The sequence below is a fragment of the Papaver somniferum genome, unplaced genomic scaffold, assembly GCF_003573695.1.
Source record: "Papaver somniferum cultivar HN1 unplaced genomic scaffold, ASM357369v1 unplaced-scaffold_125, whole genome shotgun sequence".
Taxonomy (NCBI): Eukaryota; Viridiplantae; Streptophyta; class Magnoliopsida; order Ranunculales; family Papaveraceae; genus Papaver; species Papaver somniferum.
In genome coordinates this window covers 7,586,761-7,658,849 of record NW_020621603.1, presented here as the reverse complement: position 1 = coordinate 7,658,849, position 72,089 = coordinate 7,586,761, and the positions used below count along the sequence as shown (strand labels likewise).

General features: G+C 38.7%; 4 protein-coding genes and 1 pseudogene across 4 annotated transcripts; 2 read left to right on the top strand and 3 right to left on the bottom strand.

The window, feature by feature from the left end:
• Positions 1–34,690: 34,690 nt before the first annotated feature.
• LOC113331149 (protein NUCLEAR FUSION DEFECTIVE 4-like) lies at positions 34,691–38,049 on the top strand. The gene is made up of 2 exons (XM_026577900.1): positions 34,691–35,379; positions 36,850–38,049. The coding sequence occupies exons 1-2, from the start codon at positions 34,891–34,893 to the stop codon at positions 38,044–38,046; spliced, it is 1,686 nt and encodes a 561-aa protein (XP_026433685.1). The 5' UTR covers positions 34,691–34,890; the 3' UTR covers positions 38,047–38,049.
• A 4,583-nt stretch (positions 38,050–42,632) lies between these two features.
• Positions 42,633–51,401, bottom strand: LOC113331276 (putative F-box/LRR-repeat protein At5g41840). Its single transcript, XM_026578002.1, has 3 exons — positions 50,625–51,401; positions 43,251–43,400; positions 42,633–43,130 (listed from the first exon to the last, which is right to left on the bottom strand). The coding sequence occupies exons 1-3, from the start codon at positions 51,399–51,401 to the stop codon at positions 42,633–42,635; spliced, it is 1,425 nt and encodes a 474-aa protein (XP_026433787.1).
• Positions 51,402–58,848: 7,447 nt separating this feature from the next.
• Positions 58,849–60,865, top strand: LOC113331456 (probable ribose-5-phosphate isomerase 3, chloroplastic). Its single transcript, XM_026578166.1, has 2 exons — positions 58,849–59,882; positions 60,056–60,865. Exon 1 carries the CDS (start codon positions 59,000–59,002, stop codon positions 59,876–59,878), a length of 879 nt encoding a protein of 292 aa, XP_026433951.1. The 5' UTR covers positions 58,849–58,999; the 3' UTR covers positions 59,879–59,882; positions 60,056–60,865.
• An 841-nt stretch (positions 60,866–61,706) lies between these two features.
• On the bottom strand, positions 61,707–67,217 carry LOC113331457 (glutathione S-transferase U17-like). The gene is made up of 3 exons (XM_026578167.1): positions 66,971–67,217; positions 62,194–62,285; positions 61,707–62,095 (listed from the first exon to the last, which is right to left on the bottom strand). Exons 1-3 carry the CDS (start codon positions 67,215–67,217, stop codon positions 61,739–61,741), a joined length of 696 nt encoding a protein of 231 aa, XP_026433952.1. The 3' UTR covers positions 61,707–61,738.
• A 457-nt stretch (positions 67,218–67,674) lies between these two features.
• On the bottom strand, positions 67,675–69,075 carry LOC113331275 (annotated as a pseudogene).
• Positions 69,076–72,089: the final 3,014 nt, after the last annotated feature.

Sequence of the window (72,089 nt, the reverse complement as noted above, 5' to 3'; positions counted from 1 at the left end):
CGACGAAATATTTATTGGTGACGTGATCCAATAAAATATTAAAATATTGGTAGATTACCAAAAATTATATGATTAATTCAGATGTTGTTTGTTGAATCCATCATAAATTCATTAGTGCTTGAATCTTGCTCTGAATGATGATTCGTAGAACATTTATTCGAAACCCTAATTTTAGATCAATTATTTGTTAACTGATGAATCACTGAAAATAGGTCATGAGTGATAGAGGGACCGAACACATGTATGGCGTCCATGTGGTTCCCAGTGCTCGAGTGAGCATGCACCAGGGTTCTCAGTTGGAGAGTTGGTGAAAGAACGATGATTAAATGCCGGATTCATCATTTATTGAAATATTGCTGGGTTCAACATTAGGTGATAAAACCTAAGTATGAAAGATGGGAGACCGACCAAGAGGACATGGGTCCGGCTCTTGGTTATCACAGGACCAGCTGTTGGTTAGAGAGAGTTTGGGCCCAATATGAGCAATTGAGCAAATTAGGTCAGAATTATGAAAACGTGTGGGACCGGATTTGTGCAAGCCCTAGGTATGACTCTAGTCGGTCAAGAAGGCATGCACGTGTTTCCGTGGTATCCATGTCTCCATACTGAGAGTTTCAGTATTTTCCGATGTGCGTTCGGGCAACATTGTGAATTTTCAGAAGAGTTTCATTTTGACTGAAATTCTTGATTTTTATTGGAATGAGAATGTATGCTCAATTGATCAACATTTTGTAAATATTAAAATGAGGGCATTTTAACATTTAAAATTGCCGTGAGAGGCTATCCGGTCATGTGACCATGTTGGCTTTTAGTTTTTCATGATTCGAGCAAAATTTGAGAAAATATGAAGAAATCATGAATTTTGCTCAAACCAAGGAGTTTCATTAATTAAGGAAAATAATAATTATAAAAGACTAGGGATTGCAAGGTGTGGGACCGGCCACAGCTAGGGCATGGACGGCCGGCTATGTTGCCATGTCCCGCACGCCTTTCCCTAATTTTTTTTTTTTATGAAACTGTGATATTATGGAGAATCCATGAGTTTTCGTTGAAACAGAGAAGTTTCATGAGTTTAGGGAATAATAATTATAAAATCTAGGGATTGTGAGGTGTGGGACCGGCCACGGCTTGGGCATGGCCGGCCGGCTAGATTGCCAGGTCCAGCACACCTTTCCCTATTTTATAATATTATTTTTCACGAATCCATGAAGATATGGAGAATTCATGAGTTTTGCTCAAACAAGGAAAGTTGCTAAAATCAAGGAGTTTTCATGAGTTCATGAAAATAAAAAAATAGGAAAAAATATTGGAAGAGGCATGGGACAGGCCACGGCCAGCCGGCCGGTGGGCCCGGACCCTAGGCGCCTCTTATTATTTTATTATTATTTGTTGTTTTTCTCTTGCTTTGCGTAGGATTCCTCATCTTTCCATATTTTTGAATGCTCGTTTGTGCATCCGAGTGCTCAGTCATGCATCATTGTCGAGTACACTTGCACCATTTTTGTGGGGCTTACTCGGTGATGATCCAGATGCCCGATTGTTAAGTATTTATTACTGATTTATGAACTTCAGTGGAGAATGATTCATGAAACATAGTAATAAAAGTGAGTAGTTGTTTATTATCAATCCATAGGATCAGCCGTGTATTCGACCATGAATTCGGAATAATAGAGTCGAGTATTACCATTCCATGGGATCGTGGATTCGATCATAGAATGGGAGTAATTAAATATTACCATTTGATGAGACCATCCGTGGATTCGATCATGAAATCAGAGTAATAAAATTATTTATTATCATTCCATGAGATTAGACGTGAATTCGATCATGAAATCGGAATAATGAGATGATACAATTATTTATTGACATTCCATAGGATCGGGCCGTGGATTAGACCATGGAATAGGAGCAATTGTTATTGACATTCCAAGGGATCAGGCCGTGGATTCGACCATGGAATAGGAGCAATAGTTATTGCATGCCATTCCATGGGATCATGCCGTGGATTCGACCATGGAATAGGAGCAATAATAGATCATTCTGGGAATTCAGTGGTAAATGTCACGGCAGAATTAATCTATTACAGAAGGGATATTAGCCAGTTAAAGCGTCATATCCATTTCGAAGGTGTATAGTCAGAAGACAGTGAGTTTCCGAAGTCCTGAAGACGTTGTTGCTCTAAATCTACGGAGAATCGCCTGGATCAATACACGGTCTCTCTACATGGTCAGGGAACAGTGAGTGTCACCGACGTCCTGAAGGCGTTGTTTCTCTCAATCTACGGTGAACCTCTCAATCATTCTTCTATGTAGAGGCGGGTCTCTCTCATGTAGTCAGGGAACAGTGAGTGTCACCGACGTCCTGAAGGCGTTGTTTCTCTCAATGTTACGGAGAACCGCCCAATTACGTTATTCTACATAGAGGACATGATGAAATGCGAGGCACTGAACGCTCAGCTAGTGGAGGCCTTTCTGGAAACATATTCATCATGGCTTCGTAAAATATGAATCGTCACATGCTTGAAGCCAACTCAGAAACATGCAGTATCATGATTTTACGGTTTTGTCCTTTGTTGAAAATCCACCATCAACATTAAGTCCCCTGCTTAGTGAGGGACAGTCATGTTCCGCAGTAAGCATTAGATGGTGATTTTCAGTCGACGAGATCGATGGTTGAACTTAGTCGTACAAAGGTAGCTTCAGAATCCTCGATTTTCCCCAATGGTGTCATGTACGAGAAAATGCATAGGTAAGGACCCTGAGCACGGAGAGATGAGTCACCGCTGATTTGGACGCTTGAAGGCTAAGTTTTTGTTAGTTTAGCGTTTGTGGGCCCAAAACCCAAAAGAGGAAACCCAAGTGTTTTAGGTTTTGGAAATAAAAGTAATATAAAAGGTAAGTAACCCTATTATTATTTTTTTCCGTGTACCTCCTCTCTTCACCACCTTCACGAGTTCAGCAAGGAAGAAAAAAAGTTTGTCGGAGAACCGGCGTCGATCACCGCCGCCGATCAACGTCCGACCAGTTTCCGACCGGTCGACAGGTCAGTGCAAATTTTTTTTTTTTGCTGTTCGTTCATGAGTTGTTCAAAAAACAAAAAAATCCCATAGTTGCGAGCATGCATAGGATTCATGAGGAATTTGTTTTTAGAAAATGTATGTATGCCCGTTTTTCGTTAGTTTAGGAAACGAGCAAAAATCCCTAATATGGAAGAGATACACAAAAATTTGAATAGACATGGTCTAGTTGCAATAGTAAAAGTTTTGTTTATTAGGTTTTAGGAAAACCTAATTTCGTTTTCGAAGCATGAACTTTGTAAATACTTTTAGAAACGTAGGGTTGTTCGTAAAAAGTAATAAATAATAATCCTTAAGGTTAAAGGAAATTTTGAAAAGACCTGGAATTCATGATAAAATTTATTTTTGAACTTTCAAAATCTTATTTGGACTTTACAAAAAATAGGAAAGACCTTCGTCTCGTAGACGAATGCTTGTTCGAGCAATTTTTTTTTTAAATATTTACGTGAGTTATTTGGCTCACGATTTTGTTTTTTTTAAAGGTACGTGACTTATTCACGTTTTATTAAATAGAAATTAAGTTTTAATTTATGAAAAAATATTGAAAGCAAACAATTTATGAGTTGATGAATTCGTAGTGTATGTATGAGTTTAATGATTTTATAGTGTATGTACACGTAAAAATCAGCGAATGTTCACATGGAAGGTTATGTGAATTATTCATAGTTTCATGGAAAGCCAATGTTGACTTTAAATAATAAGTTTTTTGCTCGGCTTTGCAGGTTTGAAAGAACGAGCAAGTTTTGAGGTTTTACGTTGTTATCACTAAGTTCGTGAAATCGTAAATAGGTGAGAGTTAAGGATTACCATTTTTGTAAACATTGATGTGAGCATCATAATTGTTCTGTTGCTTTAATGCCATTGTTCTGATGAAATTCATGTATGGATGTCGCAGAAACTTTGCAAAGATGACTCAGTCCCGTAGCACTTCTGAAGACGATGTTTCTTCTAGAGAGGATGTTTCCACAGACGCATCTTCAAGAGATGATGGTTCCTCCAGAAATGATGATTCTGAGATTTCTAAGGATAAAGAGGAAACTTCTAAAACTAAGAACATTCCAATTGTTGAGGACAAGTTCTTTGTGTACCCGTATAGACATGAAAAGCGTCCCTTAGGCTCCTCGTTTCGGCTGCTCATAAATCCCAGAACCACTGCCCATAACAAGTTGGTGTCTCCTCCAGCAATAATTCGGTTCTGTTTGGAAGGAAAGCATTATTCGGCTTCACATGTGGAATTCAAACTTTCTCGGAGGCCGTTGACACACTTTTCTGGATGGGCAAGGCATATGCTAGGACATAGCCGTGTAAGGACCTTGTTGGATAGTGCACAAGTGACATGATCCATTCAAGCTGATGGGGATTTGATCATTAATCATGACATACCAGGTATTGTAGCTTTTCTTGCCCGTTAGTGCGTTCCTACTCACACGTTCATATGCATATGGGGGAATTCACCGTTACCTTAGAAGATGTAGTTGCTTTGTTGCACCTTCCAGTTACCGGTAATTTCCCTGAAGATCTTTCAGCATAGGAGAAGGAGATATCTAACGTATTGGAGGCCAAGATGCACGAATTCAATGAGTCTCCCAAGTCTTTCTATGCTCAATGGTTGTCATATTGGTAGCCGAGGGATGGAATTCCTAAATAACCGGTTGATGGTACTTTAACAATTGATGCTTTCTTATGCTTATGGCTCTCCAGGGATATCCTTGAAGATTGTGGACACTTGTTGAAGCCGTTTGTTATTCGTTTCGCCATAAAGATGGGTAAAGGTGAGAAACTTCCAATTGGTAGTGTATTTTTGGGTTCACTGTTTGCTAATTTAGATTCTTTAGTTATAGACTCCAGTATCTCCGACGGCTTCATGAAAGTCGAAACATATGCCAATACCATGTTCCTCCAAGATTTGATGTGGGAGAATCTTGATTACGCCCCAATTCCTCGTAGCATCTTGTAAGGACCCAAGGTCGATACTCGTCATGCCTTCCTTGAGAAGAATAACGCTAGGATCATGCGCTGGTCTACAAAGCAGCCACAATATAAGATATGTATTACTGACGTTCTGGACATTGAATCCGAGTTCAACTTTCGCCCCTGGTTGTCGGTTCCTTCCCTTTTTTCGCAATTGATCACTTTCAATACTTCTGAATAGAATGTCATGTTGAGTACTGGTGCTGGTCTGAGCGTTGGAGAAAGATCTTTTATATTGAGTTGTACTCCCGGTTTCTTAGTATCAGTGATGAACGGAGAATTCCAGGTAGAATAATACAACATTGATAGAGCAGGTCGACAGATGGGTCTTGACCAGTGTATCCCGGGTCATCGAACGAATAATACAGAGCTTGAGTATCTGAAGGCTCATTTAGACTGCACGCATGTGGAAGGAAATGATTATCTATTTCCATGTTTTGACCGAGCTACCTTCGTAACTCCAAGTTACATAGACTTCTGGCGTCAGCAACTTGGGTGTTTGCATGAGTTTGCGATGGATGTCAAGTCCCCAGTTCGAGAGTTTCCTTCCCCTGACATGATTTCTGATCTACCAAGATTGAGATACCTTTCCAGTGGTGACAAGAGGAAAGCGTCTCCAAATGCGACACATGTAAGTGCTTTCCTCATGATTTTAACAAAAGCATGACATTAACTTTTAATTGTATTGTTGACTCCATGGTAGGATGGCCGTGATGTGAGACCTCAAATTGATGTAAACTCTCCGGACCTCCAAGAAAGTCCCCAGGGTGGAGAAGGAAGAAGCAAAACAGCTCATAGAATGATACCGAATAATGTGCAGTCCCCTGCCGCTTCTTTGGTGAGTTGTTAGCACTTCTCTTATCGTTACAATTTCCTTGTCCATGTAACCGGGATCTTGAATATTATTAATTTGTTTCAGAATTTTTCTCCATCGGTTATTGACGGCCTTCACCTTGTTTCTAAACGAACAATCCAGGAATCCAACACCGATGATGAAGTGGATGTAAGTATCCTTTGCGTAAGTGATTATGAATTTTCCTTGGTTGAAGTAATGACGGTTATTGTTGACACGTCCAGGAGGAGATTTCTATGGAGAGACAACATGGTCATGTTATTTGTTCATATTCGAATGGTGGAGGGAAAGAGAACCTTCGAGAGTCGGAACTGAATGGAGATAACAATGCTACTAATGTTAATGCCGACCATTCCAATACTTCCGACGACTTGGGAAGTCCTCAAGTAAGTATCTATCTTGTATTATCTTCATAGAAGTATTTTTGATGAATGAATGAGAATCCCAATGAATATATGAGAAATTTTGCCGAAATACGTCACCAGAAAATTCAGACCTCAGGTTTTTAGTTAAAATGTTGTAGAATCTTCATTCGACATCGGATTTTCGCGATCTGCATATGTATCTTCAAGCCCAGGAAATTCCCAAGCTTTAGAGAACAATATTTTTGAGTTTTGAGCATGTTTAGAGCCTGAAAAAGGCGAAACAGTAAACTTCCAAGAGACTTTCAGAACTTTTTCAGATTGTATGTTGTCCAATCTTTTGGCCACATCTCCTTGCTCGTTCATCCTATTGTTATGAAATGTTAATATGTTGTAGAGGACATCCATACAGAGAGAATTATATATGAATAAACCTCAGATTACTTACCAAATGCTCCCAGTTCATTGTTTCATACAGGACAATGTAGAATTTCTTCAGATGTGCTTGTTTGAAAAATGTAGTTCATGACTTCTACACTATTTGCTCATGTCTTGGATGCATAGTAAAGAACTCAGATAATGATAGTTTACTTACATACTGTATTTTATGATTTTTTTGGGTTTCCATGTTTAAGCCGCTTCTAATCCCATGTAATCTTCGCATTAGGTGCCAAATGCCGAAGTTGGGAATAATGGAACCAATAATGACGAATTGAGCAATCCTGGAGCTATTGACAATGAGGCACGCATCTCTGCACCTCAAGACCATGAAATGCTTGTGGTTGATGCTTCATAGGTGACTGGAACTCCGATTACGCCTAAGACGGTGGAACCCGAGTTGAGAATGGAAGAAACTACTCAGGCAGAAGCTGTGTCTATAACTGTTGATGTCGCTCTGGTAGTTGAGAATAGCATAGTGATACACGAGTATCCTACTGCAGGGGTTGTTTGTGATCCTCCATTTGGTGCTTCACTCCTGTATCATGCATCTATTGGCAGATTCAGCGTTCCCACTGGGTATGCCAATATGTATGAGAGGTTGTGGGAGATGTACGGCCATATTGTCGTTACAAGAGATCCCGAGCGTAGCTATTTCTTGACAATGCAATTAGGAAACATATTGAGTGTCATAGATGATATTCGTTCCCGACTCAGAAGTACTGTCACTCGATATGTACTCTCTGATTGGGAGTACAACTTGGGGAAATCTGAAGAACTTGGTTTTAACTGAAGTGGCTTCGTCAGAAAATCAACACCATCAAGGATGCAGTAGTGAATAATATACCATTTACCAGTGACGCCGTGGTGGAGAAAATGGCTAAGATTGCTGAGCTGACCGAAAAGCTGAAGTTGGAGAAGGCGGCTTTGCAAGTCTCGGAGAATGCTGAGAAGCAGAAGTCGTACTTCGATGGCTTCTTTTAGTTTTCTTTCCATAATCTCTTGAACTTTGAACTTCTGAGAGATGTAAGGTTATTTTGGTTTTGAATTTCTTGATTGGTTTTGAATTTATGAGTGACTAAGGATTTTCTTTTGGATTTTGGGTTTGAAAGATATTTTCTTGAATAAAGAACTTTTGATAAATTGATGAATTCAAATATTGTATGTAAGTATTGCAAAAGTTTTGGAGGAATTGAAATTACAGGTAAAATAAAATCCTAAAGTGCAGACGTCAGATGTCTTGAGCGTTTGTCTTAGACATAAAACACCCAATGTTGAATGCTTCATGCGTCAAAAATCTTGAGCAAACTCTCATGAATCACTGGGATACTTGTCTTGTCCTTGATGCTAGCCAATTTGTAGTATCCTCCAGCAATTGACTTGGCAATCATGAAAGGTCCTTCCCAATTAGAACTCTTTGTGGAATGCAAATTGCGTCTGTTGGCTTTAAGAACCAAATCTCCTTCATGAAATTTGTTAGGTTTGGTTGCCCGTGTTTTGAATATTTTCTGTTGGTTCGGAATTCCTCGTATAGTAGGATTCCATGTTGGTGGAGCTTTCCAATTCTGTGGCACATGTGGACACTCGTGCAAAGGAGAATATTTAGGATATTGATTGTGAAACTCAGTCATTATCCTAGCGATGACCGTGTTAGTGAGATGATGGATTTGGAGAGGTTCTGCGTCTAACCATTTGGTGTAGTATTGCTTAGGTGAGACTAACCACTCATAACGCTTGGTGATAGTTAGGTTTTGAGAAGAACCGAGTCCTTGGACTAGGGTAGCATATTTGAAAGTAGGTAATACATATGCATCGAGGGGAATAAGACTTTCCTGAGCGCGAAACCTTCTGACGAATTCGTGGGAGTTCTCCCCAGGTTTGTGTGTGAGTTCCATCAAGGCTTCGACTTTTCCCAAATGCTCGAACGGTTGGTCATCTTCCGAGTCAGAGCTTTCTTCAACGGAAAATTGTGTAACTGAAGATGAAGACATCGCAGTAACTTTTCCATCATGAATCCATGTACATCCCAGAACCATGTCATATCATGGATCTTCTCGGATCATGTGAAATTTAGTTTCTGACCAGGTTTCTCCAACTTTCATTTTGAGGATGATATAGCCGTAAGCATCTCTAGAGATTCCTTCATGGTCTCTGATTGAAACAGGAGCATGATTTGCTTCTTGTCAGGTGATGCCAGCGGCTATGAGAGTCTTCATAGGAATGATATTAACATCAGTGCCAACGTCGACCAACGCTCGCTTGAATTCATTTCCCTTGAGGTGAACTGTGATGAGAAGTCCCTAGTCGTATCTCCTTGTCTGTTACCGGAGGTTCAGGGAGTATCTCCTGAATGTCTAATCGTTTCCCAGACATAATGTGGTTCAATGCAGCAAACATATCATTTCTTTGAGCTTTCGATAAGTACAGTAACTCACATACATGCTCAATTAGGGATTGGACTGCTTCTTTGACCGGTTGTTCTGATTGGGAGAGGATTCTTGTGCACTCCTTCAGTCCCCAGCTATCCTGAGTCGACATTTTCTTTGAATATACGTTTCAAGTTTCGAAAGTCACTGGTCGGATGACTGACATACCTATGGAAACGACAGTAACACGGATTCTCCACTTCCTCATCTGTCGGCTCGACAGGAGGCAGGTTGATCGCACCATCTTGAATCCAGACTTCCAACAACTCAATCACCTCTTCAATATGAAAAGGAAAGTCTGGTGCTTCCTGATCACTCTGTTGACGTTGAGCCGGCGTTTGTGCATTTCGAGTCTGGTTGTCCTTCTTTGGTGCCTTCGTAGACGTTGGAGGAGTATTCTTATGTTGCTGCGTGTCAGCCTTTATTTTGCCCCCTTCGGCGACATTCGTGGAAGCCTCCACATTGTATTATTTGTTGATTAAACGTCTGGGGGTGGTTCTTTGAGTGCTCGACTCCTCAACTTTGATGGTTTTGCTTCTTTCTAGCAAAGATGGAACAATAGTTGCCGATCGCTTGGCCGCTTCATGAAGTTCCGAGAAAGTCTGAAAACGAAGATGTTCCAGCAAGGCTCTGTAGACTGGAATCATCCCGTTAATGCATAAATCCACCAGTTGTTGTTCAGTAACATTAGGATCATGACAATCCAAAGCTTGAATTCTGAATTTCTTCACATAGTCGTTCGGATTTTCAGTATTCTTCTGAGCGATCCTTCCTAAGTCGGAAAGAGTAACTTGCTCAGAAACGAAGAAGTATTTCCTGTAGAAAGCATTAATCATCTCTCCCAATTTTCTATGCTTCCTGGTGCAATGTTGTTGTACCAAGTATATGCTCGACCCGTTAGGGATTTTGAGAATTCCTTTAAACGGACAACATGGTTGTGCTCATGCTCTTCTAACGCTTCCAAGAATCGAGAAACGTGTTCTCGAGCATTCCCCGTTCCATAGAGTGTGAACGTTGGAGAAGTGTAGCCCTTTGGAAGAGGGATTCTTTCCGTGGCAGCGAGATATGGAGGTTGATAACGGTACACGGACGGTGTATGGCCATTTCCCAGATTCTCCATAAAATGTTCCAGATCTTCACGAGTGATGAAACCGGCAGGTTCAGGTTCTGCAGCTTTGCGGGCTTCATCATCGTCAGGGAATGGAATAACTTCGGGATCCGTAGTTGGAGATGTTTCCTTTCCTTTTCCCTTCTCCTGAGTTTTGTCTGACATCTTGCCAGTGAGGGTTTTGCGATAGTTACATAGTTCCTTCTGAGTAGTAGCCATATCAGTTTGATTCTTGGCGAGGACTTCCTGGACTTTCATGAGATCGGCAATAATAGGTGGATTTTCTCTGATTTCTTCAGGATGCCGGCCGAAGAGAGGATGATTTACGACATTGGTGTGAGGAGGAGTAGTGTCACCACCACTGTTGGAAGCAGGAACAGTTTCTGGAATTCCATCATTATTGCTAGTACTAGCGTCGTTTGTATTTGTAACCAACCCAGACCTAAGACCAGCCATTTTGTGAGAATGTGAGATTGCAACCGAGAGATTAATCTCCCACTGTGGACTCCAATATGTAGATGCGGAAAAAACGGTTTGCTGGTTTTTTTAGGGAAGTGAAGAGACGAGCGTGTTGTCGAGACTCCTCGACCGAGCAAACTGCTGAACCTCACACAAATTCACTGCAAAGGAAGTGCTTAGATTCGAGAGATCAATTTGTAGGACTCCAGCCTAAACCAAGTCAATGGCCGTTCCAGAGTCAATTCGGTCGCAAAGAGGGAGATGGGTTGATCTGTAAGAGGGAAACTGAGAATTGTGTGGAATCAGTGATGATCAAGGATTGTGGGTGTGTTGAAGGTTTCTGCAATTTTTGATGAACTGATGAGTTCGAATAAATTCTGATAGATTGATGAATTCTTGAGAGTAGTTACTCGAGAAATTCGACAATTGCTGATAGTTAGTGATCATTCGTTGTTTTCAATCATAGATTCAGAGACTTATTTATATTTTCAGAGTCGTGAACACTTTGATCCCTATAAGTGTGACGGTTTCTTGAGTGAAAGAGTGGGAAAGTGGGAGATCGTGGTAAAGTCAGTTCCATGTCGTGTGGAGACTTGACTGATCGTGCAACCACTACTTTGCTAACTCCTTCAACCGTCTGCACGACTTACACACATTGGTCGTCGTGGATGAATCCACGTGTCGTACACCACCAGACCAAAACCCTAAGTGATATCCCCCCATTTGTGACGTGATTGATGTCTCACAAATTGTGGAGTCTGCAAGGCAGACGTGTTTTAATTAGTCAGTTATTGACTGATTAGACAGTGAGTCTAATTTTTGTTGAATCGAGTATGATTGACGAATGCTCAGTGATTCATGAGTATTAATGTTGCTCGTTTGAGAAAATATTGTAAATTCGACGAGTTGTTGAATATTGATGAGTTACTGAACATACATGGATTCCTTGACTAATCATTCGGATGTTCATTGTTTCGCTCCTTTTGAGTTGTGGCCATGTCCGTCTGAGACTTTGATGTAGTTTTTATGTTATTGTAGAAAGTGGTAGTAAAGTTGTCGTTCACTCAGACTTGTGAAGATTTGTTTTAAACTTAAATTAAAATAAAAACTCAAGAGGAAGTTGTTATCAAGATTATACAAAGCACCGAGACTCAGGATTCCACCGTTGACCAATTAAGTGATTTAATCTAATCATATTCATGCAATTCTTTGCGTTTAAAGTGATTCTAATATATTGCCTTTAATAGATTTTTGAAGTAACAATTGTATACATCAAGCATGAAACATCAAAAGTCTTAAACTAAGCATGCTCCATCAAAACGGATTACAATCATTCAATAAAAATCAATTTTCCAATATTAGTTCCATGCAAATAATCATAAAAGAAATTGCAAGAATTAATTAAAATAGAAATATACCACTTTTCATGAAACAATGGCTTCCTCCGTCGCCTCGACTAAGGGGTTTAGATCCTCATATTATTCACGTGCTCAAAAAAGGTGTTTTATTGAAGAAAATATAATAGACAATAATTCGCAATGCTGTATCAGTGCTACAGACGTCAATGTTACAGTTGGGTGGTTGTTACAAAGAAAAGATGATTGTTCTGTATAAACCGTGATCTATTCTTCGTGTTCTTCTTCTTCTCCGGCAGTCTCGCATGCAGCTTCCCTGCAACTCCACCTGCAGCTACCCTAACACCTCTGCTCGGTGCCCAAAGTCTCGACTCCAAAGTCTCGACTCTCTTAACCCTTTTATACACCCACAGGTCGATTTAATCTCCAAGAAATCTCCTTTTTCTTTTTGCCAAAGTTACGGGTTTTATCTCTTCTTTCCATATCCTCATACGCAGCTTCAAACACTCCTATTTTGCTTCTCACGCGTCTTCCAAGTAGAATCCAACGTCCCAGACTCTCTCAAGGGTAATATCGAATCAAACAACTACCAATATTCCCTTATCTCCAACCGGTAACTTCCATGTATTCAACCAAAATCCCGTGATACTCTCCAAGCCTTGTTTTAATCCAAACCCACGTAACTCTCTTTTTCTTCACCCTACGCGTCTTCTGTGCTCATCTAAATTCTTTCCATGGATAGAGGAACAAATAATACGAGAAGTATTCTCCAAGAATGAAATAAACATCCGAGAACAAATACCTTCCTGATTTAACGAGATACCCATGGAAACTTGCTTGTTTTCCAACTATGAATCACATACCATCCTTGTTTGAGATTAACAGGCCCATACGAACCTAATCCAACAAGAAAATCCGACAAATATTCAACAGAAACCGATCCAGGGAAGTTTGTTGCGACTAAAATTTTCTAACTCAATTTCCCGCCAAAATCTTGTTCTTTAAGTCATGAGGAAAGGTAGCTCCCTATCCAGAGTAGGGTGCCATTAGCAGGTCTGGGGTGCAAATAGCGGTGAGGTGTCCCTTATCAACAAGTTACCCCTTATCCAAAATGGGGGTCCGAATAGCAGGTGTCCTCTGGAAGTGCCTTTAGCAACTTTTCGAGCCGAATTTTCCAAAAATGTTTATTTCTCCAAATACCTACAAAGACATAAAATAATCAAATAACTACAAAATCGAGCACTAACAATACACTTAATTAAGACCAAACTAGACACATAAATGCGTCTATCAAATACCCCCAAACTTATAATTTGCTAGTCCTCGAGCAAATCAAATATGGAAAAATAAAATCCTAACTCACTGATGCAGGCATCGTCGGTTGCATTTAGCGTATGCAACAAGCCTTTAAACCCCTAGGTGGCCCTTGTGGCCGAGTTATAGTCTTGGGAGGTCTTACAAGAGATATACCCACAAAACCTTTACTCCATACCCTAACTATCTAAGCAGAACCTTGGAAGGCACTAAAGAATCTCCTTGGTTGGCATACTTATTGACTACAGGAGGAAGTACCCTGATGCGAAATTCCAATTGTTGTACACGAGTTTGCACTCAAGAATACTAAAATGCATATAAAGTGACAGAGCTCTACTCAGATAGTCGCACTATGGACATCAATATCCGGAGTCAAAACTAATCACATGGATAGATCAAGAAGATGGATATAGAGAAAAACATAGATGATTTTGATGTTTACTAAGTGAACGGCGTTTCCCATATCTGTCTGAAGGCCTCCGCTAAAATGAACCTATCCTAATGGATTGAGGTACTAGTCTGACTAATATCAACACAACTGGCATATACAAGGGTACCAGTGCTCGACTTTATTGAATTTATTCCTTTTGGTCAAATGGTCTGGTCTCAATTTTTTTTTTCAACTTTTTTTTTCATGTTATCTCAATCACTCTAATTCACCCTAGCATTGGTAACAACTTGAATCGTGAGCCCCACCTAATCACTTAGAGAAACATAGTTTAAAAACAAAACAACATCAAATAGAAGTGAAAAGGACTCAACGAGATATGGTGAAACTATCATGTTATTTCTAACAACTGAGCTCTGTGCTTTTATGAATAGACTCTTTAGATGTTGCCATCTAATCAGATTGGTTCCTCAACTCCTACAACCAAAATGCTTCCATTCACTTAGATTAGTTAGTGCGATCCTTAATAAACATAAATTTCTAGGCTCTGGAGTTAATTAATGCAACTAAAAAGTTTCTCCCATACCCCCAAACTTAAATCTAACATTGTCCTCAATGTTCTAAAGATAAAATTAAAAGCATGAACAAGGAGAAATTGTTACCATTTGAAGCAAAATAGATAAGGAAAGATATTACCGTTTTGCATGAGATTGGGTTACCTCCCAAGAAGTGCTAAGTTTAACGTCTTCAGCCAGACATAAGAAAGGATTAATCACCTCGTATCATAAAGTAGTAGCCGAAATATCTGTGGGTCATCAAAACCAAATAGATCTATCACAAGTAAAAGGAATCTGCAACATGACAAGAAAATTAACAAATAAAGCGCATCCTTGTCTAGTTTCCTGTTTAAGACAACTACATCTAGCTGTGGTTCAGGTTCAGGCTCTATGAAAGGGTCTAGATAAAATATTTTCATGCGCTGGAATTCCTCAAAGCTAAGGTCCGGTTCAGGTATTAGAGTCTGGAAAAACTCAAGTAAAAACTTAGAAGCACATAATAATAACCTGAATAATTATGGATCCTTAAAGTCAATCAGTTTTGACTCACACAGCTGACCACAATGAGAGTGGTGGTCTTCCTTAAAAAAGTGTGTCGACCCTAATCTCCTAAAGTAATTAGGTTTAGTCTCAAAACTTAATAATTGACACATATGAAACTTATACGTTCCCACAATTGGTCGAAAAATATTTGGTGGGAAAACAAAGTCAATCTGGATATCATAGCCTGGGTAAACCACATCAACCAGAGGATGGGTTTCTAACAATTGAACTTCCTTATGGACATCACTAGGTTCAGGAAAACGTGTATGAAGATAATCTTGTAAAATGGTTGAGGCACATATGTCAAGTCCCAAGTGAGGGACCTTTCTAATAGTTAAAGCACATGGAGAATGATAATCACCCCCAAACTTAGAGTTTTCAGTGTCTCTAGAAAGACTAGTCACAACTCCCCTAATTTCAAGGTCATCTGATTCCTGAAAATGGTCAATTGATTCTTCTAAGTCAGGTTCATCCTCACTCATCTCTACGAGTTCACTTTCTTTGTCTAAGACTAATGTTTCTAAATCGTTAGACTCTAAAACAATATTCTCAGAAGAAACTTCTTCCTCTAAACCATTCTTAGCTTCGTAATCAAAAGGAAATACTACATCGTCTAAAACGGGGGTACCTCTAGTCAAATCCTCGTCCTTTTGAATAGGTGAATAATTATTTGGATTTGAACTAGAAACATTATCATTATTAAGCTCAATTGGAGTAACAAATTCCTGATCACTATGCCTACTTATTTCAAATTCTTCATCTACACTATCCTCATCATAATCATCATTATAATAACATGAAAATGGTTGAACATCATCTAAACAAGTAGTGTTATCAATTTTATCCTCGTCATCTTGATTATGTGAATAATTATCTTCATTTTCAAAGGTACTATTGGAAACACTATATTGGAAATTAAGAGCAGTTATGTTCTGGGCCTCTAACAAAATATTTTGAGTCGACTCACATGACTTCCTGATTGAATCTAGGAAATAAAGTTCACTCGTTGCATTGCTTTCGTCCATAACTAAGTTATTCATTTCTGTTAACTTACGTGTCGACTCAGCTAACTTACGCGTTGACTCTAGTAGAGAGGAATTTTTCTCGTATGACCGGTTGGCGTGTGGATAGTAATTGAGCTCACCATGGTATGGACCATAACCTTCAAAAGGCTGATGTTCCCAACCATTATTCACACTATGGTCAAAGTAGTAACGTCCATTTTGAAACTCAGTATGATATTCGTTGTATTGGCTATTGTAATACCAGTTTGACATTCTATTGCAGGGATGTGAGTTGTCACACAAAATAAAGCCCACTGACAGGGTATTCGTGGGTGGATAGAGTCTTACCTCTCGTACCAGAGGGGCGATGAACCGTTGAAGTCGATTCATGCCACCGACTCCGATGTCAGTGTACGAACCCGAGGGGCCGAGACAGTATCGTAACTGTCGTCCTTCCCTGCAAACAGTTGATATTTAATTTTGGACCTTCCTTAGGGTGTAAAAATAATGTCCATGAATGTCCAAAAAGTCCAAAAATAAAAATGTCCAAAAAAGAAAAATTACAAAAATAACACCCTATTTACAGTTTCTAAAAATAAAACAAAATAAATATATACAAAATCTTCTTCTTCACTCCTTTCGGATTCCTCTTTTCTTTCCTTCTTTGGCGATGCTTTCCTTTTATAACACTTTTTCTTCCCTTGTATCTTTGCTCCAAATCTGAAAAGAATCGAAAAATACCAAAACGCGTAAAAAAAGAACAAAAAGTAATAAAAATAAAAAGAAATGTAAAACAAATCTAAATACAAGTCCGCGTCGGCGGCGCCAAAAATTGATGTGGTTTTTATGTTGTTGTAGAAAATGGTAGTAAAGTTGTCGTTCACTCAGACTTGTGAAGATTTGTTTTAGACTTAAATTAAAATAAAAACTCAAGATGAAGTTGTTATCAAGATTATAAAAAGCACCGAGATTCAGGATTCCACCATTGACCAATTAAGTGATTTAATCTAATCAATATTCATGCAATTCTTTGCGTTTAAAGTGATTCTAATATATTGCCTTTAGTAGATTTTTGAAGTAACAATTGTATACATCAAGCATGAAACATCAAAAGTCTTAAACTAAGCATGCTCCATCAAAACGGATCACAATCATTCAATAAAAATCAATTTTCAAATATTAGTTCCATGCAAATAATCATAAAACAAATTGCAAGAATTAATTAAAATAGAAATATACCACTTTTCATAAAACAATGGCTTCCTCCGTTGCCTCGGCTAAGGGGTTTAGCTCCTCATATTATTCACGTGCTCAAAATAGGTGTTTTATTGAAGAAAATATAATAGACAATAATTCGCAACGCTGTATCACTGCTACAGACGTCAATGTTACAGTTGGGTGGCTGTTAAAAAGAAAAGATGGTTGTTCTGTATAAACCGTGATCTATTCTTCGTGTTCTTCTTCTTCTCCGGCAGTCTCGCCTGCAGCTTCCCTGCAACTCCACCTGCAGTTACCCTAACACCTTTGCTCGGTCCCCAAAGTCTCGACTCTCTTAACCCTTTTATAAACCCACAGGTCGATTTAATCTCCAAGAAATCTCCTTTTTCTTTTTGCCAAAGTTACGGGTTTTATCTCTTCTTTCCATATCCTCATACGCAGCTTCAAACACTCCTGTTTTGCTTCTCACGCGTCTTCCAAGTAGAATCCAACGTCCCAGACTCTCTCAAGGATAATATCGAATCAAACAACTACCAATATTCCCTTATCTCCAACCGGTAACTTCCATGTATTCAACCAAAATCCCGTGATACTCTCCAAGCCTTGTTTTAATCCAAACCCACGTAACTCTCTTTTTCTTCACCCTACGCGTCTTCTGTGCTCATCTAAATTCTTTCCATGGATAGAGGAACAAATAATACGAGAAGTATTCTCCAAGAATGAAATAAACATCCGAGAACAAATACCTCCTTGATTTAACGAGATACTCATGGAAACTTGCTTGTTTTCCAACTATGAATCACATACCATCCCTGTTTGAGATTAACAGGCCCATACGAACCTAATCCAACAAGAAAATCCGACAAATATTCAACAGAAACCGATCCAGGGAAGTTTGTTGAGACTAAAATTTTCTAACTCAATTTCCCGCCAAAATCTTGTTCTTTAAGTCATGAAGAAAGGTAGCTCCCTATCCAGAGTAGGGTGCCATTAGCAGGTCTGGGTGCAAATAGAGGTGAAGTGGCCCTTATCAACAAGTTACCCCTTATCCAAAATGGGGGTCCAAATAGCAGGTGTCCTCTGGAAGTTCCTTTATCAACTTTTCGAGCCGAATTTTCCAAAAATGTTTATTTCTCCAAATACCTACAAAGACATAAAATAATCAAATAACTACAAAATCGAGCACTAACAATACACTTAATTAAGACCAAACTAGACACATAAATGCGTCTATCAGCCTTAGCAAAAACTTCTTGTATTTCCATCAAATCTGCAATGATAATAGGGGGTTGGCTTCCTCTGGCTCCTCGTCCTGATGGTGGAGTGACAACAGCTCTAGTGACGACTGGGAGCGTCACACTTGAAGAAACAATGGGGGTGGAGGCAATGGCTCTGGCTATGGTGATCGGAGGTGTAACGCCCGAGGGAACGTTTCCTACGTCGTTGGTGTTGGTGGTAGAGTCTGCGACGCCGCGGGTGTTGATCATGATGACAGGTGGTACATTGATGTCACTGGAAGAAACGTTGATATCAAGGGCGTTTTCAGCGCCGGTGGCATCAGGGTTTGTTGCTGACCCGGACCTGAGCTCCACCATCTTGAAATTGGGATTGAAAAATGAAAATGGAAATTAGTATTGCAACCAAGAGAGTAATCTCCCGCTGTGGTCGCCAATTGTTTTTGGGTGAAAACTGTTTCTGATGGTTTTGGTAATTTTGGGTGTGTGGATGAGAAACAATCTAAACCCTAAACAATGCACTGCATGAGAGTACTTTTGATTCGAGAGATCAATCTGTACAATCCTGGCCTAAACCAAGAAATGGCCGTTCCAGGCTTGCTTCAGTCACAAAATGGAGGAGAAGGGTTGGTCTTAGGGAGGGAAGCGAAGAAAGTGTTGAGACCAGAATGGTTAATTATGAAGATGTGGCTTGTTTTATAACTTGTATCAGAAAGTGGAACTGGCTTGCAGAGTGAAAAGCTATCAGTTCTTGGTGATTTCTAGATAGTATGTTGCTGCCGACCAAAAACTTGTTGTTTGGTGGAAATAGGTGAAGCCTATTTATACAAGTCATATTTAAACGTACCCTGGTCTCGTAGGAAGTGGGAACAATTGGGTGATGGAAGAGTGGAGTAACGTATAACCGTCAGAAACCCATGCTTTTATGATGAAGGAAGTGGATCCGTTTACACCCGTTACTTCTTAACGCCAATAATTGTCCCGCTTCATGACACTTTCTTATAACGGGCGTATTGCACGCTGCACGTTGTAAACCGCCATACCAATACCCTGATGAGTATCCCCCATTTTGTGACATGTTTGATTTCTCGAGTGTTTTCGTGAAAAACGTGTAGCAGGTTTCTATATGCGGCAAGCCAAAGCCAAGAGTTTTGCCGCAGGAAAATAACATGTGATGCTATTAGGCACGTCTTGGCTGGTCGCCTAAAACTTTCCACAAGTCCGTCAGTTTGGTGGCGAACTTGGATGGCTGAGATTGCATCTTATGAGGAAGGGTAGCCGTTGATTATGGCTACCTTATGTTGGCGCCTGGTAATGGCACAGTGGCGTTTTTGGTGTATGCCAGTGGCACTACGACATGACTGGTATAGCTCGTGCATGCCAGTGGCACGGTGGTATAAGTGGCGCCTGGCGTAGCCATGACCACGAGATTTAAGCGGCTGGTCGCCTAAAACTTGCCACAAGTCTGTCAGTTCGGTAGCGAATTTGGATGGATGAGATTGCATCTCATGAGAAAGGATGTCCATTGATTATGGCCATATCTTGTTGTATAGCAAAGTGTCACCATTGGCATAGTGGCGTCTGGCGTAGCCATGACATAGCGGCATGCCAGTGGCGTAGCCGTGGCAGCTGTTTTGGCATATTGATGTTAGACCCAAATATGGCTATGGCAACATTGGCCTTGTTACTAAGTTAAACTTAAGGCCTTAGGAGAATCAATTAACCTAGTTGGAATGGAGACTTTAGCTAAACTAGGGTTTGGCGTATCGAAACCTTAATTAGCATGTGTGTTGCGGCACGGTGGCGTGGTTGACATAGCTGGCGCATGCCAGTGGCACGATGATGAAAGTAGCGCCTGATGTAGCCATGGCCGCTAGATTTTGGCACGTTAGTATTAGACCCGAAATGTGGCGTGGCAATATTGGCCTTGTTTCCACATCAATCCCAATGATCTGGGGAACGTTACTTGGCTTGGTTGGCGTAACAACTTTGCCTAAATTAGGGTTTGGCATGTCGAAACCCTAATTAGTGTGTGTGGCATGCGACCATGGTGTGGAAACGGCCACATGAGTAAGGATTGCCACGGGTGGCTATGACATGGCGCCATTCCTAGGGCTTCCTGGGTCCCACACGGCTTGTGGCATGTTGTGGGGTCGAAGTGGCATAATTTGTGCCACGACTGGAAATTAGGGGTTTGGTTAATGTAGAGTCGTGCTTCTGACTAGGAAACCCTAATTTAAGCTTATCATGGCGTTGGCCACAAACAAGAGGTAGTTTAGCACGCATGGCGCTATTTATGGCATGTTTTGGCATGCTGCCACAAAGTGGAATGTTAGCATGCCGCTCATTTCATTGGCACAACATGACACGTTTGGTATGTTGGCGCGGTTTTTGGAAAGCCAATTGGCTTCGTGACCATCTGGCGCAGTTTTCCCTTTTTAACACTGTGGCAAGTTTAGAGCAACCTGATTGGTCAGAAAAGAGGGTCGTCCAAGCATGAGCGTGGCTACACTTCTGGTGTGAGTGTGGCGGCTTTAGAACGACCTGATTGGTCGATGGAAAATGGGACCGGCAAGTATGGGCCCAGCCACAACTCATGGGAGTGTGGCAGGTTTAAAGCGACCTGATTGGTCGACAAAGGAGTAAGGGCCGGTTGGGTAGCATGGGGCGTGGACGAGTGGCGTCAGCTGGCCTATGGCATGGCCACACTTCCTCTCATTGTTTCTCCTTCTCCGCGGCTCCTTTATTCTTTGCTTTCTGATTTTGGGTAGGACTTTGCACCTACTAATCCATGGAGGATTGTTGCTTACATGCATCAGTCTGGATAAATTTCATGTGAGCATATTGAGTTGCTCAATAAATACGCCAGTGGAGAGGTTGAACACTCATCATTTTAAATGGATCTGTTTCTTTTCAGAGTGACGGCACATTAAATGTGAGGTTTTATAATTTTGCCCCTAAACTAAAAACCACCATCAACACTAAGATAAAACCCTTTCAGGCTCAATATGCTTTTGCCTATTCTCCAGCTAACATTGGAAATAAGTCTCATGAAGCTTGTTGTCTTCATTCTTATTTCGACATGTTACGGCTTAAAGAGTTTTTTTGGGCTTGTATTGAGTAACTTAATTGTGGTAACTAAAATACTCGGTTTTTTCATTTTTTTTACGCTGGTTTGTAGACATAGAAATCAAATTTATTACCTTAAGAATGATGTTGGTCAATGGATTGATGATGATGAGGTATTGAATTACTTATTACGGATTATTTTCAAACCTTTTTTATTTCTGGCAATCCTCCTGATCCTGTGAATTCGGAGCAGTTACTTCCTTGTGCTATTTCTTGTATTGATAATACTGCTCTTACTCGTAACGTGTCGGTAGAATAAATTATTCAAAGCATGCATAGACCAATTGGGTGCTTTGACAGCTCCGGGTCCTGATGATATACATAGTATTTCTTACAAAACATATTGGGATATCATTGGTCCTTCTGGGATATCATTGGTCCTTCTATTTTTTTTTTCAGTGATTCAGGAATTCTTTGTTAATGGTACTTTTAATCCTGATTTTAATCTTAAATTTATTTCTTTAATACTTAAGTTGGATAATCTTCTCATATCAAGAATATTCACCCTAAAGTTTATGCAATTTCCTATAAAATTATTTCGAAGATATTGGCCAATCGTCTTAAGCCATTTCTTTCACGCTTTATATCTATTAATCAAAATGCATTTGTCTAGGGTCGATCCATTTTTGATCCCATCCTTGTTTCGAATGAATTTTTTTACTCTTTTCGCTATAAGCCTGAGTCTAAAGCTTGGATGGCTTTAAAAATCGATTTTTAGAAGGCATATGATCGTCTCAAATGAAGTTTTATTTTCAAAGTATTTGAAGCTTTGGGTTTAATTCCAAGTGTTTCAACTGGTTACAAATTTGTGTGGCTAGTGTTAATTATCACGTTGTTATCAATGGTTCTCCTTCTCAATTTTTTAGTCCTTGTGGTGGTATTTGTCAAGGTGATCTTTTATATATATCCTTATATTTTTTATTACTTGTCTGGAAGTGCTTAGTCGTCTTATTCAGCGGGGATAGAGAATAGGAATATTACGGGTTTTAAAATTTCTCGGGATGCTCCTCTAATGTCTCATAGTTTTTACGCTGATGATAGCTAATCTTTTTACAAGGTAGCTTACGCTATGTTAACGGTATAAGTAATACTTTTGGCATTTTCTCTTATTGGTCTAGAATCAGTGAGTGCTTATAACTCTGCAGTGTGTTCGGCTAATCTTCCTAAGACGACTTCTCGTCATATTTTGTCGAGACCTTCATATATATTATAGTACCCATCCTGGTCGATACTTAGGTGTTGACATTAAGTGGGGTCGTCTAAAGGCTGAAAGTTTTACAGATTCATTAATTGAGCTTATCAACTGCCTTAGTGGTGGAAGAAAAATGCTTTGAATTTTGCTGGTCGTGATGTGCTTATCAATTCTGTGCTTAATCTGCCTTTGAATTACCTTATGTGCACCTTAAAATTTCCTAAATTTATTCTTAATAAGACAGATAGACTGCGCAAGAATTTTCTTTGGCAAGATAAGGATGGTAAACATAAGGTGCATGTTATCAGCTGGCCAAAAGTTTGTAAACCTCGTTGGCCTGGGGGTCTGAGAATCCGAGATCTGGAATGTCATAGTTGTAGGATCAAAATCTCGCAACAATTATGTCTCAGCGAAATTATCAATGGTACAACACAATAGCGTCGCAGAACAATTTCAGAAACGACGTCAGCAAGGATCATGAGAAAGATGTGATAGTCCTGCGAAAATTAGAGAGCTTGCGAAATTAACATTTGTAAGGTTGCGAGAATATCGCAAACCATATCTGAAAATAAAGGACAGGTTAGCTGTCATCCACTATGTATTTCCTTATAAATAGTCACTCGAGTTGTAAAGGAAGGGGGATCTTTTTTGAGTAAGAAACAAGCAAATAGGAGAGAGAAAGTTCAGAGCAGAGACCATTCTTAATTTCTTTATCTTTCTTGTAAGAACATCCAAAGATTTATCAATAAAATTAAGAGTGTAAACCTAAAAAATGAGTTGATCAATGAGGGATGTAGTGTAGGATTTCCTGCAACTACATAATGGCGCTAGAAACAAGGAGGAGTTGAAGATTTTTCTAGAAAAAGCTAAAGATTGATATTGAGATTTGTGAAAATTTAAAGTGATTGATTAAGAATTTTTCATAATTTCTTGCAATACTGTTAGCATTGAAGAGATGGCTAGAAGAAGAAATACATCCGAACAACCGACTACTATTAGAAGAAGCAAAAGAATTGCTGGAAGAGAAAGAAGTGAAATGGGAGAATCTACTAGAATGAGAAATAATAGAGAAAATCTAATTCAATCGCCAATTCAACAAACACTAGTTCAAGAGAGGAATACATATTATGACAGAGTGAGCGTACACACTTGGCGATCAAATTCAGCAGAAGAAATAGAAGAAGAGCAACAAAATAGAAATTACAGACAGGAAGAGAGAAATCAAGAAGTAGATGAAGGAATAATTCATGGAGATGAGGAAATTGGAGCGTTAGAAACATTGAGGCGAAGATTACATGAAGAAAGAAGAGCTGAGACAGAAGAACGTGTGAATTTAACAAGACAAAATCACGAATTAAGGATGGAGAATATAAGACTGCATAATAGAAGATCGAGAAGTATCACAAAATCATATTCAAGATCGACTAGAAGAGAAATGAGGCGAAATTCACCCACAATCAATGCTGGAAATAATATTCAAGAAGAAACATCAAATCCTAACGAAGAATATCGCGAAAATAAAGAAAGAACTGATAATCGTTACTTTCCACAAAATGAAACTTTTGATGGTGGGCAAATTGGAGGAAATAAAGAGAACGGGAAAAATCAGAGACAAAATAACCAAGATGGCGAAGGAAATCAATAGGAAGGAAGAAGAATTTTACATGTGAGGGAAACTCAAAGAAATCAACAGACAATTGAAGAAGAAATTGAAAGACATAATGTTGAACAAGCACATTTAATCTGTGAACGTGGAAGATTGAGAGCGGAAATGGAAGAACAAGAGCTTCAGGAGAAAATTCGCCGGAACAATCATGATAATCGAGAAAGAAGGCGTATACAAAACCGGAATAACGATAATCTCAATGAAGAGTATGATAGAATAAAGAGAATGGTTGAAAGACATCGAATTGAATTGATAAGAAATGAAAAAAATTGTGGAGGGGAAAATGAACGACATCATCATTTACGAATTCAAGATAGAGATGAGAAAGAGAATCGCAGAAGAAGACGAGATGAGGATAATGAAGAAGAGATACAAAATTTCGCAAGAGAAGATACACGTGAACGTAGAAGAAGAGAAGCAAAATTAAAGAGACCAATGGGTCAAGATTCAGGTGTAAATAAACAAATCTTGAAAGAATTAGAAGAAATGAGAGAAATGCTAAATAACAGAGGAGAAGTAGGTAGAAGACAATTGGATGAAGCAATAGAAGAAGCTGCGAAAACTCCATTTACAAGGGAAGTACAATTAGGATGAATACCACCGAAATGCAATTTTCCCGCATTAACCAGCATTTTCGATGGAACAACTTGTGCAATTCAGCACATTAAAGCTTATGTGAGGTGCATGTTACAATGGAAAAATCGTGATGCGGTATTGTGCAAATATTTCACATCCAGCTTAACAGGAGAAGCGTTAAAATGGTTTGAAGGTTTACCAAAGAATACAATAACCTCCTTCAATCATTTGCAGACCACATTCTTGGGAGCATATATAAGTAATAATTCCTCACGACCTGGTATAGAAGATGTGTTTGGATTAAAACAAAGGATTGGCGAAAGTTTGAAACACTTGACTAAAAGATGGAGAACTATGTGTAGCGAAATGGCTGGCCGTGTAGATGAGAGATATCTCATATTATCATTTATCAATGCTATGTTTGCAACAAACCTGTTGTATGTTCAAATTTTCAGAGTCAAGAATACGATTACAATGACTGAATTGCGAGAACTACAAGAAGAATACATTGCTTTAGAGGAAAGACAAAATGAAATGGAATCATATCCAGTTGCGAACACCAGCTCACAAACAACGAATGCAAGCTTATTACCCAAGCTAATAAACACACTGGCGAATACTTCGCAAGTACAACAAGAAAAGGTGACAGGTAACAATCAGCAGAAGTTGGTAGCTATGGGAAGCCGAGATCAAGAAGAGTATGAAAGAGAAAGAAATTTCTACAATCGTGGAGGAAATAACAAGATTCAAAGACTCGATCAACCGCAAGAAACTTATGGAGGTCAGAGACAAAACTTTAATAGAGGACAAGGAGGTCACAAGGTAATATGGGAAGAAATCAAGATGCCACCTCTAAATGCAAGTGTGGAGAAGATATGGGAATCAATAATTTTGATGGAGAATATACCAACACCATGGAACATGGGAACAGAACCACCCCCAAACCACATAAGTCATGAATTTTGTTCTTATCATCATTTTCATGGACATACCACAAACGATTACATAAATGTAAAGAGAATTATTTTGAGAATGATAGATCAAGGAAAACTAAACGATTTTCTGGTAGGGCATCCGTAATCTCAACCATTACCACCACCGCCAAAACATCACAAAGTGAATACGATGAAAAAGAAAGAAACATTCTTCATAGAAGTTGGTGCAAAAGCAAAAAATCTATTCCGTCACTCTATCGTACATTCATATTAGACAATTGAAATTTTTCATGATAATGTTTTGAGTAGAGTGTTCGCAAGAGATAAAAATGGAAGAGAAATTATGAATATTGTGAAAATCTCGTGACTAGAGGAGTGGCAGAAACAGATCATTTCTTTTACCGCGGAAGAAATTCTCGAAGGAGAAGAGGTGCATGACAATCCATTGGTAATAAAATTAGAAATTAATCCAAAACCGAAAGAAGATGAGGATGATGAAGCTGAAGATTCATGGGCAATCAATAGAATTCTAGTCGATACTGGAAGCTCTGTGAACATCTTATTTTATCATACTTATAAAATCATGGGTGGAAGAGATGATGATCTTATACCATCAACATATAAGATATATGGTTTTAATGGTACTGCTAACAAGCCTAAAGGGGAGATTACTATGCAAATTCCATTGAAGGGAATATCTTCTGAAATATCATTCTGTGTCGTTGATGTAGAATCACCCTACAATGCATTGATTGGTCGACCTTGGCTACATGGGATTCTAGGTGTAGCTTCAACTTTCCACCAATGCATCAAATTCCCTCACCCCAATGGTGTAGGAATCATAAAGGGAGATTGGGTTGAAGGAAAGAGATGTTACGAAACTGAGATAGAATCTTGCGAAGGAAGAGAAAACAAGAAGGAAAACTGGCGACACAAAATCAAAGACGTACAAAGAAGTGAGAGGTTGATGGTGGATACTGAGATGTTGTGAAATTAATGTTAGCTCAGAATAAAAAGGATGAACATACAACTACCAAGGAAGCAGTAGCAGAAAATAATAAAGAAGCAGAGGATGGCAAAGGTAATAAAAACAAGAAATGTATGAATGATCAAGTTGTTGCGATAATCTCGCAATAAGTAAAATTCTCAAAAATACATTTGATTGAACAACAAAATTGAGATTGCGAAATTCAGATACAATATAATTATTTGCGAGACTCTCGCAGAGATAATGAATTTTACAGAAAATAATCAGAGAATAATGACAAAAGAGAAAGAGGTGAACCTTTATGGCGTACACCCTAGTTCGCGAATAAAATTTCGCAAGAGGAAAATGTAAGACCTAAAGTACGTTATATAAAAGGGTACCTATTGCATGATTCAGCGAAAGGCTACACCGCCACCGAAACCTGAGTCATGGAGATTTGGGGTCAATAAAGCCCATCCGGGAGAGGCACCTTGGATTCTCAACTTAAGCGTATGACTTAGGTTGGGCGACTAAGGTAATAAGGACTCTCCCAAGGAGTACAAAATCTGATCAAGGCGCCGAGGTACACGGTTGAGTCAAGAGTGCCGGGGGCGTTTGAAGCGTCCTTGCCATTCTTGACAAGTCTTGGCTCATACTGCACTCGTCCTGAAGAAAACCCCACTTAGGGTGCAGTCTCGTAACCATAAGACCTATAGGCAAAAGGGATAAGAGGCTGCGAAAACAACTGGTTTTTGTTAAGACTGGATGGGAGGAGCTAACCTTGTATGGTAGAAGTACGCCTCCTTGAAGGGGAAACCAGGGGGGAGATAAGGGCGGCACCCTCCATTAGGGAGCTGATAAGTGTCTTAAGACGCAAATTTCATGAGGCTTTTTATTCGCAAGGATATTAAGGCTTGTCATATTTGTGCAACAATCCTGAAGAGGCAATAATACAAAAGAAAAGGATAAGACGAGATCAATGGGGTTTCGCATGAAAGTGCGAAGACGTCCTGCGATTTCGTCGCAAGACGGCAATGTCATGGGATTTATTTTTGCAAGAATATTTAGTCCTGTCATATTATCGCAACATTCCTGAAGAGGCCATAATACAAAAGAAAAAGTTAAGACAAGATCAATGGGTTTTTGTATGAAATTGCAAGGACGTCCTGCGATTTTGTCGCAATGACAAGAGATGGCATAATAAGACCTTTAATTAGGAAGGAAAAATAAGACCATATGATAAAACAAATTAATGATAAGCATTCATAACAGATTATTTTTTGCAAGAAAGATAATGAGAGGCAAGTATGGGAATCGATACACAAGAAGCATTATCTTTCTTATCAACAAAATATTAAAAGGAAAAGTTGATTCCAAAGTTATGGAAAAATGTAACTCTCAAAAGTGATAAAAATAAGACAGTTCAAGAAAACAAAGCTAGATAAGAAGCTCAAGCTTCAATATTAATGTCAGTAGCAGGAGATGACAGAAATTCTTCGCCAACATTCTCGCAAGCTTCTCCTTCATTTCGGCTTTGATCTTCGCCATGACTAGCATCTTGATTATCGACAGCAATTACTTCTTCAGGAGAAATTTCTTTCTCATTCTGATTAACACCAGCAGATACTTCTTTAGAAGGAACCTCTTCTTCATCTTCCAGGAAATTATCCTCTGCACCGCTTTCGTAATCAGAATCACTATCAGCAAGACGAGGAACTTCATCATCATCTACTTCTAAAGGATCAATTGATGTAGGAGGAAGAGAGTTGGACAATAAAATGTCATTTACAAGGACTTCAGCCTCGAGATGAACTTGGCGAAGAAGTGCTCTTTGATGATTCCTATCTTGAATATCCTTAAAATAAGCAAGATAATCAAGTCTTCTTTCTGCTCGGTCGCGAGAACCAGTAAGGGTAGAGACGAGCAATGCATTTTCTTTGCGAATTTTAGCATATTTAGCCTCCAGATCAGATATAGAAGAATGAAGATTCTTCTTAGACTCTGCGAAAAATAGAATACAAAATTTTATTAAGATAAGGAATTCAGAGAGATATGACAAAGAAAAGATAATTAAGGAAGTCAAACTATTATGACTACCTTCCTTTTGCGAAATAAGGTGTTGAATCAAGGATAGACAACTATTCTCCCAATGGTCCATTGCGTCATCAAATTTATCTCCAACTAAACCTTTAAGTCGAGACTGAAGATTTTTCTCTTTAAAAATAAGAAAGGCATTCTTCTTCGCAAGAGAAGAATAAGATTCTTCTAATTTGGAATATTGTTCTTTAAGCTGATTTTCCTTCACACTTAAAGCTATTCTACCTTGAATGAGTGTATCTCTTTCAACGATAGATGATTCTGTTACTTCTTTAAGTTCATTTCTCAAAGAGCGAAGAGATTTCTCTTGGTCAGCACATACTTTTTGGAGAATACTAAGTTGTTGTGAAGATATCGCCATCTTGTTTAAATAAGTTCGCTTCTCTTGAGATAAGGTATTATTCTCATCTGATAAAGTTTCCATCCCTAAATTAGCTTTAGTTAAAGAATAAGAAAGACGAGATACTTCATTACTTAATAGATCTTGTCTTTGAACTAATTGGGTATTTTCATTGGTAAGATTATTTATCTGATCACGAGAATATGAATAGAGGTTATCTAATTGGTTATACTGATCCATCAATATTTTTTTATCAACACGGGCTTCTTCAACAGCAGATTCAAATTGATATCTCTTCATTATTCTTTTCTGATTTAATGCTTAACATGCGAAAGAGGGATTTAAAGGATAATTAAACATGGGAAGGATAAAACCATCTAAAAGGAAAATTAAATACATAGATAAGGAAATCATACCTATTAATTCATCATTCTTCTTGCGAAGATTGTCACGATCCAGCAAAACATTCTGAAGCTTCTGATTTTCAAGACGAAGAGCATTACATTCTTTTTCTAAAGCTGTCTGAGAAGCAGCTCTGCCAGAACCCAAATGCTTGCTCAGAATTTCGCAAACATTAGAATTGATGGGATCAATAGAAGACTTCTTTCCGTCATCCAGAATTTCAGATAAAACTTTGAAAGCAATATCTATCCCTTCCACGGTCTCTTTTGACAGAGGAAGAGACTTGGGTAGAGAACTGGTAGAGACAGAAGGTTGAGAAACATTCTCAATGGGAAGAGAATAGGTTTCATTCGCAGAAGGATCCACAAGGGGAATTTCAATCATAGAAAGGTCAACTGGAGAAATGAAATCAGAGGCAGCATTTTCGCGAGTTGGATATAAAGGTTTATCTTGCGAAGATGTCGCAGGAGATTTGGAAGAAATGAGCAGGTGGAAGGGAACAGAAGTTGAAACAATTTTAAGGTGGCGAGATTTCTTGTGAGGTTTATGAAGATCTTTATCACCCTGCGAATTACAATCCAGATAAGAAACAGAGGCAACAATATTGTTATTAGAAAAAGATAGTGTTTCTTACTACCTTCTCATTCTCAGACTTTCTTTTATGTGCGACAACCTTATGTTGTGATTTGGGATTGTTAGGGTTCTGAACTGTAAATTTAGTGTTAGAGCCGCTTTTGCTGAAATAACAAGAGTATGGGAATCACATAGACAACATCAAATAAGGCAATAAACAAGATCAATTTCAAATATATCAATTCAGCAAAACTCATAAAGAAGAAAAGAGAAGACTAACCTTGATGAATCCATGAAAAATAATAGCAGGGAGATTGTCTCGAAGAAAATTACGAACTATGAATATCTATTCTGAAGATGAAGAAGAACTTAAGAAGGTTGAAGAAGAAAGAAGAAAAGTTGCAATAATGGAGTTTGCAGGAGAACGATGAAGTTGCAGAGAAAATAAAAAGAAGAAAAAAGAGAGTGAGAAGGAATATATATATAGAGGGAATTTCTCCTCGAGAAAATCAACACGATTAATACGAAAATATATAAGCGGTTAAAAGGCAACGGTTACAAAAGACGTGTCGAGAAATAAACGGAAGAAAGAATACGTGTGATAAATGCAGAATATAAAGAAGAGAACAGCTGCGGCATTTCTCACATCATTCTCTACTTTGTAGAGAAGATATGAGAAGAGGCAAGATGTAGGATCAGAATCTCGCAACAATTATGTCTCAGCGAAATTATCAATGGTACAGCACAATAGCGTCGCAGAACAATTTCAGAAATGACGTCAGCAAGGATCATGAGAAAGATGTGATAGTCCTGCGAAAATAAGAGAGCTTGCGAAATTAACATTTGTAAGGTTGCGAGAATGTCGCAAACCATATCTGAAAATAAAGGACAGATTAGATGTCATCCACTATGTATTTCCTTATAAATAGTCATTCGAGTTGTAAAGGAGGGGGAGATCTTTTTTGAGTAAGAAACAAGCAAATAGGAGCAAGTTCAGAGCAGAGACCATTCTTAATTTCTTTATCTTTCTTGTAAGAACATCCAAAGATTTATCAATAAAATTAAGAGTGTAAACCTAAAAAATGAGTTGATCAACAATGAAATCATATGAGGGGTGTAGTGTAGGATTTCCTGCAACTACAATAGTATCGTTTTTTTTACCTAAGTATGCTTGGCGAATAACGTAATCTCCAGACTCATTGGTGTCTTCATTATTTAAATCTAAATATTTTCACATGTTTCGTTTTTGGATGCCACTTCTCATTCTCGTGCTTCCTGGAGTTGGACAAGTATACTCAAAGGCAAGGATGTTATCAAACATGGACTTAGGTGGGCTATCGGTAATTGAGAGCAAGTTAATATCTGTTGTGATGTGTGGTTTTCAGATAAATCTATGATGTATCCATTTGACAATACTACTTCTAGCTACCCTCATTTGAAGCTGACAACTCTTACTGATCCTCATACTCGTGTTTTGAACCTTTATCTGTTAGACAAAGGGGTTCCACTTGAGGTGTTTGATGATATTAAAGTTATTCCTTTGGATGAGTGTAGTCCCTCAACTGACTTTTGAGTTTGGTCTCATAGTGGGAATTATAATATTTCAAGTTAAAGCTTGCTACAACTGGTTACTTCACAAGCAATATGTCCCTTCTTCTATCAGACTGGTAAGTGGCAAGCTTTATGGAAACTAAAGTGCCCTGCCCATATTCAACACTTTTTGTGTTTATTGGCTCATGGTAGGACTTTGGTTAGAGATAAACTTAAAGCTCGTGGCATCAATATTTCAGGACTTCGTCTCCTCTACCACCAAAAAGAAGAAACTATTTCTCATCTTTTTGTTTCTTGCAGTCATGTTTCACCTGTTTGGCAAGTGTTTTTTTTATACTTATGGAGTCTAGCCTCTTTCATCTCATGTTTGTTTGGACTAGATACTTCACACTTTGCAACTTAATAGAGAACACAATGAAATTAGTTGGCATATGCTTATTCCATATATTCTCTGGAATATTTGGTGTCACAGAAATCGACTTGTGTTCTCTCATATTCCTTTCTGTTGGCAGATTGTGCTTAATTATTCTTATTCTCTGCTGGTGAATATTATAGTGCTAATAACTTGGTATCCTCTCCATGCCCTAAGTTTACTTTTTATATCTAGTGGAGGTCACCTGGACTAACTTTGTTAAGTTAAATACTAATGGGACTTCAAATGATGCAGGTACTTGAGGAGTTCTTAGAGACGCTGCCGGAGGTTTTTTTGCCGCTTTTGCAAGATTTACCTATCAAAACTCCAACAATGTTGCAGAATTGTTGGTTGTTCGTGATTGTATGAAACTGACTTTAAGTTTAGGTGTTAAGAAGTTAGTCATGGGAAGTGATTCGCAATATGCTGTGAATCCCTCATACATTTGTTGTTATTCAGAATGTTGTCTTTCAACATCAATACAGGGAAGAGAACCACGCAGATGATATTTTATTCAAAAAAACTGCATTTAATTTTTATCTCAGATACTTGGATAAGTATTCCTCTTCTTTTTTGTCTCATGTTTTTTGCAGTGATGATTTGGAAAGATCCTTCCCGGGATTATATAAGGTTTGAATAATTAACTTTAATATATGTTTCTTACTTAAAAACCTTAATGGCTTTTTCTCTTCATTTGCTTTATTTTTCCCTACGAACCTCGTTATTTTATCCATGTTTTCTGACCAAGGATGGTTTTTGGCCAAAGTGTTCTAAAACAATTCATTTGGTATACAACGGTTCTATACAAATCCTGAAAAAACAACAAAAAAAAAATGTCTCTCCGTTGATAGGGGCGGGTTTAGGCACCACGTGTTTGTGAGATGGTGGTTTTTTGATCGTTTTTTTCACTGTTCGTTTATCTTTTCTGTTTGGTATACGGGGACAAATTTTAGGGCTGCACATACTCCGGTACGGCCCGATTTTCTTATGGAACCGGTGTCTGTACCTGGTGTTGACCGGTACCTCCTTTTGAGGACCGGTACCTGTACATGTACCAGGTGTTGTACCGGTCCTCCGGTACCGGTCCGATACAAGTCCGGTACCGGGTTTTTACCTGCAAAATCATCATCACTGTAGGATGAGCAAAGCTCAACTGTACCACAATTACATCATGTACCCAACCTAGCATGCATCTAGCTCTGTTTATTCAATATTCATTGTAAATATCATCTCAACTCATACAATACAACACCTAGCAATGCACTACCATTGTTAATCTGTAACAATTCATACAATAGAATAAGAATTTACATCATAATCCATCTACACCACCAGCATCAGAACTTCAAGCAGAACCCGTTCACCATCAATCGATTTCAATCTAAGCATCAGATATATTCATTCTCAGATCATAAAACCCCACAAATCGCCCAAAACCAAATTGAGTTGTAGCCAAAACCAAATTGAGTTGTAGCCAAACCTATTCTCATACTCTATTTACAAAACCCATCTATTATTTCATTACAAAGATTTAATTACAAAATCTTGTTGTTTGATTTCAACAGAAAACCCAATTCGTAAAATCTTAAATCACACATGCAATTAGTTTCTTAAAAAAACAAAAGAAGAAGAAAAAGAAGTGAAGAAGAAGGTTTATCCTCTTTAATCTCTAACCACCACCAGATCTCCTTTCTTAATTACATAACCCCCTATCTCCAAATCCGACTCCAACCCAAGGTTCCAAATCTTGTAAAACACCAAATCAAATCTTCATATTCAATTTCTCCACCAAATCGAAAAAACCCTAAATCAATCTACAATCAAACCCTAACTCAAACTAACAAACCCTAAATCGAAATGATGGTGAAGAAGAAGAACAAACCAGAGATGGTGAAAAAAAAAAAGAACAACAAATCGAACTGATTCTTATCGTCTACTGTTGAATTACCTGATAGAGATGGTGAATCGATGATACCCTGAAGAACACAGAAGAGAAGAGGGTTGCCGCTGCTTTTTCAGAGAGAAAAAAAGAAGAAGAAAAATGAGAGTGAACTGATTCTTCTCTCGATAGTCGGTAGTCTATACCTAGTATGGACGACTACGATTAAAAACCTAGCTTGATCTTAACGGCTAATAATCACCGGTACATAGGGTCCGGTTCAAGTCCGGTCCTCCCCAAGAACCGGTGTCTGTACCGGTCTAGACCGGTTCTCAACTTCCAGTACCGGTATCTGTACCGGCTAGACCGGTTCCGATCCGGTGCCGGTCCGGTAATTCCGGTTCCACTCCGGTCCAGGTCCTCTCAACCGGTTCTTGTGCATCCCTAGGGACAATTGAAGTAGAGGCGTGCACAAATTGCCCTTTCCAACCGGTGAGAGGGCCTTACCCTTCCAGCTTTGAATTTCCCAAATCAAGCCGGATTGACTAAGTCAAGTAGGCTAGCGGTAATTAACATTTCTCAAGGGTAGGCCACAAATCATCCATTTGTAGCAATAATTTCAGAGCAGAAGTGGACATATACAACTTGAGCCACGTAATGAACATTTTGGACTTCCCATCTTATGATTCATCATCATTTCCTTAAAATTGCAGAAAATAGAAAGATTCGCCGTTTCCTCCTTTCCCATACTTCAAATTCAAATCTGCAAGCTCTACAGAAGAATAGAGAGTGGGGGCTCAAAATAATGAAGAATCAGTGATATAAAATTTGAATCTCATCAGAATCTGGAACGAAAAAAAAAAGATGGAGAATTCCTCCTGTAAATGGCTAGCAACAGTGGCAAGTATATGGATTCAGTGCAGTAGTGGTTCATCATATGCTTTTGGAATTTACTCACCAATTCTAAAAATCAGTCAAGATTATGATCAATCAACTCTTGATTCCATTGCCGTTTTCAAAGACATTGGTGCAAACGCAGGACTTACCTCTGGTCTGCTTTACACTGCTGTTACACTTCGTCCTCGTTCTTCTTCTTCTTCATCTTCTACTTCATGGGTTTCTAGATTTGGTGGACCATGGATTGTACTTGCTGCTGGTGCAATTCAATGTTTCATTGGGTATTTTTTTATGTGGCTTGCTGTTACTGGAATCATATCAAGACCACCAGTTCCAGTGATGTGTTTGTTTATGTTTCTTGCTGCTCATGCTCAGACTTTCTTCAATACTGCTAATGTTGTCACTGCTGTTCAGAATTTCCCTGATTATAGTGGAACAATTGTTGGTATCATGAAGGTCAGTAGTTGATTTTAACCCAACCCCATGTTTTTTCTTCATTTGGGTTTTGATTTATTGGGTTGAATTAGATGGTAATTGTCAATTGGCATTTGATAATTGATTGAATAATGTATGAAAAACCACAGTTTGAGGGGTTTTCAATTTTGGGTTTTGTTAATAAGGTTGTGCTTTAGATTGGTAAGTGCAAGATGGCTAATTTGTTGGTGGTGTTATCTTTCATTTGACTGCATATGGAATCCATGAATGGTAAGATCAGAGTAGACTTTATACTGTGAGTTCTCAACGAGAATCGGAAAAACCATTAAAAAATGCTTTGATACATGTAGGGAGACATGTTTAGTAGCAGAAACATAACATGGAATGTATGGTTTTGATAGTAAAATTGGTTTGGTTATAGATTAAGCAGTCTTGTAAACACGAAGAACCTACGTCCAATGTAATTGTAGGTTAGGGACTCAGGGTACTTATAATTTAGTTCTACCTAGTATGAATTCATTTTTCAGTCTATCTTGCACTGCTTATAGTGACTGTATTAGAGTCCAAAACATTCTTTTATGATGCCAATAAGTTGATTATTTCGTAACTAGATTTGTACTTGTATTTTTAACCAAATCTTCAGTCCTTCCAGTGTTGTGTAGGGGTGTTTGTTTTTCATTCTCTTGTATGTACTAGTAATTGATATGCTGAGACTGTATCCCAAAGGACCCAGACACATAACTAGTAATTGCTATGCTGAGATTGTATCCTATGGGATGCATAAATAGAAACCATCTCCAAAGTTCTTTAGTTGTATTGATTCAGCAATTTTAGGGGGGATAACTAGTTGATTAAGATCCATCTAGTGTTGTGTCTGAGTTTTTTGTTTCTCTTTCTCTTGTACTGGTAATTGATATGTTGAGATAGTACCCGAAAGAACCCGAACACAAAACTGGCTATTTTTATGCGTTGTTCCTTCCGTGGGATATGTAAATAAAAACCATCTCCAGATTTATTCATAAGGATTCAGCAATTTTTGGTGGATAACTAGTTCATTTTTGAAACTCAAGCGTTGAACTCCAGGTGCTTTACTCGTAGTGATTCAGCAATTTTAGGTGGATAACTAGTTCATTTTGAAACTAAGTGATACATCGAAACTTCCTCCATAGTGTAAATAGTAGAAAGTTATATCATGTCTTCATGGTCACATTCAAAATTACCTGAAGTGTTGTCCCATTCATATCTGTTAAATTTGTCAAAGGTTTATGAAGGGTGGGTAAGGTTGGTATGAGGGCATTCGCCATTCTGTGTGACCTTGATAATTGAGGTGGAATTTGAGAAGAATTTGAAAACTAGATGAACGCCTTTACTTAGGACTAGTATAAAGTACCAGAAGTTATGTTATGTTATATTAAGAAACAGGTTCAAGATTTAAGGTGCTCTCTGAGCATTTTAGTTTATGTGGTATCCTAAGCAATTTTTCTTTTCCAGGGTTTTCTTGGCTTGAGTGGAGCAATACTAATTCAAGTGTATCAAGCAATTTTTGTGGACAATCCGAGCTCTTTCCTGCTGATGCTTGCTCTGCTGCCAACCTTAGTTCCTCTCTCTCTCATGTTTCTGGTAAGAACTCACCGTACAAAGGCAAGTAATGAAAAGAAACACCTGAATGGTTTTTCACTCATTGCTCTGATCATTGCTGCCTACCTTATGGTCATAATTATCTTGGAAAATGTATCAACTTTGGAATTGCCTGTACGGATTGTTTCGTTCTCTATACTTCTAGTGGCACTTCTTTCTCCACTTAGCATTGCATTTATAGCTCGTTCCAGAGACCCTCCATATTTACCCCTGGAAGCGTCCAGATTACTGGAAGACCCACATCAGCTTAAAGCTGAAATTTTTTACAAGAGACTTGAACCTAGTACTGCTACTACAACGTATCACGAATCTGCTACAGAAACAACCCCATTAGCCATTGATAAGAGGACAACTCTTCGAGGAGACGACATGAATCTTTTGCAAGCAATGCAAAAGGCAGATTTCTGGTTGCTTTTCCTAGCCATGGCATGTGGAATGGGCTCAGGACTAGCCACGGTAAATAACATCAGTCAAATAGGAGGATCTTTGGGTTATACTAGTGTGGAAACAAGTACTTTAGTTTCTTTGTGGAGTATATGGAACTTCTTAGGTCGGTTTGGAGCTGGGTATATATCTGATTACTTTCTACACTGGAAAGGTTGGGCAAGGCCAATTTTCATGTCCATCACTCTCGCAACGATGAGTATTGGGCATGTAGTGATTGCTTCTGGCCTACCCGGAGCACTTTACGCTGGATCAATTTTGGTGGGTGTTTGTTATGGCTCTCAATGGTCATTAATGCCTACCATAACTTCCGAGATATTCGGTGTAGCTCACATGGGTACTATATTCAACACCATTGCTGTTGCGAGTCCAATTGGATCGTATATTTTGTCAGTAAGAGTAGTTGGGTACATTTACGACGCAGAAGCAGCAATAGATGATGATGGCACTGTGTGCAAGGGTGCTCATTGTTTTATGGTATCCTTTTTTATAATGGCAGTTGTTAGCATTCTAGGGTTTCTTATTGCATTGGCATTGTTCTTCAGGACAAGAAGGTTCTATAAGCAAGTTATATATGGAAGACTGCAACATTCTCTTCGACAATAACAGGAAGCAGTTGAGAAGGATGTAAAAAGTTATGAACCAATTGGAAGTTGGTTGAAGCAAATATTTCATTTATTTATGTGCATAATACTGTGAACTGCTTCATTTTGTATTATGTAATCTGAAGAAAATTTTCTCCTCTTTTAATGAAGAGAAGATTTAAGTTTTGGGAGGTTTATTAATTCATTCTAATCAAGTCCCATAAGGGTAGTTGCTGTGTCACATTATCTTACATGTGATACTGTGAATGCCCTATGAAGCAGCTTTATTGGCTAGATTTTCTTATGTTTTTGTTCTGGCAACTCAGCAAGTAGTAAAATACAAGACCCACTATATATATGGTTCAAGATATTGACATAATTCTGATCAGTGAATAAAACCTTGCAGACTGTCTGATCATACAGGAACCAATGGCTTTAAACTCTAAATGATAGTATTTTCTAAGGCTAAGTCCTATGGTCTTCTAATCTAGCAGCTAAGATTAGCAGTCCATGTCAGTTAGGACAACCTCCTAAATCCTAGGGGAGTGCTAATCTAGCAGCTAGATTAGCAGTCCACGTCAGCTGGGACCACTGCCCAGCGTTGTTTGGTTCAGCGCTTTAAATTTCAGCCGTCAGATCGAATTTTGTGATCCATGTGATTTTTTTGATTTTTGTGAGCGCGCTAAGGTCACTTTTTCAGCGCTGTTTGGTTCAGCGCTTTAAGTTTCAGCCGTCAGATCGAATTTTGTGATTTTTGTGAGCCATTCAACGCTAAGGTCACTTTTGCAGCGCCTGAATCGTTCAGCGTTTCAATCTCGCTGCTAGTTGAACTGCGAGCACATGGTAGGAGAGAGAACTAGTGTTAACTTTTAGACCACACTTTTTTTTTTGAATTGCAACACTTAACTGCCAATCTAGCAGCTCAATCTAGTCCATAGGACTTAGCCTAATAGGAGCTTTTAACCCAGTTAAAATGCAGATCAATTAGCAAGCAAAATAAAATGCAGAACAATGCAAAAAAAAATTTGAAGCATGAATATATTAAAAAGGAACTAAATAGAGATTAGATGGGGGAAAGTAATTCCCTTTGAGTCACTTAATAGAATTTGATTAAGAAAAGACGGAGTTGTTTGATCCCATATCGTTGTCGAATAGTTGCCTTCTTCACTTTTATTTGCTGCAAAGTTTGATATACCATCAGCTGCTTGGTTGCCTTCTCTATAATTGTGTTGAATGTGGCAGGAAGGTATGCGGCGCAGTCTTTGTTTGATTTCTGTAATCATTTGTGATATATACCAAGGAGCTTCCGCTGATGTTCTTATAAAGCGCATGAGATTCTTAGAGTCCGTTTCAATTATCACTCTTGGCGATTATCTTTCTAACGTTGTTCTAGTTACTACTACGCTTGCCCAAGTCTCTGCAGCCAGCGCAGTAGTTAAACCCAGAGGCTGTGCAAGTGCCATAATGGTTTGTGCATTCGAGTCCCTGCAAATGAATCCCTCTCCCGCCATACCCGGATGACCTCTAGCAGCTCCATCTGTGTTTATTTTTATCCAACCCGAATCTAGAATAGACCATCCAACTTGAATGATTGTAGTTGTTCTTGTCATGGTTGTTGCGATCATTGGATTTGGATCTCCAGGTAGCACCGGTAAGGAGATTTTTCTTTCCCATTCAAATTCTTGTTGTTGTGCTAGAGCTGTCCTTAGGATGTTTTCTTGGTGAGATTGGGATTGGTTGAAGACAAGTTCATTTCTGTTTGTCCATAGTGTCCAAAAAAGAAAACAGAAAGATGTGATGGTGGTTATATCGGTAGAAGCTTGTAGAAGATGTAATATGGTTGTTTGAGGGTTTACGGTGATTGGTTGGTTGTTATGTTGAAGATGGTTTGTCGGTATGCGGTTTAAGAGGTTGGTCCACGCCGCTATTGCCACAAGACATTGAATAAGCATGTGTGTCACCGTTTCTGGGTCGGAGTTGCATCTGGGGCACATGTTTGAATTGGTGAGGTTGATGTGGTGTAATAAAGAGAAGGTTGGTAAACCTTCGTTGATAGCTTTCCACAAGAAAAGCTGAATTTTTAGAGGACATGGTAAGGTCCATAGAAATTTGGTGGTTGGAGGGGGTTTATGGTTGTGCGGATATCTTGTTGGGTTAAACAGTTGTATCCAGAAGCAGTGGTATATTTTTCGGATTTCGAATGTGGCCAGATTATTTTATCTGGGATGTTGTCCAGGGGAAGGTGGTTATTGATAATATGTTGTATTGCATCGGGTGGAAGGTTGTGTAGCTGGTCATGTCTCCAATTGTGAGTAAGAGGGTCAATTATATCAGCTACAGTTTGGATAGGATAGCAATGGGTAGGATTAAGGTTAGGAAAATGAGGTGTCCAATTATCTTGGATTGGGGTGTCTAAACCATTTCCTATGCGATGAAATAACTTTTGTTTTACAAAAGGTATAAGGGACGCCATTTGCTTCCATTGTGGGATGGAAGTAGAAGGAAAAGTGATCGTACCTTGAAAAATTGGCTGATGTTGGAGGTACTTCTCTTTGTAGATACCGGTGCAGATGGAATGAGGCTGATCATGAGTGTTCCATAGTCTTTTCATGAGCAGATCCTTATTGTGATGGATACTCTTCCTGATACCTAGTCCTCCTTTTGCTATCGGTGTGTGGAGTTTATTCCATCCCATAGGGTGAAGTTTTCTAACATAAGAATCATGCCCCCATAAAAAAATTCAGGTAATCCGGTCGATTTGTTTGTGGACATGAGTGGGGAAAAGTTGTGTTTGCATAAGGTGGTTAGAGGTTGGAGTTAAGGAGGTTTTAATGAGAACTAACCTCCCGGCAGGTGTAAGACATTTTGTCATCCACCCTTGAGCTTTACGAGCTATCCTTTGAAGCAAAGGTTCGAAAATGTGGCGGGATGTTCTCCCGTGTTTGAATTGGACTCCAAGATAGATAGGAGGGGTTGAAGTGGTTGGCATGTTGTAAAATTGGTGTAGAATATTTATATCGTTTGGCAGTTATCTCGGATGGTGGATGATTGTTGATTTGGTTGTGTTGATTATTTGTCCTGCCGATGATCCATATGATTGAAGTAACTTTTTTAGGTGGATGTTATTCTCTTGGGAGGCTCTGTAGGTGATTAGGAGATCATATGCATACATAAGATGTAATATGGTGGTGTTTTTTGCGATATTCTGAGACCTCGAACCAGCTGTTTGGCTTCCAGTTTGGCAAGATTTGTTGATAGAATTTCAGCACATATAATGAAAATGTATGAGGATATGGGATCACCTCATCTTATGCCCCTCATCGGTATGATGAAACCATGAGGGGTTCCATTGATGTTGATGGAGTAGGTGACTGAGCTGATACATAACATGATATAGTCCACAAAAATTACCGGGAACCCTAATTTGGTAAAGGCTTTTTTAATAAAACCCCAATCAAGGCTATCATATGCCTTTTGGATATCTAATTTAAGAGCAATTTTGGGTTCTTTGGTGATGGTTGAGGTTTTAATGTAGTGGAATAGTTCTCCTGCAATTGCGATGTTATCATGAATTGAGTGTTGAGGGACGAAGGCGATCTGATATGAGCTTATCAGAAATGGGAGAAGGGGTCGAATGCGGTTGACTAGAATTTTTGATATGATATTGTAACAGACATTGTAGAGGCTGATAAGTCTGAATTGAGATGGTTTTGTTGGGTGGTCCACTTTTGGAATTAACGTAATATTTGTGTGGTTCATGAGGGGGTGGATATTTAGAGAATTAAAAAAACTTCGAACCATAGCTATTATTTGTGTGTGAGTGGTATCCCAGAAAACTTTGAAAAACTTACTTGTATAACCATCCGGCCCAGGAGCACTTTCTGAATTGATGGAGAATAGAGCTTTTGATTTCTTGTACTGTTACTTCTGCTGAGAGTGAATCGCATTGTGTGGATGTTAATCTTGGCGCTATTTCCTCAAATAGCTCTTCATCTATTATTGTGTTCGGAGTTGTGTATTGAGTGGTGAAATGGTCAGGATGATCTGAATTACTTGATCTTTATCAGAAACCCAGTTGTTTTGATGATCTTGTAATTGTTGAATGTTGTTGCGACTGCGGTGTATGGTAGCTTTGGTGTGGAAGAAGGTCGTATTATTATCTCCTAATTGGAGCCATTGTATTCTGGATCTTTGTTGCCAATATGTGGCATGACATTGGAGTAAGGTGAGGTGCTTATTTCTTAGCTCTTTTCTTGATTTAGCCAATAATCCTCGCCATTATGAGTGGCGCACTGGTGTTGTGCTCTCTGAATTTGCTTTGTTGATTTGAGGCCTTCCTTGCCATTCAGTGAGTCAAAACCAGAAATGAACACCAGTCAGACGCACACACACAAAAATGAAATCAAGCTGATTCTAAAACTTATTTTTATTTTAAATGACTAACAACCTACTCTGCATAGAATTTAAACACAACCTGCCGAGGCTTTCTTACCATTCAATGAGTCAAAACCAGGAATAGACACCAGTCAGATGCACACAAAAAAATAAAAAGCTGATTCTAAAACTTAGTTTTATTTTAAATGACAAACAACCTACTCTCGATAGAATTCAAACACAACCTGCTGAGGCTCTTGGAATTCTTGGCATCACTGCCATTACTTCTGTTTCACCTATGGCACCTGTAAAGCGGAGATCAGAGTCATAGTAATGAGTAGTCATCTTCTGCAGAGCTTTTGCGTTCTTCAATATCAGTACCACCCACTTCATCTCAGTTGGGTTCCCCGCAAATTGCTGAAAGCAAACTGATTGAAGGTGGGGCAATAAATTTTCGACATTCGGCATAGTGGCCACCCAACTATCATAACCGTAGTCATCGATGGCTTCAATCTCATCATCGCTGGCACACTCAGCAGCTTCGGAAACATCGACTTGGTCTTCACTGCCATGGTCGTTATCGCCCTCCATAGAGTCTGCAGCGTCTTCTTCACTGTCATCATCTGCCTCGCCCTCAGTAGAGTCTCTATCGTCTTCTTCACGGTCATCATCCCCATCGCCCTCAGTGTCTTCCTCACCCACATCATAGTATTCTATAAAGTCATCGATGTACTGAAATTGAAACATTAAAAAGATATTAAATGTTTAGTTACATTAGACAATCAATTAACGTACAAACTCAAGCACAAAACGTGAATTTTTTTAAGAATAATCATTAGTTCTAATACTTGCCTCAGCAAATACAAGCGACTCCAGACTAGGTGTTGCTTTGAGCAAATCTATTAGTCCTAGCTCACTGACCATGTGGTCAGTTATATTCAATATTTTGACATTATGAAATGCCAGTGAATTGCTTGACTGATCGCGTGCGGAGCAGATAGCCTATCGTTTATCACACGGCAATATATAACAAAAAATAAGTTAATTCAAATGAGACAGATTAAACCATACAAGTTGTGAACACCATTAATTTGGTAGCACAACCAATTGAAACACATGATAAAGTACTGTCTATAACAAGATATAGACTCAAATCATGAACGAAATTAAGTACAATGAAATGAAATAGAAATCAACACAAGCATATACGTGGTTCGACAACGGAGTGTCTACATCCACGGGTGAAAAAGAGTTAATGTGTTTATTAAGATTGTTGGGTTACATTGAAGGAGCTTCGTCAATTTCTCTGTGAGTAATCCATAGCAAGAATAGAAGAGAGAAATGAAATAGAAACAGAACCCTCCTCTCTCTTCTGACGACCAAGCCCCCTCCCTCTAGACCTAATCGTTTTGGTTTATAAAGGGAAAATATCTTCTGGAGAATTACTCTTCTATCCTTAGCTTAGGATTGAAGCTGTGTTGGGGTTGATATGGTGTGTGCTGCTGTAGTCTTGTGTCCAGCTGCAGCTTCTAATCATCCTCCATGTGTCCGTACAGATTATGGTATCTACAATTTGCCCCTTTTCTTGAGGGTCGATGATAAGCGATCCTTAAGAAAAATTCCTCTCACCATAATCGTTCATGCTTCGGTTGTTGTTTCCTTCTGCCGCTCCTTGTCGAAAGGTTCTGCATTCTTATCGTACTGGTACAAGCACTCTTCGTGGCTTGTTCTTTGTTGGTATTTGGCATTGACATTTTCGATACCCGGCTTGGTGCTTGTCCGTTGCATGCTTCAAGTTGAAAATTCTTTGTAAGGCCGGTTGAGCAGCAACAACCTATACATCGTAGCGTCGACAACTTTTACTTCACAACACCGTATTATTTGGGGTCACAGGACCTCGTAGGATTACTCAAATTTATCTGGCACAAAAATGTAAGTGGACGACATTTCGTATCAGTTTTTTGTATTATAATAAATAAGGTAAATTCATCTTATGAGCAGTAACAAATTTATTAAGTATTTGTATGGTTTGATCTTGCCCCTGCATTGTGGGGAATCGTAAATCCATTGTCGCTGAGGTAAGATGAGTGTTTGAACCTGTCACCCCGTTGGCCAATCTCGGGCCAGGAGATTACCGAACGGTTGGGGTTGAAAATCTCCCGGAGACGTGGTGTAAAACTGAATGTTTTGCAAACACCCGTTCCGCTGAGCTTCCAAAGGCATGTCATGTTGGGCATCTCTTTCTTATGGAAGCCTTCCCCCTGGTCATACACTCATAGACGCTTATGGGGGAGTCCGGAGAGATTGCGTGTGAACGCTTTACCCAGTATGAAGATATGAGACCGGTGGTGCTTGCCCCGGTTCTCCATTATATGCATTAGTATCCAAAAACGAATCCAATTTATGGAAATGTATGCATTATTCCGAATTGAAATGTATCAAATGCATATAACAATGTATGCTAATATAAACAAGATGCAAGGAGTCTGAATATTTGCAAACTCTTTAGTTGTGTGTATGCCCCCTTTTGGTTTCGGAAGGTGGTTCTTGAAGCTTGTGAAAGCAAAAGTATCTGCTCTAACGTAGGATGCTTAGGCTGTCGAATTTGAGCTGCCCCTTGAACTGTGCTTTTGAAATGATTGCCCCGACGAAGAATTTATTAACTTCTTCGTTGCTGTCACTTTTTCTCTATTGCAGTTGCCAAAAATCATGATTTGCTGGAGATCTGTAACAACCAGCACATGCTTCTGTGTGTATTGCCGTCGGGCATCTTTGAGTGAAAAAAGTTTCGAGGTTACAATAGAAGGCTTGTTTACTTGGTATCCACGTGAGATATTTAATCTCATATTTTATTACCCGCTCGTTTTAGGATCGGTCCAGGACAAGAAATTAATTTATTTCTTGTGCTTCAAGATACTCGTTAGTAATACCAACATTATGAATTTCAATTAGCAACTTGAAAACCGCCAAAAAAACCTCGAGATTGACCTTTGTTTATTGATTGGGTTAAAATTATTAAACCCCAAGGACACTTTAGGAGCTTGTAGGGAATCGTATTGTCATCATCATGCATCATCGGAATTTAACCGAAGCTATATTTTCGGAGTGGGGCCGACACCATATTGGCCAAGATTCTTATGCTTCTCAGTAGTTAACTAGTGCGGTGTCTGGAGAAATAATCGTCGTCTTCAGCAAGCATCATGTCTGCGCTACTTCTCATTTATTGTACAGACGCCTTCGTCTTCGAATCGTCGTTGCAAAGCTTTGCACTCTCCATTGGATTATGCATCGTTGATGTCTTTGGAGCATCCCCACCGGATTTTGGATCATCGTTGTGAATGCGAAAGAGATATCTTCCTATCTCTGTGGTAAGGGATATCTTCATTTACGAAGATCATATCTCTTTTTTAAGGGATATCTTCATTCATGAAGATATGAAGTTCAGGGAGATTGCTCCGTAAACATTGACCGTCCTGCTCGACCATCATATTCTGGATCATAGTTGTGAGCCTTTGGCTCATTGTTAGTCTTTGGATACTTGAAATAACGCAAAATGGGATGCTGAAAAGACCCTTATCATAAATCATGTGAAAATACGTCGTCACAACAACCGCCTTGTTGTCATTGCATGATATATTAGACTTGTCTTATATAGACAACGAGACAATGAGAGTTGTCTTATATATTAAACATATTGCAGATTCTCTAGCTCTCCTTGTCCGAGTGGCGTCATCGGAGTACAGTCCGTATGCATCATAGGGCAGAGCTGAGCGCCGGGCGAACTCTTCTCAAGTTTGCTTTCAGCATCGTTATTGGAATGAAGATCGAAGCTGGGAAGAAAACGTAGGTACACCATCGCTGGAGTGGGGGAACGCAGGTACATCAGACTCGTGCTTCGTCGTTGGAATTGGAATCTTTATGGCATCGTAATGGTGCCATCGATGGAATCCCATTTTGCGTATGAACGAGGTTCGTACTTTGCGTATGAACGGAAGTATAAGAATCATTCTTATAAAGAATGAAGCATCAGCTCTCACATCATCATACTAAGCATTGATGCTTAGTTTAAGGCAAGTCCATCGTACTGATACAAATCTTTCGCCATTCGCTTCGTAATTTGAAGGTTTTGTCATCAGCTTCGTATTTTGAAGCTTCGTCCTTAGCTTCGTGTTTTGAAGCTTCGTTAATTATGATGATGACGTATTTTGAAGTTTCGTGTTTTGAAGCTTCGTCCTTAGCTTCGTGTTTTGAAGCTTCGTGTTTTAAGGCTTCGTGTTTTAAGGCTTCGTGTTTTGAAGCTTCGTCCTTAGCTTCGTGTTTTAAGGCTTCGTGTTTTGAAGCTTCGTGTTTTGAAGCTTCGTCCTTAGCTTCGTGTTTTGAAGCTTCGTGTTTTAAGGCTTCGTGTTTTGAAGCTTCGTGTTTTGAAGCTTCGTACTTAGCTTCGTTAATTATGATGACGTGTTTTGAAGCTTCGTGTATTGAACCATAGTGTTCAGTATGAAGCAACGTCATCATATTTGCATATCGTTACCAGGTCCTTGTATTAGGTATGTAATCCCTGAAACTTTTGATACTTCCATAATTAGTGAATCAAGACACACTGTCGATATTGGACTTAAGATCATCTCTTTAGGATTCACATCATTGGCTTGCCTTCTTAAGATCAGCGTACTTAAGATCATCTCTTTAGCTTGCCTTCTTCGCTCCTTGAACTACGAGACAAATCATCTCTTTAGCTTGCCTTCTTCGCTCTTTGAACTACGAGACACTTTGTAGTCCGGGTTAACTTGGATTATTAACATCGAGCATCATATGACTTCGAACCTTGGCTCATCTTCTTCAGGCCTTGCATCTTTGTCTGCGGATTTTGAATCGACATTGCAGGATTATGACAATCAGTTATGAAACATTGGCGTCAGTCTTTGGTTCTTCAGTTCATGTGTATTCGGCTTCGGGTTTTGGCAAGCACTACAGGCATCGGACTTTGGCTGGTGCTCTGTGTCATTGGGGTGGAAGAAGAGTCATTGGGCTTGAGTTGTACGCTGGTAGACCTTGCATTATCGTCACTAGACTGCAGCAACCTCGTTTATTACGATCGTGCCAGTCATAGACCTCCTTGAAGTATGCTTCGTAATTAACTCTTGTAGAAAGTAGGTTAACTCATCGTCGTCTACATCAGACTTGGCATTTTCATGCCATCGTTGACGTCAGTCTTGGGTTAAACTGTGGCTTCTAGTTGTATTCCGACACATGCTTTTAACTAAGCTTGAGCCAAACTCTTTTAGTTGCCTCCACTGGTATTTTAGCTTAATTTATAGTCCCTTTTGAGCCGGAGCTGCATTATCTGGATATGGAGCCGAAGATATACCGTCGTGTTGATAGACCGAAGCTGCACCACTGGGGGTAGAATCGTTCTCGTCGACGTACCAAAGAAGGTTAGACCTGCAATAACTTATTGTAATCCCTTGAGTCGAACAATCCCTTTAGTATTAATACCCTGTGCAATCGTCCCTGTTGCACTTCGTAACTTGAAAATCATACTTTGGTTCACATGCGTCATCTTTGGACCAAAACTGAGCTTTGCATTTTTGCTTCCAGGTTATACGCCGTCGTCATGTCCGGGTTTGCATCAGCGGACTTTGGATATTGTAACAAGACTTTAGCTCTTCGTTTCCCAAGACCGTCGTCATCAGATCATGTATCTTCGTTGGTTTTGCATCGTCATTGACTTTCAAAATCCATCGACTTTTGATTGGCCTAAAGATCACTGCAAATTCTCTTGGTCCTCTCTTGCTTGGTTTTCTAGCTGGCCACTTCGAGGATTAGCATCCTAGCAAGACTTTGGATTGTCATGGGAAAACTTGGGTTCTTGGTTTTTGTTGCACTTTGGTCGTCGGACTTTTATTCATTGTCATCATGGTTTGGTTGTGGTGTGCTTGTTAATCCATAAAAACTGGATAAGAATGCATGAGGAATTCCGAAGCATTCATCGATAAGAATGCATGAAGTATGAGAAATTCCGCAGCAAGTATTCTTTGATAAGAATGCATGAGGAATTCCGAAGCATTCATCGGTAAGAATGCGTGAAGTATGAGAACGAAGAAGTATTAGAATACTTCATGTTCCCGGTCTCATGACCATTAGTGGTTGGAGCTGCATCATCGGAGTGGACTTTGAACTTCATCGTCCACTTAGGTGAACTCTGCCTTAGGAGGGTTCTGTTATCACTCAATCGTCGATATCAGTCTTGGCATCTTCATGCCTTCGTCGATATCAAACTTGGCGTCGACATTAGAGGTGGGTTAACTCATCGTCGTCGATGTCGGACTTGGCACCTTCATGCCAACGTCGATATCAGACTTGAGTTAACCGTGACTCTGGCTCATTGTCTGCCGTTGCATTGGAAGCCTACATTGTCATCATTTTGATAACGAAGCATGCTTCGTAATTATACCATCGTATGGCCGGTAGGCTAACTCATCGTCGCCGACATCAGACCTGGCATTTTCATGCCATTGTCGACATCAGACATGAGTTATACCATGACCCTGGTTCCTTGTCTTCCGCTGCATTGGACCACATACAGTCCTTGTGACGATGCATCTTATCATGTCGAGGGAGCCACAGCGGTGGTATACAGCCCTCCTCCAAGTGAGTCCTTTAACTAAATAAATTAAAGGAAAGACCAGTAGAAAACAAAATAGTAGAAATTAAGGTGAACCTAGAAATGATTTCAGAGTGTTTCAGTTGTTGGTTATTAGTGGAGTTCCAAACACAGAACTCATTAGAACATTTTGACAAATAGTAAAAAAGCTAGCTTAAAAGCAGGATGGTTCGAATCTTGTTTTAAAATGAAAACTAATCAAGAGGAGGTTACGATCCTCATAAACTGGTTAAGTTATTAGCCATGTAAAAACCCATTTGATGAAAATAAGGAAATTCAAAGATCACGAAGGGAAAAACCCATTTGAACCAACATTAGCTTGGACTGCAACTACAGGCCAGTTTTTATAGAATCAGCCCCAGGCAAAAACTGCGGGGAATATAAAGCTACCGACGGCAGGGTTAAAAATCAAAGAGAGGCTATGCTCGTTTCAAAACGAAAGCGACAAGAGTTTTTATAAAATGATAAGGCCAAACAATACTGGATTAGAAACCAACATCGCTATAAAAAACAAATCCAAAGATTGGGTAGCGATCAAATCTAAACATGAAGGTTTCATGAAAGGTTGGAGGTATACTAAAAAGTTGAATACAAGGCTGGTTTATCATTAGGAAACAAATCTGAAAAGTTTGTATAACATCTTAGCACCTCAAAAATCATTCAATACGCAGGAACAAAGCCATGCATCAAGAGCAAATATTAGGCCAAAGTTGTGTTTGGGCAAAAATGTACTGAAAAGATGAGGACCCCTTATAAAGACCCAGGAAAAAATACTCATCAAGATACTCGAAGAGTTAATAAAGGTCTGCACATATGATAATCTAAGTAAAATAGATTTTTGAAAAGAACCAAGTCCAGAAAAGAGATTCTTGAACCATTTCCATGAACAGTAAATTGAAAATTTGTAAAATTGAATACCGATTTTAGAGATAAAAACTTAAACAGTAACAGATCTGGAACAACAGGTAGGATAAATCCTTTACCCATTCCCTGTTTCTAGCGCCAAATTGTGAACACCATTAATTTGGTAGCACAACCAATTGAAACACATGATAAAGTACTGTCTATAACAAGATATAGACTCAAATCATGAACGAAATTAAGTGCAATGAAATGAAATAGAAATCAACACAAGCATATACGTGGTTCGACAACGGAGTGTCTACATCCACGGGTGAAAAAGAGTTAATGTGTTTATTAAGATTGTTGGGTTACATTGAAGGAGCTTCGTCAATTTCTCTGTGAGTAATCCATAGCAAGAATAGAAGAGAGAAATGAAATAGAAACAGAACCCTTCTCTCTCTTCTGACGACCAAGCCCCCTCCCTCTAGACCTAATCGTTTTGGTTTATAAAGGGAAAATATCTTCTGGAGAATTACTCTTCTATCCTTAGCTTAGGATTGAAGCTGTGTTGGGGTTGATATGGTGTGTGCTGCTGTAGTCTTGTGTCCAGCTGCAGCTTCTAATCATCCTCCATGTGTCCGTACAGATTATGGTATCTACACAAGTAGAAGAGAAACACTGAAACTAACTATTCTAAAGATAAATGCAAGCAAGAGTACCTGTAGGGTTTTATCATTAAGAGTTAGACGTTTTGCATGTTCGAGAGATTGAAGACACCTGCTTATTGCGACACCATCAGTTTCTTCGGAATCTTCTTCGAAGTCGAACTTGAGATCAGCTTGCACTAGTTCTAGAAGACTAGAACAGAGAAATTCTTTGGAAGCATAACCCGTGTAGGAGAAACTTACAAGGCTAGGTACATCGAATTTCAAAACACAGTTTCGTATACCATTTTGCTCGTTCCTCCCGGTATCAACAGTCAAAACTTTGAGTGTAGGAACTGAGATTGAAAAGAATTTCATACTCACCGTAAGGCCTTTCAAAATCAGTTCTTCAAGGACACGAAAATTTGAAAAGAGTTGCTCATTCCAGTTATCATCCCTAACCTCAAAGTTAAGAAGTTCAAGCCGCTTGAGTCTTGGAAAAGAGATATGCCTAGGAAGCTGGATACTAGGGAGAGTCTGTAGCCCCAGCGATATCAATGATTCACAAGTAAAAACAGATGGGGGAATTATCCTGGGGTTTTGTCTGCTCATGTATACACCAAGCTCCTTAAGGTGGTTACCACTTATGGCAGAGGAGATCCAAGATTGAACCTTAGATTCAAAGAAATGCCAAGACCGTTGGAGAAAGAACTTGTGTATGTTTGACGACTCATTACGACGTTCTAGTGTTCTATCCACAAAAGCCACGAAACTCTCGTCATCCTTCATGGACCTGCCACCCTTCTCACTGAGAAAATCCAAGGTAGAGACAGTAGTCCAAATGTAGTCCATTCTTTTTGATACAAAGGAGGTACGAGCAGCATTTTAATGTCAAGATATGAATGTATATGGTGGAGAATAGTGTCGGGTAAATTGCTGATCCTATCGGTTGCTGCCTCCCTCATATTCATATATGTCCCTAATATAATCATAGAAAGAAGAAAACGAAAATAAATTTTTAGCCTTGAATGAATGAAAGTGAAGGAAAAAATTGTCTAACTAATCTGTTTTTTTTTCCTTTTGTTTTGTTGTCTGATCTAAACCCTAATGTAAGATATGACAAGAACATTTGTTTAACACTACTCATAACAAGGTATGGTTTAGCTGATGGTTTCATTTGTTTGTTATTAATCAGAATCATCTCTAGGTTTTAGTTTAATATTTTGAAACACATATTATCATCAGGGTTTTGTCTACAACATTCTAACTTGATGAAAATGAAACAATCAAGGAGTAGAAAATACCTTAGTTCGAGCAGTAATACCACAGATTTGTGACTTCACAGAAAGACTTGTCGAGATTGTGCGGAATGAATTCGAAAAGAAAAAATGGCGTTCTGGGTTTTTTTATTTTTTGAACGAGATCTTCAATCATACTATTTTTACGGCACTTTCTCACGTCCCCGATGACTTATTCCCTTTATCTTGCTGGCTGTATTTATTTTTTGAAAATTTTATGGTTTTACTCAAGATTGCTAACAGGGATATCAATTTGCTTTAGGGACTACCAAAATACATATAAAACAAAATATTCATTGTCTTTGAGTGGTACACCCCCAAGAAAAATTGTCATGTCCTATTAACAGTTTTCATAAGTGTTTCTTCTCTTCTAAATTATTCTTGTAATTACGAAGATTATTTTTCAACTTTGTCTATATATGATTCTTAAGAGCAATTCCTATGGGAATGAACAAACTCATTTTTTTGTTGAGCCAGGTGGATGGCCAAACTGGCTTTTCCACTATGGTAAAGCACTCGGCGTTTGATAACCAAGCGCGTGAGCGCAAGACACACGCTATCGTTCGTAGGTAAATCGTCAGCATTGGAAGGACAATCGCTGGAGCTCAAAGAGCTTTAGCGCGGCGTTTGAGCGTAGGACACTGGCGTTTGTAGCAAAAACGCCAACGGGTAGTTTTTTTAAAATTCACTTTTTACCTCTATAAATTACCATCAATTCACTCACACCAAAATTCACTTTTCTTGAATTTTCTCTTCTAAAATCTTTTTCAATTGCTGAAAAGGCGATCACACTTTTTGGAATGCAAAACTTGAAGCTGTTGTTTCTAAGATATGTGTGAGTTTTAAAAAGATTGAAAATTATAAGAGGGAAGTGCAAGTTTTTGAAGTTGCTCCAAGAGAATGTTCCGCTAAAAGGCAAAGAAGAGCTCCAGTTTTGAAAGTTAATAACAAAAAATTCAAAAACAAAGGTGAAATTGTCAAAGAGCGCGTTGAATGGAAGATACGTCAAATGAAGATAAACAGTAGGCCAAAACTTTTACTTGATTTTTATTGAAGTTGTTTAGTACGTTTTATTGTTGCCTAAGTTTATATCTTGTAAAAGAATTGGCGTCAATGAATGAAAATATTTAGATTTTAAAATAGAGATTTTCACTTCATATTAAGCGAAATTATTACAGTTCAAACTCTTTTTTATTTTATTTTTTTTGATACATTCCGCTGGGTTAAGGAGAACCAAACTAAAGAAACCAAAACAGAAAGAAAACGAACAAAAAACAAAGGAAGAAAGAAAGATTACAACTTTTCTTCTTCCTCCTCTTATAGACCTTCTTGGCCTTATCAGCAGCTAGAATCTCACGAAAATCAGGATCTAAAGCATCATGCCTTACCTCCACCCAAGCACTAGGAGGATGAATACCTGCAAGTAAATATGCAGCTCTATTTGTTTCTTTATAGCAATGACTTACTTTTCAAGAGACAAACTTCCTCCTTAGCACTGTAATTCTTCTCCAGATTTGAATAGCATTCCAAGGAGGTTTAGGGTTAGGATTAGTGAACAAAGTGTAAACAACCATGGAATCGATAGCAATATGTACTCTCAAAAAATTATTCCTTATAGCCAAATTAAGAATCATTTCAACCCCTTGAAGCTCATGAACAAGAATAGATATTGGATGAGAGCCTCCATAAGCTCATGAACAAGAATAGATATTACAATTTAAACTTGCAAATAACATCAAACTACATTTTAATAAACCCCAACAAAAACATCAAATCTAGCGACATTCTCTCTGTAGATTTCATAGCGCTCAAAATGCTTAAACTCTCTTCTGCTTTCTTCAGTAAACTTGGTCTGAGCGATGGTTTTATGTAAAACAGATGAACAACAAGTTCATATATTTATGATCGATGCATTTGAGTCCATGAGGAAAAAGGTAAGTTACTCACCAGTTCTTCGTTGGATAGTCCAGAATTGCTACGGTGAACCATCCACAAAATTTCCGTATAATGTTCGACTTCCTTAGTGATGAATGCAATTCTTAGTTCTAGGCTCTTACTGTTTCTTATGGTTTCATTCCGCGATGCTACAAAATGTCCCAATACTCTTTGCCAGAAATAGTCATTGTTCATTGGTCTTATCATACGATGTAACCAATATCGAACAAGAGTAACATCTTCTTCCATTGTAAAGACCTGGAGCGGCATTCGAGTGCAGTACAAATGTGCTTGAGATGGACCATATTTTAGAATTCTAAAACACGCTTCGTAACGAAAAGGTTGGCCGTGAGCTTCCTCCCAATTATCAAGAGCTGTTTGGATCACTTCATCTTCAGTTACACCGATGAACTTTTCTCGATCAATTTACATTATCAGAGCAAGAAATGGCTGGACTGCAATCCTAATAGATTGAAAACGAGCACGCAATCGACAAGCATCTCGTTTTCCTATGTTTCCCGTCAGTGAGACGAAAATTGAAATAACGTTCTCCCAAAATAAGCGTCTTGAAATCCCATACCAGTGATTACCCTATGAAAAAAATATGCTTTGCATATAGTTATATCCTCTTCTTTAGTAAACTTGGGACCACGATTTCTAACAGACATTTCTGGAGAGTGAAAGAGATCTAGAGTTTTAGAAAAAAAGAAAATAAGAAGAAGATGTGATTTTTGAGATGGGAAGAATGGGATTTATAGGTCGGGAAAGAAAATCGAGTCGTTGGAAATTTATCCATTGGCGTTTGTAGTATAACCGCGCGGCTTTCTTTTGAGCGCCCGTTTGAATTACCATAGGAGTTGGCGTTTGTAATAAAACCGCCCGATTTTATTAAAACTGCCCGTTTGAATCACCAACGCATATTTTTTTTGTTATAAATACAACACTAGGGATGGCCTATCAACCAAACCAACTGATTTTCTCAACATCCACCATGTTTTCTAAAGGAAAAGTGAAGCAAATATTATTTGTTGAAGCAAAATAGGTTTGTCAATTATGTTTCATGGATAACCACAGTCTTATGCAATTCCCTTGGACGTATTCAAAGTGTCCGCGGGAAGGTTGTTCACGCATCAGAATGGTGATTGAATCAAAACCAGAAAAGCTCAGGTATTTGCAATGTCAAGATCCCAACTGTCCAGAAGAACCACATATGCTAGATGATGCTATGAAGATTAAAAAAGAAGAAGAAGAAAAGATTGCAACACTCTGCAAAAACTTCAAACTTAAAGCCAAATTGAAGAAGGAGTTATTATACTGAAAGCATTGTGGATATGGAGATCAAGAATACAAACATTGTACACAGAGAATCAGTGGATGCTCAAAGCCCGATTGCAAGACTTTTATACATTATGGAAGGCATTTTTAAGAATGTCCTAAGTGTTTTTTGGTGGAGTGGGCTGATTGAAGTTGAAGGACAAATCGATTCACTATGGTATTATGTTATTTAGTTTGTTGTTTATTTTGTGTTTTACGATTATCTAAAACAATCAATATCATAAGTAATTTAAATTTTTCCTCGATTAAACATTCCACCATCAATCTCATAAATAAAAACATACTACATTGAACAACCACATCATACGTTATTAGAATAAAAGAAATACATTAGATTAAAAAAACTAATACATTGCGTCAATTCTCGGCGAGTGGTGGAATTCCTAGGAAGATGTAGGAATTGTATTTGTTGAGCACCCTAAGAATGTTGAAACAAGTATGGAAATCGAAAGGACGACCGTCGTGAGATGCTGGCCACATCGCTAAAGTTCTGGGCAGCACTTCATGTTCGGCTTCACCGGTGAGCTTATTTTTGTGATTTTCCATTAGTTGGGCGACGAACTCCAATACATTCATACTAATTAAACTAAAACGATGCGACAATCCATGAGAATCACGCCCATGGATGTTCCCCGCTTCACCGATGAACATTCTGTAAACTTTCTCCCAGAAAGTCAACGTCGAATCGGCTACATTACTCATGAAAGCATCTTCTGTGTGAAAAACAAAGGCTCTACAAATAGATAAATCCCCTTGTTTAGTGAATCTAACACCACGAACTCTGGGAGGCATTTTTGTAGATGATTTGAGAGTGAAGAATGTGTAGAATATGTGAATTTGGAGTTGAAATGAGGAGTATTTATAGAATTCAAAAATGATAGCCGTTAGATCACAAGAGTTTTCAGCCGTCCAGATTCAGTCGTTGGCGCTTATATGAAAAACGCGGCGCTTTCAGGAAAGACGCTGGCGCTTTAATCAAGAGCGCGCGCTGGAAAGACAAGCGCCGGCGTTTTTGGCTCAACCACCAGCGATGGAGCGAAGCTTTCCCGACGTTTCATCAAGCGTGCGCTACATGTTCCAACTCAATTAACAAACCAACAAATTTGTTGGTTTGAACATCCATTTTTTTATGTTTGTTGAGTCCATAGTGGGAGCAAAATGAACAAACTTTGAGTTTGTTCATTCCATATGAACTGCTCAAACGATGTTCTTTCACTTGCATAACAAAGCATCTAATCCTTCACTTCTGGCCTATCTCACAGCGACCAGTTTTGATGATAGGCTTAACTCAAACTTTAGATCGCTGAGCTGAGTTGAGCTGAGCCAAGCCAACAACGGGTTTAATAATAAAGGTTGACAAACACACACTTAGCTAACTTACTTTGTGCAATCATTAATTTTATAAATTTTTATCTCTCATTACCGATTCTTAACTACAGTAATTTATTGGCATTGTATAAATATCACAGACATGACCAATATGGACTCAACGATAAAGTCTTTATCGCTGGCGATATTCATAATATCGCTCGATGTTAACTCTAGCGCCAACGGCTAGTTTTTTATCGCTATAAATAGGTAATTTTCAAACTCAGAAGTTTACCCCAAAATTTTTTACACAAAATTTTTCTCTAATTCTCTTTTTCTTAATTTAAATTTCTCTATTTCTCTCTTTCTCATTCTAATTTATTTTATTTTGAAATTTCCCAAATGACACAATTTCAAACCCAACTTGATTCGACAACACAACTTGATTTTTCGGGAGTAGTGCTTGAAGGTGTCGTTAAGAAGATATGTGATAGTTATATAGAAATAAGTAAGAACCAAAGAAGTCTCCAAGTTTTGGATATCAACCAAGTCAAAAACGCAACTAAGAAAAGGTAAAGAAAAGTTCAAGGCAAGGAAAATCAAGACAAAACAAATTTGAAGTCAAAGAAGAAGATAAACAAAGGAGAATCCGTTCATGAGCGCATTGATTGGAAATTTGGTGAAATGAAGAAGATTAACAAGATGAAGAAGATAGTCCCAAATTTTAATTTTTAAAGTCTATATTTCAAATTATTATTGTCTAGTTTTATGTCTTGTAAAAAATGACTATTTAATGATTATATCGAAGTTTAATGGATTTGAAAATTTGACGAGTAATGTTGAAAATTAAGCTTGATTCTATTCTTAATCCAATCTTACATTTTAATTAGAGATACGTTTAAACAAATATTAAAACCTAATACTTAGACAATTATGAAATTAAAACATAAGATTTGAAACTAATACTTAGACAATTTAAATTCTTAACTGGACAATCGAGAAATTAAAACATAAATATTAGACAATATTTATATTTGGGAAAATATTTTAAAATCTCGAAACAATTTTCAAATTGGAAGTCTTTTTTGTAGATGCGACGATATTCCGCACGAAACCTACCTCGAAGTTCCATCATAGTTGCACCATCCGCACGACACCTTTGTTGAAATTCCATCATGGATTCACCATTCCTCAAATTTGGACCTTCTTGATGAAGTAAAGTAACAAACCTAGTAACTTCCTTATTGATTATACTGAAACGTTAAATCAACTCTGGAATATCACGATTTTTGAGATTCGTTGTTTGTTTTTGAAATTTTCCATAAATTATTTGCCATAATGTTTCGAGATGTAATGCATTTTCGGATACAGTATCCCCAATAGAAGAAATATAATTCTTGCAAATACATTCATCTTCCGCAACAATGAATTTTGGTTTTCGCCTAATCTGACTTCTCCTATTTAGACTTCTCCTATTTTGATTTCTCAATCTAATTTGACTTCTCCTAATTTCATTATCCACATTGGCACGATCAATAACTCTTCGATTTGCGTCATCACGTTGGTTTGCTACGAACTCGGCGAACTCAGCAATGTTCATATTATCAGCCATACTCTCTGAGGAATTGGAAGAGTGATGAAAAGAATTGGAGATTGAGAAATTCTGGAGAGGTTTAGAAATTCTGGTGTGTGTTGAAATGAGATTGAAATTAGATATTTATAAAGGAGAAAATAGTAGTCGTTGGATGAAGATCTGATAAGCGATGATCAGAGAGCCGAGCGGTAGCTTGACTAGCACTGGCGACTTAAAGACCGGTGAGCGCTGACTTGACCATCAAACGATGGACACTCTATTGCTCGCTGGAAACTCTGTCGTGTATGTTTATATGTTATTCCCGGCATATAGGCATATGAATTTGGCAGTTTGGCATACCCATAAGATACATATATGTCAAATATCAGTGTTTGGTACGTGCATAGGAATAGGCCTAACTCTTTGACATAAATTTTCTTTTCTATACCTTAGTAGTTGGTGTTAGCTACATCGTGGCCACTAATCCAAGAAAAAACGCACCCTGGTGATTGCTCTTGGCATACTCCAAGAGCCTGCTTGATATTGACCACCACCACCAACCCTTTTCTGAAAACAAAAAAAGAAGAAAAAACCTAACAAGCACAGGAGGAAGAAAAAAGAAACTTGAAATCATTGGTTTTGATCTCACCAAACCATATCTTCTCTTTTCTCCACCTAAAATCTCTCCCCAAATTCAAAAAATCAAAACGAAGAAGAAGAAGAAGAAGAAGAAGAAGAAGAAGAAGAAGAAGAAGAAGAAGAAGAAGAAGAAGAAGAAGAAGAAGAAGAAGAAGAAGAAGAAGAAGAAGAAGAAGAAGAAGAAGAAGAAGAAGAAGAAGAAGAAGAAGAAGAAGAAGAAGAAGAAGAAGAAGAAGAAGAAGAAGAAGAAGAAGAAGAAGAAGAAGAAGAAGAAGAAGAAGAAGAAGAAGAAGAAGAAGAAGAAGAAGAAGAAGAAGAAGAAGAAGAAGAAGAATACCTAAATTCTCCATTTCCACTCAACCATGGCTACCTTATCTCTCCTATCCCACACATCCTCACTGAAATCCTCCTCTAATTCCATCTACAACAATGGAATCAGTAGACTTATCCTACACACTCCATCAACCCTTAAACTACACCAATCTCATTTATCAATGTCAATCAAAGCTTTTTCATCACCATCTCCAACTCCAATCCTCACTCAAGATGACTTAAAAAAACTAGCAGCTGACAAAGCTGTTGAATATGTTAGTAGTGGTATGGTTTTAGGTCTTGGTACTGGATCTACAGCTGCTTTTGTTGTAGCCAAGATTGGTGAATTACTGAAATCCGGTGAGCTTAAAGACATAGTTGGTATTCCCACATCAACAAGAACCTATGAACAGGAGAAATCTCTAGGTATTCCATTATCAGTTCTTGATGATCATCCAGTTCTTGATTTGTCAATTGATGGTGCTGATGAAGTTGATCCAGATTTGAATCTAGTTAAAGGGCGAGGCGGGGCTTTATTGAGAGAGAAAATGGTTGAAGCAGCTTCAAAGAAATTTGTTGTTGTGGTTGATGATACTAAATTAGTTGATGGTCTTGGTGGCAGTGGATTAGCAATGCCTGTTGAAGTTGTGCAATTTTGTTGGAAATATAATTTGATTAAGTTACAGGAATTGTTCAAAGAAGAAGGTTGTGAAGCAAAATTGAGAATTGATGCTGATGGGAAACCTTATGTTACTGACAATTCTAATTATATTGTTGATTTGTATTTTAAGACACCAATTAGAGATGGATTGGCTGCTGGTAAAGAGATTTCTTCGTTCCAAGGTGTCGTTGAACATGGATTGTTTCTTGATATGGCCACTGCTGTTATTATTGCTGGTAAAGAAGGTGTTAGTGTTAAAAGCAAGTGAGAATGTGAGTGCATTTCTTCTGTCTTTGTACATAACTTCTTATGATTTTTCTTGTTTGTTCAAGTTTTTGGTTTTTTCAGTTTGACAAACTTGGAAAAGAGAATCTGAAAAATAATTGTTGTACTTGTATTCGGTTTTGGTTTATGGGAAATGTGTAACATTGAAGATTCTGTTCAGTGTAATTGAGAGAATAATGGAAAAGGGGGATTTGGGAGATATTCATTTGAAATGGAGTTCTGTTAATTTGGAGTGGTGTTCTTAGTAGAATTTTATGGACTCAATAACAGGAAGCAATTGAAAGGTATGTAAATTTCCCCTTTCTCAGAGTTTTCTTCCCTTAGGTAGGTTCGTAATTAGCCAGTAGAGTGTGCTTTCTGTCAGACCTGAATATGTAACCTTTCCTGCCATGATCACTGATGGTATCCTCTCTTGAATACCCATTACTAGAAGAAATTTATAGGTTAGGGACAGCAACAGTAGAACTGCTCAAAGACCAATCCTTGACGTGTCGTTGGGCCTCATTTCTCTCCATGTCTTTAACCCCTTCACAATACCACATAATATCCTGATTAAGAAGTCTATGCAGCTGATACATATGCTGCAACATGGAGTTCTACTCCTTAACATTACACATATAGATAGTTACAACATTAAACTTTAAAGAACTTCGATGTAAGAGCGCCTAATGCTCGAGTTAATGATACTTGGGAGCTCTAATTAGTCCGGAGAAGCCTCTTCACTCCCCTGTTGGTGCCAGTTGACTGTGACTATCCTGCATTTCAATTCCACTATCCAGTTCATCACAACCTTTGTAGCAGCAACCTTGTCACCACCAACTTCTCTTCCCCTGGCCGTTTTTCGACAACCTGCTCCCCAGAAATTACTTGAAATTTCATTAGATCTAAAGATATTGTTAGTTGAAGTACATATTGATTTGTTGATGTGCATACAATATTTTGAATTGCTTCATTTTGTTTTATGTAATCTGAAGAAATTGTTGCTTCTCTTCTTAATTTTTTGGGATAGTTTTAAGAGGTTTATTAATTCGTTTCAGGCATCTTAAGTTAGTTTCTATGTCATATGTGATGCCTTATGAAGCAGCTTAATTGGTCAGATTTTCTTATGTTTCTGTTCTTGCAACTCAACGACTTGTAAGAACACGGGACAAACCAGTATCTTTCATGTGCTGACATTAACATATGGTTGAATCCGATGACTGAATAGCAAAACTCTGCATCTCTCAGTCTGAAGCTCGGTTATTATCATACTGCAAAACCAGTTCATATCACCTTCCATAAACAGTTTAGTTGTCAGGGCTTAGGAGTTTCAGCCATGCTGGCAAATATGTTATAAGCATACTCCAAGAGCTTATCAATGTCTGATCTTGACTTCTCTGCATTATCAGCACAAAAACTATCAACCCATTTTACAAATATGTAAAATCTTAAATTTTGTTTGAGATTCTCTCCATACTGTATTTCTTAAGCGCTTCTTCCAGAGTTCCAGTAAGCCTTACCATGCTATTACTTGTTTCCTTGGTGCCCTTTTATCTTCTTCTTTCTGATTATGTTATGCTCATAAGTCATACTAGACTTTACAGCATTTAAACTGCGGCAATATCAGGACTGACATGTACAATTGCCAATTCAGATTAGTAGAACGGAACAGCCTTAATAGGATTAACCGAAATAGTCTGCGATTTTACTCAGTTAAACAATACATACTGCTGCAATTTTATTATTGAAAAACATGACCATTATTACAATCACTGTATACTACAAACAATACTGAAAGAAAAATATATTTCATTGTTTACAACTTTCTTAGTTTGATGGGGGAGGTTTAGATCCAAAAGTCTTCTTAGCAAACTCCATGAGAGCTTCGGTTTCCGGCAGTAAACCTTCGGGTAATGAAGTCAACAGGTTTAACTCTGTCATCAGCACAAAACTTGTCAGCCCATTTTGTAAGCCCTGGAGCTTTTGTTTCATGATGTAGTTTGATTCCATTCATCTTCTCTGTAACTTTAATCGAACCAATATAACACCCAAACGCAATATCAATATACCCAATTTTTTCTCCACCAAAAAAGTCTTTTCCTTTACTAATTTCCTGATAAGCTTGTTCAAGTAGGCCAAACGCTGCAATCATTTGTTCAATGACTGCTGTATATTCTTCTCCATCCTTACACTTCGTAATTCCAGACATAGACGGAAAGAACTTCAACAAAAACAAAAACCAACAAACACCCAGTTTAGCAACACATTAGAATTGTCTGAAATCAAAGTAAAGTTGAGAGTTCTGGAAATGATTATTACCTTGTCATCAATGTAAGTTGCCCAGAAACGAGCAATGGAAGCGTCATAAGGATCAGAAGGCATAATAGAATGTCCAGAATTAGACCAAACATTGTAAGAACACAGTATTTGGTGAATTCTCAATCGATGAGATTCACATTGAAGTGTTTGTTTGTATTTATATATCACAGAGGTGTTTACAAATGGAAACAAAGATATCTTGCAGATATTGTACAGCAAGAGTGTGATGACATATTACGACAGAGTATATATGCAGATATTCACCAACTAGGAAAGTTGTAGCTGACATGAGTTTGGTACTGCGCCAATACTCCCCCTCGATCGAAGCGGGTGGTCAATGACAGTGAGCTTTGATCGTAGAGAACAGAAATGATCCTTAGGCGTCGACTTGGTAAAGATATCAGCAATCTGATCTTTGGAAGAAACAAATCGAACAACAAGCTTACCTGACTGAACTTTCTCACGCACAAAGTGATAGTCAATTTCAATGTGTTTTGTGCGACCGTGAAAAATAGGGTTCATTGTAAGATAAGTAGCTCCTAGATTATCGCACCACAGGGTAGGTGGAAACTGAACAGGAGCTTGAAGTTCTCGAAGTAGAGACTCTACCCATACTAATTCAGATGATGCAATTGCCAGACCACGATATTCCGCCTCTGTACTCGACTTGGAGACAGTCTTCTGCTTCCGGGAACTCCAAGAGATGATGTTGGGACCAAGGAAGACGCAATATCCACTTGTAGAGCGTCTATCAAGGGGATCACCAGCCCAATCAGCGTCTGTATATGCAGTAAAGTTAATGCGCAAGGAAGAGGCAGGCTGGAGAAGTATCCCATATGTAGATGTGTTGTGAAGATAACGAAGGATACGTTTGACAAGAATTAAGTGAGCTTCAGTCGGTCGATGCATAAACTGACAGACCTTGTTAACTGCAAAGGCAATATCAGGACGTGTCATGGATAAGTACTGGAGACCACCAACAAGGCTACGGTACATGGTAATATCTGACAATGCTGGACTGCCAACAGGATGTATATTAGTAGATGTGCTAAAAGGAGTGGTAACTGGCTTAGCACCTTGCATCTTTGCACGCACAAGGAGATCTTCAATATACCGTCGTTGAGAAAGAAATAAGCCATTAGAAACTTGCGTCACTTCAATGCCAAGGAAGAAGGATAGAGAGCCTAGATCTTTAAGGGCAAACTCACGGTGAAGAATAGCAAGCAGAGATTGTATGCAGTGTGGAGAAGAGCCTGTTAAAATAATATCATCCACGTACACAAGAAGAAAAACTACACCTTCAGTAGAACGCTGTATAAATAGTGAAGAATCACACTTTGAGATGACAAAGCCAAGCTTCTGTAAAAAGACACTCAGTCGATTATACCAGACTCGTGGCGCCTGTTTGAGACCGTAGATGGAACGATGTAACCTGCATACATGGTCTGGAAATGCAGGGTTGACGTAGCCAGGGGGCTGCTTCATGTAGACTTCCTCCGTCAATATCCCATTAAGAAATGCATTCTGAATATCCAGTTGTCGAATTGACCAACAATGTGTTAAAGCAAGAGTTAAGATAATTCTAATGGTACAAGGTTTGATTACCGGGCTGAATGTCTCATTGTAATCAATACCCTCTTGTTGGTTGAATCCTTTTGCGACAAGTCGAGCTTTATAGCGTTCGATACTACCATCAGGATGACGCTTGATGCGGAAGACCCATTTACAACCGACGATATTCTGACCGGGAACAGCTGGAACATAAGACCATGTACCATTCTTAATGTGAGCATTGTACTCATCATCTGAAGCACGACACCAATTAGGGTCCTTTTTAGCCTGCGAAATACAAGTGGGCTCAAACAAGTCATCAGTAACTTTAGCATGTTTAGAAGCCAGCAGGACCTTTTTCTGAAAAATACCATCCTTCCCTCTAGTAGTCATCTCATGCTCGTTAACAACAGGTGGTGCGGGAAAAGGAACTGATAGAGGATTTGGATTTGGAGCCGTAGGCAGAGAGGAACGTTTTCTTGTAGGTATAGCTGGTGGTAATATATCATTTCTGGAAGACTGATGTGGTGAGTTTGGAGTGGATAGGTGAATAGTCTCCAATTGATTCTGAGAAGTGTCAGAGATAGTGTTATGATGACTGTCATATGATTCTAAAGAGGGAGACAAAGGTTCTGCAGGCTGTAAGGAGGTGGAGGGTTGAGAATTAAGGTGGGATAGTATAGTGAGGAAAATAGAGGATGAGGAGGGGGGAGAAAATACTTGTGAGGACCTCGTGGAGTCTGGTAGTACGGGGCAGGAAGCTGCAAACGGGAATTTTTGTTCAACAAAAACAACATCGCGTGACCAATATATACGGCCAGTGGGCAAATGAAGGCATTTGTATCCTTTGTGATGAGCACTGTAACCTAAGAAAACACATGGAGATGATCTTGGCTCTAATTTTGTATTTCTATAAGGCCGTAAATGTGGATAACATAAGCATCCAAAGGTGCGCAAGGATAAATAATCAGGCACTCGATTGAATAGAAGCTCATAAGGAGATTTTGAGCCAGTGGGAGTTGAAGGTACTCTATTCATGAGAAAGGTGGCGGTAAAGAAAGCATCATACCAATAGGATGTTGGGACAGAAGCCATGGACATAAGTGTTAGTCCAGTTTCAACAATATGACGATGACGCCGCTCAACTAGACCATTTTGAGCTGACGTATGAGGACAAGAAAAACGATGATGTGTGCCTTTGGTCACGAGAATTTTGGTAAATTTTCGGTATTCCCCTCCATTGTCAGATTGAAAAATCTTAATTTTCGTGTCGAAAATGTTTTCAACATGCTTAGAAAAGTTGAGAAATATAGGAAGAGCATCAGATTTGGCATGCATAGGGTAAATCCAAGTGAAGCGGCTAAATGCATCAACAAAGATAATATAATAGCGATAGCCTTCATTAGATAAGATGGGAGAAGTACCCCAAACATCTGACACAACTAAATCTAGAGGTTTCTCATAGACCATAGTACTATTCAAAAATGGTAGTTTGTGACTTTTATTTTCTAAGCAAGAGGAACAAAAAGAGAACTTGGAATCTGAAATAGGTAGTTTGTGATGATTGACTACAGCTTTCACGGTACGAAGCATAGGGTGTCCTAACCGAGAATGCCAGTTTTGAAGAGAAGTGCGTTCACCAACAAAAGCAGCAGGAGAGGGCACTGACTGGAGAGTATATAGACCATTTCTAAGTTGTCCCCGAAGTACTTCCATCCCCGTTGTTCGCTCCTTTACAAGACAAGAGTTTTCAGAGAAGATAAAGATCACATCATTATCTTGGCAGAATTGAGAAATAGATAAAAGATTGTGAGATAGGTGCGGAACATGAAGGACATTAGACATAGTGAACTTACGGGTTGGAGTTTGTAAAATAGCATTACCAGTATTTGAGATGGAGAGGTTAGCACCACCTGCAGTGCGAACTTGATCTGGACCACTGTACTCATAGTGAGTTTGAAGATTGTTCAAGTTGTTGGTCATATGATTCGTAGCGCCAGAATCTGGGAGCCAGTCATATGTATAGACTTGGTTCTGGACAGCATGTGGAGAAGCAGTATAGGCAGCAGGAGCTGGAGGGAAGGTTCTTGCGTTCTTTTTGGGGAGATTTCTCGCTGGTGGACGACGAGGCGGGAAAAATTCCTTGTCAAAGCGCTTCCAGCAGTCACGAGCACCATGATAAGGCTTCTCACAGATTTGGCAAATAGTGACTGGGTTCCCATTAGCAGTTGTAACAGTGATAGGAAGTTCACGTGTACGATTGTTCCTGGCAATGTTGGCTTGAGGTAGAGAGAAAAGTAGCTTGTTTTGTGCTTCGAGACGAAGATCATAAGATAGTAAAATAGATTCAAACTGGTCAGTATTAATCATACTCATAGTGGTAATCAGTGAGCTAACTATCGACTCATAAGTCGAGTCAAGACCCTTAAGAACATAGTGACGAAACTCTGTGTCAGAGATCTCATGACCGCTGGCAGCAAGAGAGTCCACAGTGTTACGAATTGATTGAATATAATCAGACATGGGTAAACTTCCCTTGGTGGCAGTTTGTAGAGAAGACTTGAGATGAATAAGAGTTGCATCCGTCTTTGATGCAAAGCATTCTTCAAGCTTCTTCCAGATATCCCTAGAGGTGGCACAAGTCTTTACCTTTGTCAGAATCGATGATGAGAGAGATGACATAATCCATCCCAGCAATAGTTTGTCCGTGCGACGCCAAGATAGAAAAAACGGATTAACAGATCCGTCTGTATTAGTAGATGATGGACATTTGTTAGAGCCATCAACAAAACCTTCAAGATCATAACCCTGTAAATATGGGAGAAATTGAGCTTTCCAAAGAAGATAATTGTGTCCAGTGAGCTTCTCAGTTATAGCACCATGGAGCCTAGCAAAAGGAGCCTCTGTCCAAACTGGAGAGAGATCTGTTGACATTGAAAGATTGGGAAAAAAAAAATAATTGAGAGATAAGATTAGGTCCTAAGATCGACTAGGGTGATACCATGTAAGAACACAGTATTTGGTGAATTCTCAATCGATGAGATTCACATTGAAGTGTTTGTTTGTATTTATATATCACAGAGGTGTTTACAAATGGAAACAAAGATATCTTGCAGATATTGTACAGCAAGAGTGTGATGACATATTACGACAGAGTATATATGCAGATATTCACCAACTAGGAAAGTTGTAGCTGACATGAGTTTGGTACTGCGCCAATAAACATCATCAATGTATTGAACAATGTTCATTGATTCGCAGATGGGTTTATCACCATGAATCATAACAGGAACTTTCTTGTAAATCGGATTTGATTTTAAAAGAAGTTCACTTTTAGTACCATATGGTTGTTCAAGAAATTCATATTTGACTGATTTTATGTTGAGTGCAACTCTAGCCCTCATCACAAATGGACTTGGCCATGCTGGCCATCCACCTAAAATCTTTACCTCTTCACTCTCTGATCCTGCCATGACTGTGTCTGTGTTTTTTTTTCTTTCTAATGAACAAGAAAATTTTAATCTAGTTTTCATTTTTATATTTTTTGAATGATTCTTGATATTTATGGGCTGAGTTGATATTTAGGCAATAGTCAACATACGCGCCAGGAAAAGTTGATCATGTCAGTTTCCAGGATACTGTGTAACATGCCGTGGACTTCAATCAATCAAGGACCTTCTAGAGGCAAACCTTAGTAATTTCATATGGAATTTGGTAATCATGTAGTCTCTGGTCAGAGAGCTCTCAGGTCGGTGCCCCTTAAAAGTGATTAATTCTCTTAAATAACAGTGTGACATTTTAAACAGTGCATACTTGCTACTACAATTTTATTATGAAAAACAAAATTAGACCATCACTAGTTCTTAAGCACTAATACAAACAACACTGAAGCGAAAGAAAACACAATCTTAAAGATCGTTTACAGCTTTTTTAGTCTGAAGGAGGTTTAGATCCAAAGATCTTCTTAGCAAACTCTATGAGAGCATCAGCTTCAGGCATAACAGATTTAACTGACTCATCAGCACAAAACTTGTCAGCCCATTTTGTAAGCCCCGGAGCTTTTGTTTCATCAAATAGTTTGATTCCATTCATTTTCTCTGAAGCTTTAATCCAACCAACATAAGACTCAAATGAAATATCAATATACCCAATTTTCTCTCCACCAAAAAAGTCTTTTCCTTTACTAGTTTTCTGATAAGCTTCTTCCAGTATACCAAAAGCTGCAATCACTTGTTCAATGGCTGCTGCAATCACTTGTTCAATGGCTGCTTTTCTTTCTTCTTCATCCTTACTTTTGGCAATCGCAAATAAAGATGGAAAGAACTTGAACAAAAACAAAAACCAACAAACCCCAGTTTAGCAACACTTCAGAATAGTTTGAAATCAAAATAAAGTTATAGTTCTGGGAATGATTATTACCTTGTCATCAATGTAGGTTGCCCAGAAACGAGCAATGGAAGCATCATAAGGATCAGAAGGGATGATAGAATGACCAGCAGAAGCCCAGACATCGTCAATGTACTGAACAATGATCATTGATTCACAAATGGGGTTTATCACCGTGAATCATGACAGGCATCTTCTTGTAAATAGGATTTGATTTCAGAAGAAGTTCACTTTTGCTACCAAATGTCTCTTCGAGAAAATCATATTCGACTGATTTAATGTTGAGTGCGATTCTAGGGCTCATCACAAATGGACTTGGCCATCCACCTAAAATCTGTTGGATATTTTCAAGGTTTGCCGCTACGCACAGTTATACGGTGATCGATCTGGCCATCCACCTAGCAGAGTCCGAGACAGCGTCTCGTGGAATTTTTTTTCTGGTTTTACTTTGTAAAACCTAGAAGTTTCCATTCAAAATTGAACAGACGCGTCTCTTCCCATAAGCCACCATTAATGGCTTTTGGAAGCGTCTGTTGGTGATGAAACGACACTACCAACAGGCATGAATATCACTATAAGTAGCGAAGATGTTCTCCCATTCCAACGCATCAAAAACAATCTGTTTTCTGCTTCTCTAAAAAGCATCATCAGAACCTTATACAGTGTGTTTCTTGGTCGGGTCAAGGAAGTACAATCCTTGAATTCGATTACGGTGTTAGGGCTTCATTGAATCCTGAAGGCATAATTCGAGAGACCGTTTGTACTCGCCAAATTTATTGGGAAAGGTCGAATTATTGTCTAAAAGAATCGAAAGAGCCTTGAAGTAAGGGGTACACCATTTTCTGTTTCTGTTTTCATCCTCTTGTTTAACCCAAAATTTTCAACAAAATCTTCACCTCTTCACTTCCTGATCCTGCCATGACTCTTCTTAGTGTTTATTTTTCTTCTGATGCAACAAGAAAATTTATGATCTAGTTATAATCCCATCCAAGGGAAATGAGAGAAAGAGGAAATGAACAAAATAATCATGGAGAAATATGTGAGAAAGAGGAAACGGGACCAAGCCAAGTTAAGGAATGCACGTTTCCATTAGAGCAAGTACCGTGGGATAGACCTTTCAAAATGGAAGAGAGTCTAGGTGAAGGAGAGAAAAACCCACCGTGGGATAGAGGAGGAGTAGTCTATACGGCAAATAGTTAGCCGGTTGGGAAAAAATCACAAATGGAAGTTAAAGAGTGATCTTGCACCACTTGCTCCCCTTCGCTCCCACGAGGACCAGACTTCTTTCAGCAAAACCCAACTTTCATTAAATAGCAAAATAAATGTCTCAGATTAAAACCATCAAACACTTTCCCTGCACATTTGTATTCATTTCCTAGCTTAACCAAATCAGTACGGGAAAGCAAAATCCGTTAGAAAACAAAAAGCACTTCAGACAGCAAACCGAGTGCCGTTAGTTTTCACTTTCATTTCACACGGCTAACAGTTGGCCGTTTTACATCAGATTTTTCCAAACGGCAAACAGAAATCCGTGTAGTGAAGAATTTCACTCACTCTATCAACTGAAGAGAGGTTGATCGAGTTTGGGATGAAAGGGGGCTTCCCTCTATCGTAGTAGGATTAAATTTGGTCAAATTTGATTAAGTCTTTCATTTTGAAAAAGGCTCTCAACCCCATAGCCCTTGCTCTTTGAGCATAAGAATTTGATCCCATCTCGGGCCGGTTCCTATGGGGGTTGTAAACTGGCCATTGCCTGTTTTGCATCCATTATGGAGCTCGCAAACCGGTAAATTGACCTGGCTAATTTTCCACTTAGGCCAGTTGTTATGGGGTTTGCAAGTTGGCATGTTTGCCAGTTTTGCACCTACTATGGTGCTGGAAAATTTGTCACTTAGCCAGACCAGATCGAGTCTTTACCGAGCGATCGAGTTTTGACCACTCGGTTGACACTATATCGAACGCTCAACAGTCGTCCGCCAGCGGTGTAGACTCGACCGCCCAGTGTATTCCATCCAACGATTCTCAATTCATCAGCTTATAAATACCAAATTTTAATTTCATTTCTACTCACATCATTTATTCAATCTTCATTCTTTCATTCCACAAATTTAATATGGCAGTTCGCATGTCAGTTTTCGGTCGCAAATTTACTTTAGTTGAAGATGAATGCAAGTTTTAATCATGTTCTTGGTACACAAAATCATATCAATAGTGTATACCAACAACAACATATTGTATGATAAACCATATGTATTTCATAGATTTCAAGAAGAAACATTGAACCTTAATAATCGAGATGCAAATTCTTTGGGTCATCGCTTCCAAGTAATCAATAAGGATGTGAACTTTTTTTTCGCTGCGCTTATTCAAGGAAATCAAAACCAAGCAAATGGTCAAAACGAATTTGATGTGGAGCAAATGTGTCGGGCTAAATGGTGCAACAGAGTGCGAATTTTTTTCATTCCTATAATTGTTATCAAATCTCGAGACTGTTGCCCATATATGATGCAGCTAGATTAACATTTATATGATGCATTTAATCAAGATTTAAAGTTAAATTAAGTTAAGTTTAATTTGAAGATATTAATTAAGATATAAACTACTGCATCTTTCATTAAGTTTCATAATCTAATTTCGAATTTTAATTTACATTAGTGCCTCTTTCATAAATCCTGATAACAATTAAGATATAAACTAGACACTCATAAACTTACAATAAATACTTTAAAAATATAATTGAGGGACAATGTTCATCGTGTTGTTTATCTTCATCATTTCACCAAACTTCCAAACAATGCGCTTACGAGCGGAGTTTCCTTTGTTTTTCTTTTTCTTTTCCTTTAAATTTTCCTTGCCTTAAACTTTTCTTTGTCGTTTAGTTAGAGGTTTGGTTTGGTTAATTTCCGAAACTTGTAGACTTTTTTGGTTTTTACCTATTTCTCTATAATTGTCACATATCTTACTAACAGAGGCTTCAAGCACCACTCCCGAAAAATCAAGTTGGGTTTCAAATTTTGCTATTTGAATTATTTTGGAAGAAAAGACAGAAAAATTTTGGATAAAAATTTTGTGTTTGAAATTCACATTTATATAGCGATAGAGAAGAGAAGTTGGAGGATGAATACCCACTGAAAGGTAGAGATTACATCTCTAGCGGTCGAGACTCAACCGACAACGGTTTAGTCTCCACCGACCGTTTGAAACTTGATCGCTTATATGTTTTTCCATAGTGGCACGACCAGTTTGCCAGGCCAGCTGGCATGGCATATGAGTGGGTTAGCCACCCCCCACAGGAACCGGCCTAAGAGAACAAGAATATGGCGAGTCCAAATTTATGCAGCCTTTGAAAGTCCGGGGTTCACATTTCGTTTTTCATATTTGTCTCCAAATCTCTGCAGGAGGTTTATATTCATATAGATTTACGAGAAAGAGGAAACGGGACCTCGCTAAATCATGTCATATAAGTTTTGGTTATTCAAAAAGGGGTTGGAGCTCAGCTTGTAGAGAGACTTCCAATCAATTTCTTGAAAGGTCCGGATCTTGATTATTGAATGCAACTGAATAAAATAATATGAAGAATAAGCCACATTTTTCTGCAATTGAGCATCAGTTATGAATGTTGAGAACACATGTCGATTGTAACCAAAATAAATTAAAAAACTGGAAAGAAAAAAAAATGTTTTAAATGGAGCATCAGATAGCATTCTCAGGTATCCAAACTCGGATGTCCATCTGATACTAGAGTTGTACATGGTAACAGATAATCGTCAGTGTTAGAGCACTGCGCAGTCGAACTCCCAAGTGTTGCTATCTCAAGCTTGTTGGTCAAGTTTAGTTGCCAAAACTATAAGTCTTGATTTCTAGTCTAGTTATAGATAAGTCTCGGACTAGGATAGTAAGTGTAGTTGAGCTCTAGACTCCACGGCGTTCATCATGTGAAGACGAAGAACTACTCAAGG

Bases quoted from the DNA above. Each gene is read 5' to 3' on its own strand.
- LOC113331149 (XM_026577900.1), top strand. From the start codon at position 34,891: ATGGAGAATTCCTCCTGTAAATGGCTAGCAACAGTGGCAAGTATATGG. The intron at 35,380-36,849 runs GTCAGTAGTTGA...TTTCTTTTCCAG, and splicing joins CAATTGTTGGTATCATGAAG to GGTTTTCTTGGCTTGAGTGG.
- LOC113331457 (XM_026578167.1), bottom strand. From the start codon at position 67,217: ATGGCAGGATCAGAGAGTGAAGAGGTAAAGATTTTAGGTGGATGGCCA. The intron at 62,286-66,970 runs ATGTTTATTGGC...TGTGTTCTTACA, and splicing joins CATTGTTCAATACATTGATG to ATGTTTGGTCTAATTCTGGA. The intron at 62,096-62,193 runs GTAATAATCATT...TTTTTGTTGAAG, and splicing joins CAACTTACATTGATGACAAG to TTCTTTCCGTCTATGTCTGG.
- LOC113331276 (XM_026578002.1), bottom strand. From the start codon at position 51,401: ATGGACTACATTTGGACTACTGTCTCTACCTTGGATTTTCTCAGTGAG. The intron at 43,401-50,624 runs GTACTCTTGCTT...GATAAACGATAG, and splicing joins TTAATGATAAAACCCTACAG to GCTATCTGCTCCGCACGCGA. The intron at 43,131-43,250 runs GCAAGTATTAGA...TTTCAATTTCAG, and splicing joins AGTCGCTTGTATTTGCTGAG to TACATCGATGACTTTATAGA.
- LOC113331456 (XM_026578166.1), top strand. From the start codon at position 59,000: ATGGCTACCTTATCTCTCCTATCCCACACATCCTCACTGAAATCCTCC.